The 70,371-nt window shown below is 44.9% G+C and overlaps 3 protein-coding genes across 15 annotated transcripts; 2 read left to right on the top strand and 1 right to left on the bottom strand.

Annotated features, from left to right (window-relative positions):
- Positions 1-24,824: 24,824 nt before the first annotated feature.
- NT5DC4 (5'-nucleotidase domain containing 4) lies at positions 24,825-29,313 on the top strand. The gene is made up of 7 exons (XM_077773495.1): positions 24,825-25,139; positions 25,425-25,498; positions 25,952-26,067; positions 26,159-26,216; positions 26,590-26,766; positions 26,998-27,180; positions 29,221-29,313. The coding sequence occupies exons 1-6, from the start codon at positions 24,825-24,827 to the stop codon at positions 27,059-27,061; spliced, it is 804 nt and encodes a 267-aa protein (XP_077629621.1). The 3' UTR covers positions 27,062-27,180; positions 29,221-29,313.
- Positions 29,314-29,946: 633 nt separating this feature from the next.
- Positions 29,947-39,105, top strand: LOC144239382 (uncharacterized). Of its 13 annotated transcripts, none has more exons than XR_013337412.1 (7): positions 29,947-30,554; positions 30,995-31,055; positions 32,165-32,352; positions 33,072-33,308; positions 33,713-33,790; positions 34,553-34,733; positions 34,855-35,126. XR_013337412.1 is itself a non-coding variant. In XM_077773422.1 (5 exons), the coding sequence occupies exons 1-5, from the start codon at positions 30,525-30,527 to the stop codon at positions 34,876-34,878; spliced, it is 381 nt and encodes a 126-aa protein (XP_077629548.1). In that variant the 5' UTR covers positions 29,947-30,524; the 3' UTR covers positions 34,879-35,126. The 13 variants fall into 13 exon arrangements, 1 of the variants encoding a protein (XP_077629548.1); XR_013337413.1 differs by having other exon boundaries at positions 32,631-33,308; XR_013337410.1 differs by having other exon boundaries at positions 32,165-32,440; positions 32,631-33,308.
- On the bottom strand, positions 38,113-66,030 carry CKAP2L (cytoskeleton associated protein 2 like). Its single transcript, XM_077773420.1, has 9 exons — positions 65,946-66,030; positions 63,902-63,968; positions 62,475-62,526; positions 54,202-55,457; positions 50,021-50,228; positions 45,233-45,388; positions 41,897-41,960; positions 40,580-40,769; positions 38,113-39,194 (listed from the first exon to the last, which is right to left on the bottom strand). Exons 1-9 carry the CDS (start codon positions 65,974-65,976, stop codon positions 38,969-38,971), a joined length of 2,250 nt encoding a protein of 749 aa, XP_077629546.1. The 5' UTR covers positions 65,977-66,030; the 3' UTR covers positions 38,113-38,968.
- Positions 66,031-70,371: the final 4,341 nt, after the last annotated feature.

Below are 70,371 nucleotides of genomic sequence, written 5' to 3'. Positions count from 1 at the left end.
TTGTTCTAACATATATATGTCTCCATGTGGAGCTGGCTGGAGCTGAGACTCACTGTAATCTCTCCCTCTTGACTGCTCCTCTTCTTACCATCAGGATAAAAAGGTATTCCTCACATTCCTTTAATAATTTTTAATTTTTATTTTTATGTTTATTTTTGAGAGAGAGAGAGAGAGAAAAAGGGTGAGCACAAATTGGGGAGGGGCAGAGAGAGGGGGACAGAGGATCCCAAACAGGCTCTGCGCTAATGGCAGCGAGCCCAATGCGAGGCTCGAACCCAAGAACCCCAGGTTCGGCTCAGGTCATGTGAGATCATGACCTGAGCCGAAGTCAGATGCTCAACCGACTGAGTCACCCGAGTGCCCCTAAAAATTTTTTTTAATTGAAGAATAGTTGGCATATTGGTTTCAGGTGTGCTACATGGTGATTTGAAAATTATATGCCTTATGCTGTGCTCACCACGATTAGTGTGGCTACTACCATCTGTCACCATATGAGGTTGTTATCATCTTATTGGCCGTATTCCCTATGTAGTGCTCTTCATCTCCATGATTTATTTACTTTATAACTAGAAGTTTGTACCTAATTGCTCCATCTTTCTAGATGTGCTGCCCAAGTGAGCACCTGCACACCCTTTTGAAGTCAGCTGTTAAGGCAGTTCTTGCTGGGCCGCCCTGCCTCTCTCCCTAGGACCTGGAGATCAAGGATGAAGGGTAGGGCCTGGGTGCAGGACTTTGGACCTCGAGTGAAGAGTGAGTGAGTGAGTTAAGGGCAAGGGCCCGGGGCCTCCTTGGCTTTTCTCCCCACCCCAAGAGTGGGGTCAGATCACTAACTACTGGGCAGAGGTACTCACTGGGTGCGTTGCCCTGGGAGATGGAATGTGCAGCTGATGGTGGCCATCACGATGATTACTTTCTTGGGTCTGCTTTTTATGATGTCGCTTGCCTATTTCCCAGTAGGGATGAACACCAAATATTGAAAATAAAATGGAAGCTCTGGCCAACCCACACACCTGATGCTTTCCTGATGAACGTGTCCCAAGTTCAGGGCCAGGTAGTTGGCCCTGCTATGGGCAGTAATCTAGAGACTGTCTCCCTTCCTTTTCTGAAGGGAGGGTAGGGAGAAGAGAGTTATTTCATCTGCTCACCTTTGCCTGGTGTCCCTCTGTACCTGGGGAAAGTATGTAGAGAGATGGATAGAGGCTCTGTTTGCTCTTCTCTTTGATAATTGAAAACTTGGCATCCATCTGGCCATGTCCGGAATCCAAATGTGTGATCACGGGAGTCATACGCTTCCATCATTCATTCATAAATACCACCACCAAGCATAAGCACAAAAGGAAATGTACCCTAGCATATCAGTTTCTCACTCAAAATCCTTGCCTCTATTTTTAAAAATCACTTTTATTGAGGTACACTTTGCATACAAAAGCATCCATTTTAAGTATGCAGTATGATGAGTTTTGACAAATGTATACGCCATTGTAAATATCAGCACAGTTGTGGGAGAGCAAATCCGCATCACACTAAATAGTTCCTCTTCCACATTTGCGGTCAGTCTCTTCCATTCCTGCTTTCTGTCACCATAGTTCTGCCTTTTCTAGAATTTCACATAAATCACATCAGGCAGTGTGTACTCTTTTGTGTCTGTCACTCAATATGTTTGTGAGATTCTTCTGTGTTGCCATGAGTATCAGTGGTATTTTTCTTTTGGTTGCTGAATAATACTCCATGAATGGGTATACCACAATTTTTAGAATCACTCTCGTATTTTTGACTTTGCCAGAGATGGCCTTTTCCATTCCCTCTTCTGGGCCAGTGGAAGCCGCCTCTATAGGTACTGGATCTTTATCTCTCCCCTTTTCCTGCTAACCTGGACTCATTCTCCCTTTTCCCTGCCCCCCTTCTTTGCCTTAGATGTGCCACAGAGCAAGCCCCTCTCCTGTTGGTTGTTTAAGGTTATGTTAAAAATAATCATTTATTGCATAAGTAATAACAAGAGATGCCAAATAAAACACTTAAAAAATGTGCAGTCCTGACAGCCCACTAAATTAAGATTTTCACCTGATTTTCGCAGACTACCAATTCCTCACCACTTGCATCTTCCAAAGGCCACACTTTTTGCCAGAATGCATATTTTACTTTATCTTTTTTCTCATGTAGGCACTCTGATATATTTGTGGATGCATCACATTTCTTTTCTAAGCACTTATTTTAGACTGTAAAAACATTTAAAAATAATACACGACTATGGCAAAACCAGATTCAAACAGTACAGAAGAAATGTCAAATGAGAAGTCGTCTTTCTCCCCACGTTGTCCTCATTTCTCAGGGCAGCCACTAGACGGGTGGGGAGACTCGCTCCCTGCGTTTACAATGTCCAGTATGCATGTTGCCTGTAACCCAAATAAAACCAGGCCTCCGTGTTCTTGCCTCACCACAGAGGTATGTCTGTAAGAAACACAAATGCGGGGCACTTGAGCGGCTTAGTCGGTTCAGCGTCTGGCTTCAGCTCAGGTCATGATCTCGAGGTTTGTGAGTTCAAGCCCTGTGTCGGGCTCTGTGCTGACAGCTCAGACCCTGGAGTCAGCTTTGGATTCTGTGTTTCCCCTTCTGTCTGCCCTTCTCCCGCTCATGGTCTTACTCTCTCTTTCTCTCAATAATAAATAAATGTTAAACGCGGCCTTGCATGTGAAAATAGTGGAGGGATTTACCAAAGGTCACTTGCGAGCACTGCAGAGAGGCACACAGCATACACGCGTCTCAGGATTCTTGGTTGTAAGCAAGGGAAATCGCTGTTTTCTGTCAGACAATCTTAGGTGCCCACATCATCTCTGGAGAGCTCACAGCTGGGAGCGTCTGCAAGTGGGACGAACCCCCAGAATCATGTGATGGAGTTGGTGTGGTTAAAATACCCTGGCCACTGATAAGGGTACTGGTGGCTGCCTGGGCCGCGGCAACTGCCATAAGGGCCACCTGTCTACTAAGCAGGTTTTAGAGTGCTTCCTGTCACTGCTGTGTGATTCAAACCCTGCGTGAGTCTGTCTGATCCATGGAGAAACGTGTCCATACCCTATCTGCAAAGTGTCTGACTTTGGCTCAGGGCATGATCTCACGGTTTATTAGTTCGAGCCCCACGTGGGGCTCTGTGCTGACAGCTCGGAGCCTGGAGCCTGCTTCAGATTCCGTGTCTCCCTCTTTCTCTGTCCCTTCCCCACTATGCTCTCTCTCTCTCTCATTAAAAAAAAAAGTCTTCTTTCATTGGTACCCCATAGTCTCTCTGTCTTTCTTCCAGACTGTCTCCTTAACTCCATCTTGCTCTTCTCTCTTCTCCCACTGCCTGTGGAGCTCCCTTCTTCTGAGGGGGCGGTGGGAGACTCTGAACGCTTATACTTCACTAATTTTATCCTGGCCACATTTACATGTGAGAGGGGCCAAAATATGCATGCATGTTTTATACAAATGATGTCATTCTCTGCACAACGTTTGGTGCCTGACTTTTTGCAGCATTGATTAGAGATCTTTTCACTGTAATACAAATTGAGAGCTGCCTTACGTGTTTTGATGGCTGAAAGTGAATGAACTAGTGAATGTTATTTAAGATAACATTTTTCAAAGTTTATTTATTTATTTTGAGAGAGACGGAGAGAGTGAGAGTTGGGGAGAGGCACTGAGAGAGGGAGAATCTCAAGCAAGAATCTGCACTGACAGCACAGAGCCTGACACGGGACTCGAACCCACGAAACTGTGAGATCATGACCTGAACTGAAACCGAGAGTCAGATGCTCAACTGACTGAGCCACCCAGGTGCCCCTCATCATTTTTAAAGAATTTTATTTATTTTGAGAGAGAGAACATGAGCAGGGAAAAGGCAAGAGAGAGAGAGAAAAAGATATGGGAAGAGAGGATCAATCCCAAGCAGGCTCTGGGTTGTCAGCGCAGAAACTAATCTGAGGCTCAGTCTCATGAACCCGTGAGATCATGACCTGAGCCAAAATCAAGAGTCAGACAGTCAACCAACTGAGCCACCCAGGCGCCCCTAAGATGTCATCTCTTGATGAACATTAAGTTGTTGTCAGTCTTTAGGAATTCAAACAGTGCTGTGTCCTGTGCTCGTGTATAACTGCCCTGTGAGGAGGGACGTTGCTCAGTCCAGCTGGGGAGAAATACTAGCCCTTCGCACTCTTGGGTGTGTAGTTAGGGTGGGCTGTGTGAGCCCCCGGGGGGCTGCTGCTAGTGGCGCCCCAATAGGTGTGTGGGTGGGTGTAGACACTTGAGTGAGGCTTGGCAGGAAATCTACAGTGGGAAATGTCACTACCCAAACATTACCCATATCCACAGAGTGCTACATCTCTTGTTCCACCATGACCAGGGGTGTTGGCTGGAGGAAAGTCCCCAAAGACCCTACATTAGAGGAAGTGGCTGGGACTTGTTTGGCAATTTGACACAGTATCTTTTGGACATTTAGCCACTGAGCAACTCAAATCCTCATTTTGAGGATAGATTTGTAGACTGGTCCTTCATCCTTAGACCGGAATGAGGATTTTCAGTTCCCTGTCCCCTCTGCGTTCACTCTTTTTTTGCTGGATGCAGCAGCCCCATTTTCTTCCATGTGTCCAAGATCAGGTGCGTTCTAGGGGAAGCAGCCTCCATAGCCAAGTTTGAGGGCAAGTGACTCCATCTGGACTGTGGCTCCTGCGTGGACTGAGGCCAGAGCCCAAGAAGTGTGGCTGGTGCTGACTCATGCCAGCGTCATGCTGCCACCTGGCAGACGCTTGCTCTCCCGGTCCCCTCAGCTGCCCTTTGTCCCACCTTTCTGACTTGGGTTTCAGCTATTTTGTTCTGTGACTCCAGCTTCTCATCACTGCCTTTTTCTGCTTGCCCATGTTGTCTTCATTGCCAGAAACCAGCCAGCCTGAGCTTGACGTCTGGCTTCCGTACTGAGGCTGTGACAGTAATCACAGGAACCCCCGAGCCCAGCTCCTCAGGGCCTGTGATTGCCCAGCATCCCTTGCTTTGGTCCAGCAGGGTCTACACTCTGTGTCTGCAGTCTGTCCAGGCCGCCACCATGGCAGCTTCTTCCTCCCCGCAGCGGGCCCTACTCGACCCTCCTGTACTTCCCTCACTCCTGCGCCCAACCTGGAAGCTGTGGCCAGAGCCAGCCTTGGCCTTTCTGGTGCGTCTTCTCCTGTCTGAACCCAATTGTGCTCTCCCTCCAGAGCTCCAGTGCCTCACCCAGATTAGATGCTGGAGCTATCTAACCCCAAGAGATTGAGCTTCATTTCTCCCCAGTGCTGTGGCTTTCCTCTCTGGTCACCGGGAGGACAGGTAGGCTGATTCTGGTGAGGCTTTGGGGGGTGGGGGGAGAGGGGACAGGGAATGGATGGGCACATCTGAGAAGCGGGAAACTGGAGGGAGGGTGAGCCACTGGGAGAGAGAGCAGGAACCCCTAAAGAAGGAAATGAATCATAAATGTGGGTCTGAAGGCTCAGACAGTGACTTCCGAGCTTCTGTGATTTGAGGGTCCTGGAAAGTACTCCCTACTTAGCGCTAGTTTTTTTATCAGCCTGGGTAATACAGGATCGTTGGATCCCTTGTGAAATGAAAATAGTGAATCATGAACACTGAGCAATCTGGACAGGGGCACCTGAGTAGCCCAGTTGGTTAAGCTTGCTACCAACTTGACTCTTGATTTCAGCTCAAGTCATGATCTCATGGTTTGGGGGATTGAGCCCCATGTTGGGGTTGGGATTCTCTCTCCCTCTTTCAGCCCCTCCCCTGCTTGCACTCTTTCTTTCTCTCAAAATAAACAAACAGTAAAAAAAGTAAAATCTGGACATTTGAACTTGTTTATCATTAAGTCCTAGCAAAGAGCAAGCACAAGAGAATGAGAAGAAGGAAGGAAGGAAGGAAGGAAGGAAGGAAGGAAGGAAGGAAGGAAGGAAGGAAGGATCAGAAAATCTGGATTTGAGATCCAGCTCCCCACTTATGACTGAGCCACCTACACAAGGTATTTGAACTTTCTGGACAGCCGTTTTCTCGTCCCTAACAGGGGTGTGCTAATCACCCATGATCTCTATCTTATAGGAAGCCTGTGGGGAGGGGGCAGGGAATCAAATGCTATAGGAACTTTGAGTAGTTAATCAGTAGATGGAGGTTAGTCATTGCTGCTACTTTCCTCCTGGGAAGAGACATGAGCTCTCTGCTACTGGGTAGGTGGGGATACACTCTCACCCCCTGTTTTCTAGTCTTTGGGCTTATACTGGGTGGGTAGGGGGAGCAGAAAGGTGGAGGAAGGCTTTTTCTGGGTGGGCTTGTTCAGAGAAAGAGCTGGCATTTGGATTTAGACCAGGAGCCTGTGATGAGACCCCAGGATCAAAGCCATAGGAGCCAGGTGTGGGGGGGTCAGGCTGATGCTCTCTGGACTCTCTGGTTTTCCCTGTTTCTAAGTTTAAGTTCATTCTGAAGCTTAAAGGCTATGAATGGACCCTGAAGTCCTAAAGGAGAATGCCCAGGGGCATTCAACTCGATTTCAGCTCAGGTCATGGTCTCAAAGTTCATGGGTTTGAGCCCCAAGTTGGGCTTTGTGCTGGTAATATGGAGCCTACTTGGGATCTTCTCTCTCTCTCTCCCTCTCAAAGTAAATAAAGATTAAAGAAAAGGGGGGGGGGTGCCCACAACACTGACATTAAAACCACCTAGAAAGGCCCCGTCTACTCCAATTTTATCTGCACCGCAGACAAACCCTTGCCTGTCTGCTGTCTGAGGGGAAGCTTCTCTCCCTTTTGGGACGAGATGGGGGCAGAGTGCCCATGCAGGATCTGGGAGGGCTCAGGGAGAGTCTGGGCCTGAAACAGGAAATAGATGGTGGTTTCAAGGATTAGGAGGCTGGTGTGGCTAGAGGAACGAGAGCCAGGGCAGAACGGGTGACAAGGTGGGAGGGGCCAGCAGGGGCCCGGGATGGAGGACTTGAAGCCTGCTTGTAGGGGAGGGTTTGATGCTGTCCAGCAGCCCCAGGCTTTTCACTGGGGTTTGAGGTCTTTCCAGCTCTGTCTGGAGGATGGGTGGAAGCAGGTAAACGAAGGCCTGGTTGTGCCCGGTGACCTGGAAATAAAGCTGGGAGAAGAGGCAGCCCCTCAGTCACCCTCCCCATCCCCGAAGAGCCCCTCCTCAAAGCTCCCACTTGTGTCTCCATGGAAATTAGGCATTGGGTCTGAACATAGGTGCCTTAGGTTTTCCCTCCCACGTATTTGTGGTTACGGTTTAGACAGAGACCCCGTAACCTTGCAGAGTCCTCGCATTCCTAGACTATCCATTCTGGCGGTAAAGTAGGCAGCAGGTGAACAGGTGAAACGGGGTAGCCTCCAGAGAGACCTTCCCATCCTCTGGGACACTCATGTGACAAGAAAGGGCTGAGAAGATGTCCTATGTAGCAAGAAATCCGGTCACTGGCTTTGGAAATCCCCTGGGCTGCTGGTGGGGCCCGAGCAGAGCCCCACTCTGAATGCTGTGGTAGATCCCAGTGCCAGCAGTCAGCTGGGCTTTGGGGCCCCAGCAGTTGTCAAGCCAGGGAGTGTCTTGGGTTCTGGAATGCCCATGGGGGCCTAGGTGCCTGGGGTGTTGACTATGGTTGGAGTGGGGACTGTGGCAGCCAGGCTCTCTGGTCGGGAGGAGTCCATGCTTCCCAGGCTCTCTGTGACTTTCTTTCCTTCTTCTCCAGGAAGGCCTCCATGGATGACTGTTTTTTAACAAATAGTCAATGCATTAAAAGAAACAACCCTGGGGCACCTGCTGGCTCAGTCGGTTAAGCCTCTGACTTTGTCTCAAGTCATGACCTCACAGTTCGTGAGTTTAGGTCCCACATTGTCTGGCTGCTGTCAGCGCAAAGCCCACTTCAGATCCTCTGACTCCTTCTCTCTCTGCCTCTCTCCCGCTCTCTCTCCCTCTCAAAAATAAACATTAAAAAAAATTTGATCCCTGCCCTCCAGGAACCTGTAATCTAACAATAGTTTTAAGAAGAGAAAAATATTAGATTTCTTTATTAAAATAAAATAGTGAGATTTAAAAAATTCAATACATTTTTACTTATAAAAGTAACACACAATGCAGAGAGATTGGAACCCTGTGTGTCACTAGCAGGAACATAAAATGGTGCAGCTGCCATGGAAGACAGTGTGGCGGTTCCTCAAAAAATCACACATGCAATTACCATATGATCCAGCAACTCCACTAGGAAGTATGCAGTTACAAGAACTGAAAGCAGGGACTCACTTGGACAGATAGGGTTATACTCATGATGATAGCAGCATTGCTCATAGTAGCCAAAAGGTGGAAACATCCAAGTGTCCATGAACAGATGAATAGAGAAACAAAATGTGATGTAGCCACACAAGGGGAGACTAGGTAGCAGTAGAAAGGAATGAAATTCTTTTTTTAAAGTAATTTTTTAGTTTATTTATTTTAATGTTTATTTATTTTTGAGAGAGAGAGAGAGACAGAGACAGAGCACAAGCAGGAGAGGGACAGAGAGAGAGAGAGAGAGGAGGACACAGAATCTGAGGCAGGCTCCAGGCTCTGAGCTGTCAGCACAGACCCCGACGCAGGGCTTGAATTCATGAGCTGTGAGATCATGACCTGAGCCAAAGTTGGATGCTTAACTGACTGAGCCACCCAGGAGCCCCTAGTGTATTTATTTTGAGAGAGCATGAGCTTGAGCAGGGCAGGGGTAGAGAGAGAGGGAGAGAAAGGATCCCAAGCAGGCTCCACGCTGTCGGTAAGCCTGATATGGGGCTCAAACTCACCAACTGTGAGATCATGACCTGAGCCAAAATCCAGAGTATGGTGCTCAACCGACTGAGTCACCCAGGAGCCCCTAGAATAGGCAAATTCATTTATAAAGGAAGAAAACAGAAGACCCCAGGGACTAGGAGATGGAGGAAATGAGGATTATTGTTGAATGGGTACAGAGTTTCAGTTTGGGATGATGAAGCATTCTGGAGATGGATGGTGAGGATAATTGCACAGCAATGTAAATGTCCTTGATGCTGCTGAACAGTACACCTAAAAATGGTTAGAGTGATAAGTTTTACATTATGTGTATTTGACCACAATAAAACTAAAGTAAGATAAAAATAAACATGCACACGGTAAGCATAATTTATTCAAAAAGTGTTTTCCTCTTGGTGTTCCCCCTCCCCTCCCCCCCAGCCCCTAATTCTGNTGTTATTAGCAGATGCTGGTGGATCCTTCCAGACATTTTTTATAGACCTGCTTGTCCTTCATACATTTTATCTTTACATGCATAGAATCATGCTGTTCACTCTACCACAACCTATTTCTTCACTTGCTAAGATCATAGCTGTGTTTCAGTTTTAGTATAGACACATCTACATCATTCTGCGGAGGGTCACATTTGAGCATACAGTAAAACCTTGGTTTGTGAGCATAATTTGTTCTGGAAACATGCTTGTAATCCAAAGCACTTGTATATCAAAGCAAATTTCCGCATAAGAAATAATGGAAACTCAGATGATTCATTCCACAACCCCAAAATGTTCATATAAAAATGATTATAGTACTGTAATATAATACAAAATAATAGATAAAATACAAAATATAAAGAAAAATAAACAAATTAACCTGCACTTACCTTTGAAAATCTTTGTGGCTGGTGGGAGGGAGACAAGAGAGAGGAGGGTTATTGTGTAGGACGACTTTCACTATTACTAATGGAATCACTGCTCTCTATTGGCTCAATGGAATCTTTTTCGTTTCTTATTTTGTTAAACAAGGAACCTATCCAATGACCCAGAATGAAGCAAAGCATTCCTGAGTTTACTCTTAAATGGAAAAACAAAGGACTGTCCATAGGTGCTTTGAAGTGACAAAAAATACACTAGTGCCAGTTGTGGGCACCTTTCAATGATCTGAAAAATCATGGATTTCTGCCAAACACTGTGGTCTGAGATGAAGCATCAGAGCGTAGGAGATGATCACCCACAATCCCTTAGAGAGAGAGAGAGAGAGAGAAGAACCATTGGCTCAGCTGTGATCATGTGACATTCGGCATCACGTACTATTCATATTGCAAGTGACTGTTCATTTATCAAGTTAAAATTCATTAGAAAAGTCTGATAGCCTTGTGGAAAACTTGCAAAACAAGTTACTTACAATCTAAGGTTTTACTGTACTCCATAATTTAACCGCTCTTCTGTTGATTTTGGTAGCTTCCAGCTTTCCCCCCTATAAACTATGTTGCACTACCTATCTTTATATGTCACATTAATTACCTTTTGCATAGCCATGGGAATATATCTGTTGGGTACATTCCTAGAAAGGGGACTCCTGGGTCAAAGGACATGTGCATTAAGTGTTGCTAGATATTGCAAAATTGCCCTGTGAAAAGGGTGTGCCTGTTTACATTCCCGTCAATGGGCTCCTTGGTTCTTCCCTCTTCCTTCCCTCCCTGACTGACATCCTTCCTGCCTGCTTTTCTTCTTTCCTGTCTTCCTTTCTCCCTGCCTTCGCTTCTTCCCCTCCTTCCTTCTTGCTTTCCTCCCTCCCTCTCTTCTTCCTTACACCTAAGAAGCAGACAAGCAAAAACTTTTCTTTCTCCATAGTAACATAACAGGAATAGAAATGAAATGTACATCACAATTTATCATAGTTTGGTGGTTCAGCTGACTCTCTGGCATCTAGCTACTGGGTGTGTTCATCATTTTACTTTGTCATATTACCACACTCCATTAGCATTTGGCATGTTTATACAGCTTAAATTATCTTGCAACGTTTGGGTCTTAATGCATTTGTCTTGTCCCCACTAAGTTAAAAATACATCTTTCATTCTACTAATGACTTGTGCTCAGGGTATAATTGTATATCTGGTTGTAATCACACTTTCTTTATATGATCATTGCCTGTAGTTTTTAATTTCATCTTTTGAATAAGAAATTCACATGGCTCACAATCCAAAAATATGAGCGATGTACTGTGAAAAGTTTTTTTCTCTTATTCCCCATCTCCAATTCCTCCCACCTGCTCTATCCTCTAAAATCCTATTTTTAGTTTCTCATGTATTATTCCAGAGTTTCTTTGTAAAATACAAGCAAATACAAATAGAGATTCTTATCTCCTTTTTTCCCCCCACAGAATGTGGTGCACTAATTGTTCTGCAACATTTTTTCTCTCCCTACTTATGGGTGTACCTTGGAGGTCTTTCCTTATTAGGAGACGAAGAGCTTCTTTATTCTTTTTCCATATTTCCATGTATGTAAAGCATTCCGTTATGGAGAGACCTTATTTATTTAACCAGCCCTCTATTGGTGAGTATATACTGTTTATTTCACTATTACAGACAGCGTTGCAATGAGCATCCTCGTACATGTGGTCACTTTGGATGTAGTTGATCTGAAGTGTAACAGTGGAGCTGCTGGGTCAAAGGGTTTCTCTTAATTTTGTCAAACGCTGCCAAATGGCCTTCCCAAAGGGGCTGTACCACTTCACCCTATCACAACGAATGTGTGTAAGTTCCTCTTCTTCCACAGCTGCTCCAACAGGGTGGATTCTCAACTTGTTGGATTTTTGCCAGTCTGATAGATGACAATTGGTATCTGCAGTTTTTATTTTAAAAAATGTCTTTATTACCGTATGCATATATTAATTTTATAACAAATGATAAGTATTTTTGTTTTGAGAGAGAGACTAAGCATGCGCATGAGGAGGAGAGGCAGAGAGCAAGGGAGAAAGAGAATCTTAAGCAGGCTCCATGCTCAGCACAGAGTTTGATGTGGGGCCCGATTTCACAACCCTGGGATCCTGATCTGAGCTGAAATCAGGAATCATATGCTTAACCAACTGAACCACAAATGACAAGCATTTCTGATGTGTTTCTAAAAATCATGGGCCTAGCAGAATGAGGTGGATTTCTGTGGATTTCTATGTATTTATGTAGAAGCATGTCCAAGTTAACAAATGATTTAAGTTACGTTACTGAGTAATGATATTCATGCCATAATTCTATGCATATAATATGCATACATGTGTCTATGTAGTTGTACATAGAAAAAGGTCTGGAAGGATTAGATGGAACTTAACAGCACTTACCCCTGGCCAGTGAGAATAGGGAGGGAACTTATAATTTTTACAGTACATTCTTCTGCAGTTTTTGCCTACTTTTTAAGAAATTTAACTTATTTAAAACACCAAAAACAGTTCACCCGTTTCACCCATCCCTACCCCCTACCTCTGGCAACCACCAATTTGTTCTCTGTATCTAAGCTTAGTTTCTTCATTTAATATGTATATTTTTTAGATTCCATGTGTAAGTGAAACCCTATGGCATTTGTCTTTCTCTGTCTGACTTCTCTCATTAGCAAACTGCCCTCCAGGTCCTGCTGTTACAAATCCTGTTTATTCCACTGGTTCCCAGATTTATTCAATTATATCACTTTTGCTCCATGGAGTCCCAGTAACACCCTGTTGGTCTCCGGCTCTGGGGGACACAGGGGGCTCAGGAGCTTGTGCTAGTCCACCTGGGTGTGGCCCCTGCACCAAGAGCTTGTGCAGGTCATCAAGCAGAGTGTTCCAGATCAGTGACTCTGTGACCCAGTGTCATCTGCAAACGTGCTGTGAACACAGCACTTCTCCTGGGTCTTTGGGTTTTGCCAGGGTGTGGAAAAGGCCTCCGAGAAGGTGAGCCTCCCCTGAAAATCCCAGCCGCGGGTTCCTGATGGTGTGGGCCACCCTCACTGCAGCCGCTCACGCAGGACATTCTATACCCAGCATCTTTGCTTATGAAAGCCAGCGATCGCTGTGGGCTCCAGGCTTTTCTAGACAGCAGCTTGACTTGAACTCCATATCCCCATGCCCTCTAGAAATCCAAAGCACTCCCCAGACTTCTCACCATTTCCCTGGGGATTATGTTCTCCTGTCTTCTCTGACTTCAACTCCCGCCCCCACGGGTTCTGTCCCTGTTCCACACATCCAGATGGTAAATGTCAGCGCTTTATTTTTTAATTTTTTTAGCCTTTTATATTTCTACAAGGGACCTGCTCACACAAAGCATGTGGGGTACGGGAGGCTTTTCTGAAGATTTGGAGCACACCTGGGGATGTGAGGAAGACAGAGGAGGGGTCCTGGCAGCCAGCGGCACATTAGGCAGCCCCCTCTTTAAACTGCCCTATCTCGGGGGCACCACTGGCTTCCTCTGCAAATGTTGCTGCTTTCCCTCGGTCTCCTTTGCTCGCCGCCGTCTCTCTACCTTCCTCTCAGGAACAAGACTCCTGACTCATGCAAGAGAAGTTCAGCTCTATCTTTTGATCTCACCTTACTGGAAGGGGTTTCTCTGTCAGGCATGATCTGCACAACCATGTGAGGTGGCCTGGCCTGTTGGAGCATGAACCTTTTTTTTTTTTTTCATTTTGTAACTGTTGCTATTTGGGGTTTCCAGTGCTTTCTGGAAATTCTGCTCTCTGAGGCTCTAGGTATGGGCCTCAGGGCATCTGAATGTGGGAAGCAGTTGGAGGAAGAGGAGTGATACTGTGCTACACGAAGGAGAAAGGATTGGAAAAGGGCAATTAAAGGCAATGTAGATACAAGGAAAACAATTCAAGCGGTAAAGAAACGAATATAGAGTGAAAAGCAAGTCTCTCCCCTCCACCATCAGTTCCTTGCTTTGCTTTCCTAAAATAACCACTGTTACCAGCTTCTTATTGATTTTTTTGAAGATATCTAATGCATATATAAGCATAAATTATATGTATTATGTATTCTTTCTCTTTTAAAAATAAATGGTAGCCTGCTTTACATAAGGCTTCTCTTTACCTTTTTTTAAAATATTTTTTTATTTACAAATAGTTTATTGTCAAGTTGGTTTCCATATAACACCCAGTGCTCATCCCCACAAATGCCCTCCTCCATGCCCATCTCCTCCCTCCCCCCCTCCCCCATGAGTCCTCAGTTTGTTCTCAGCATTCAAGAGTCTCATGGTTTGCCTCTCTCCCTTTCCCCCACCATTTCCCCCCTTCTTCTTCCCCATGGTCCTCTGTTAATTATTTATTTATTTTTGAGACAAAGGGAGAGCAGGAGAGCATGTGTGAGTAGGGTAGAGGCATAGGGAGAGAGAGAATCCCAAGAATCCCGAAAGAGAGAGAGAGAGAGAGAGAGAGAGAATGCATGAGTGGGGTAGGGGCAGAGGGAGAGAGAGAATCCCAAGCAGGCTGTAGCACAGAGCCAGACATAGGGCTCAATCTCATGAACTCCAAGGTCATGACCTGAGCCAAAATCAAGACATTCACTTAACAGAATGAGCCACTCCGGCACCCCACTTTTGCCTTTTTAAAAACATTTTTTTAATGTTTTATTTATTTCTAGGAGAGAGAGAGAGAGACAGCGTGAGCAGGGGAGGGTCAGAGAGAGAGGGAGACACAGACTCTGAAATAGGCTCCAGGCTCTGAGCTGTCAGCACAGAGCCCGACATGGGGCTTGAACCCACAAACCATGAGATCATGACCTGAACCGAAGTCGGACGCTTAATCGACTGAGCCACCCAGGCGCCCCCCCACTTTTGCCTTTTAAAAATTTAACAGTGTATCTTTAACTATTTTCAGTGGAGCTACCTATAAATATATAGACCTAAATACATACAAACATATGTATTTTTTCTTGTATTTGCACAAAAGGCAAACCTAGATGATCCCCTCTATCAGCCACCAGGGAAACTTCTAGGGCATGGGGGTTGCCAGTAAGAGGAAGGATTCTGGTTGTCGAACATTCTTGATATCAGGTTCAGTACCAGGAGATGATGATCCATACTAAGTATGGTTTCTGAGGGCTCATGGCTGTGATCAACTGTAATTATGTTCCCAGGTATTTTCTGTCCACTCCATAGAAGATTCTGTACCTCTCCTCCCCACCCCCCACACCCCAGTGTGACCTTCAGTGCGTCCCTGTGGGAAGAGTGGACACTTCACCTCAACGGCATCAGACTTGACCACATTACCTCCTGCACCAGCTAACGGAAGTGAGTGGGGGTGATGCCTTCCATGTCTAAGTCAAAGCCATCAGAGCCAGGGTGGGCTTCTGCTCAGTCTCTTTGTCTTTGAACATGAGAAGGGATACAAGGGTTGTTAGGTCTGCTTGAGTCCCAGAACAAGAACACATTTGGGAAAAAGCCACAGTTGACCCACATCTTATGAGTAATGTGGGTGAGAAATAAGCCTTCCTTGTAATAAGCCCCTAAAACTCTAGGATTGTTTGTTACAGCAACCTCACCTTGTGAAATCTGACTTATGCTGGGAAACAGTGTAGGGCTGTGCTTAGTCACCGAGTCCAAGATGGTTCGCTACCTGCTAATGGCAGCCTCTGTGTTTGATCTGGATTTACCCCCAAGTGATAAGGTTCTGGTTATTACTACCAGAGTCTAGATATGCCATGAGCAGTACGATACCCCCCATAGTGCTCATGGCAGTATCAGTTCCTCCAAATGCTGAAAAAACCATTTGGCAATGTATGATGAGAGTCCTAAAATCATTTGTCTTCTGGAAATCTAGGTCAAGGAAATAATCGGAGATGTGCAGGGAGGTTCATAATAGAGTTATCTGAAAAGTTGGAAATGACCTAAATGCCCCATAGGGCATAGTTTATACTTTATTCTATATGATGGATACTATGCAGCCATGAAACTCAAGTAGCTGAATATTTAATGGATGGGGGAGATGCCTGCACTTAATACTGAGTGAAATCAACAGGATACAGACTATATCCATGTGGCAATCCTGATTTATATAACAAATATGAGATCATGCTCTTTATAATTTCGTATATTTTTTCACTTACATTATGTGAGTAAGCATTTCTGCCAAGTGTCAAACATGTAAATGTGTAGAGGACAAGGCTGTGAGGAAATAAGCAAAAATAGTGGTTATCTCCGGATAGCGTTTTCTTTTCTGTACTTTCTGTATTTTCCACATGTTCTATGATGAATATGTATTACTTTCATAATCAGAAGTAAGTAACGGCTCTTTAAAAAAAAAAAAAAGGTATCATTCCGGTCACCTCTAGGGCTGTGCCTGAGCACCGTGGCTGCCCTGGGGCCTTAACTGGGGCTCCATGTCTAAGAATAAGCCCGTGTGTTTAATTAGGTCAGTCTCCTGCCGACCTAGAATCTTTCTGCACAGGGCTTAGCTTGTGCTGCCCAGAACCCCAGAGACGCATCTGGGCTGCCGCCCTGGGCCTCGTGGGCTGCTGCTATGCCTCCCTTAGTCTGGATGTGACAAATTTGTGGACTGTCACCCTGCCCGGAAGGAGTAACCACCCTCATGTCTCTCCAACATGGCCCTTTAAAAAGTAACATAGACCTAGCTATTTTATGGAAGAGAAAAGTAAGGCTCAGGAAGGAAACACTGGAGGCATTCTTGGTTGATAGTTATTTGGAATGATAATGGCCTCTATGCCCAGCACCTATGGTTTGTCGCTCCCTGCGGCCTCCTCCATAAGTCCTGTGTCATCCACACGCAGGCCCTGGCCGCTGGCTGGTGGGCAGATGGGGAGGGAGAATTCTCAGAAATCTCACTGGGGACGGGGGAGGGAGAATTCTCAGAAATCTCACTGGGAACTCTATCCAAGGGTAAAAGGAGCCTGCAACCAGCCCGACTGTAAACAGGGTTGGCAAAGGTCGCTCCCCTCAAATGGCGTCACGAACATCCGTGTCCAGGTTTGGCCCTTGTGAGGGTGTGCGAGCAAGTGGTGGTGGCTGTGGTGTCCACAGGATGGCCCAGTGAGCGCTGGGGGTCAGACCTGCGCACAGCCCGGCTCGGGACGCCCGGCAGCCTCGTTGGAGCAGGGCCTGTGAGTTAACCACTGCTGCCATCCCCTTGCATGAACAGCTCTCCGACCTGTTTTACAACTATCTATGTCAACTATCCAGTGATTTCTGTGTCCACGGAGCACAGAGCTCCCTCCCCTCCCAAACTCTGTCAGGCTCCCTTGGACCTGCTTTGGCCCCACCCTTCAAGGCAACACTTGGCCACATTTGAAACCTTAAATTCCATCATCCCTAATTTGTTTTTTAAAGTGAGGTACAGCATCCATCCAGTAAAATATGTGAACCCTTCTGCTTCATGCTGTAAGATTCAGCCCTGCTAGTGTGGGCAGTGCTGTTTATTCTTCACTGCTGCTTCCATGGGGTGAACGCGTCTGCCCTGGCCCTGACAGGCATATGCGTTGTCTCTAGTTTGGGGTTATTACCGATAAAGATGCCATGAACATTCTCAGCCATGTCTGTTGCTGGACACACATCGTCTCCATCACCCACTTTCCTTCATTCGCCGTCTTTTTGCTCATTGACACCCCAGTCTGGCACCCCCACCATGTTTTCTGGCATTGGCAGTTTGGCCGCTGTGCCCAAGCTCATTTCTTCTGTGGCAAAGAGTCCCGCAAAGGGCAGCCTCTCCCGCGCCGCTCCCACCTCCCTGCCGTCTGCTCCCACTTAGCTGCTGTCATCTTGCCACTGATGGCTCACCAGTCCAGGTCTCCTATGGAGGGGACATTTGGGGCTTCTCTGACTTGGTCTTTCTGTGTCACTGTAACTGCTCCTTCCGGGCTCCCTCTTTCCTCTCGTGGTTTCTGGGACAGCCCTTCCTACTTCTGTCCTACAAACCTGGCTATTCCCTCTCAGCCTCCTTTGCTCTGTCCTCTCGTCTCCAACCCAGTGTGGTTGTTTCCGGGGCTCCGTCCTCAGCGCTCGTCTCTCCTGAAGGGCCTCCTGGATCATGAGCTACCACTGGTACCGATGCAACATCCCTCCTCTTCAATCCCTAGACCCCAGCGTGAAAGGATTTCCCAAACTCATTTGGTGGCAAGCCTTGTTTGGACCCTGCTGTGAGCTTGTCTGTTGTCTTTATGTGCCCACTTTGTGTGAATGAATATTTATATGTTGGCTGCAGGAATGTCCGTGTGTTTGATCGTGGGCTGTTGTCCCAGACCCACCAAGGGTGTGATTGTGCATATATGCAGTAAATCATGTGTTACCTTCTTAAATTCAGGAAATGTTGAATTCTGAAATATACCTGGCCCCATGGGCTTTAGGTGAGGGTTTATAGACCCAGGCCTCTCTCCCTGCCTCATGTTCTCCCAACAAGCCCCTTCATTTCCTGCTGCCGTCTCTGGGTTGGTGGCCCACACTGCGGTACCTCTCAAGCATTGTAGTTATGAGCTTCTTCCTTCTGTAGGATCACCTGCAGTTAATTGGTCCCCAGGCCCTGATTAACCCAGTGACTGTCTGGACAGCCCTCCCCTCTCAATTAATTCAGGCATGCCACAGCTCCTGCCTGGGCTACTGCAGTTACTTCCCGGTGGCTGGCCCATGTCCTAGCTGGCCAGTCCTGGGCACTGCCACCAGAGGCAGCTTTGAACTGTGGGGGATCATATCCTCATTCTGCTCAAAATGCTTTCAGGGTTTCCCACCACCTATAGGGTCAAGGTCAAGTCTTTTAGCAGGACACAGGACCTTTCCTGATCTCACCTTGTTTCCCTGTCCTACGTCTTTGGGGCCCCCCAAAACAGTTGTGGGCTCATTGTACCCCTTCTTCCTTTTATTCCTGTAGCCGCTCTGCTGGAGAGGTCTTGTTCTTTTCAAATCTGCTGGATGTCACCTTCTCCTGGAACTGCCCTCCCCCCTAACAGATACGTTCCCCTGTCCCTCTGGCTGGCTGCCTCAGACCTCATGGACAGCATCATGCTGTGTTCAGGACATGGGTGCTAGATATTGGCTTATGCAGTGGGTGGCACCATCAGGGGGCTCATCTCTCAGTGCCCAGTGCCTGGCTTAGGGCAGGTGCTCATGAAATGAAAACAAAATGAAACAAAACAAAACAAAAAATCCCAAAAAACCCCACAAAAAACCCCCCATTACTTAGCATTTGTATTCTATTTTCATTTGGCATAAGTATTTCTTATGTCATTTTATGCAGTTTATTTTTCATTATTAAGCCACATATCAGAAAATTTGGATTCTAAAGACATGAAATTAAATATAATCTTGCTTTTTGGGGTGTCTGGGTGGCTCAGTCAGTTGAGCCTCCCACCTCAGCCCAGGTCATGATCTCACGGTTTGTGAGTTCGAGCCCCATGTTGGGCTCTGTGCTGACAGCTCAGAGCCTGGAGCCTGCTTCAGATTCTGTGTCTCCCTCTCTCTCTGCCCCTCCCCTGCTCACACTCTGCCTTTCTCTCTCTCTCAGAAATAACAAATGAACATTAAAAAAAATAAGATAAATATAATCTTGCAGTTTAACCAGGCCCTGGGTGATTCATATGCACATTAAGCCGTTGTTTGTTTTGAGTTATTTTCTCCAGTGCTTTTGTGCATGCGTTCTGTAAATGGTAGGCATGTCAGTTCAAATGCAATTTTGTGTTCTGTTTTTTCTCTCCGCGGACAGCACTATACCTTCAGCAGTTTTTGAGTTCGTCTTTTTAACCGCGATTAGTCAAGTTTGTTCAATAATTGAAAAATAACAGATTTGCTCTTTTGTTGCACACTGAAGTGGCCTATGCCTTTCACGAATCATCTTTTTGCATTTAGCCTTTTCTCTTTTCTATATGACTTTGTAAAGGATGGCTTCTCAGAACTGGAGGGTTCAAAGGAAAAGGGCATTTTCGTGACTGGATCTGCATGAAGCCCGCTGTCCCTCAGGGCGGCGATTGCTCACTGCAAACACTGTGAAGAGGGTGTTGTCATTATAGGAATGTGGCCCCTGGGACAGGCCCAGGTCCCATGCTTTCTACGTGTCCTGCCTGATGCAACAGGAGATAGTGGCCAGGCTTGCAGAGGCTTTACAAGCCCAACAAAAACATCTGGCCGTTGACCCCTCCCTTCCTGCCCTCCGTTGCTTTCTACCTTGAGCAGAGCTCCTGGCCCAGTGCAACTGTACGGATTTCTAGTCTCACCCCTGTGCTCTATGTGGCTACCAGGCCAATTGGAAGAGGGACCAATGACCCCAGAAGGGAGGTGACTGTCTCCCTCCATGGTCCCCACCAGCTGGAATGGGGTGGTGACTGAGACTCAAGGGCAGACTGCAGGAAAAGTGACAGGAAGGGGATGTTTCCCCCAGAAACTTCCAGAAAGATGGTGGTAGTATTGGCTGGGGTGGCAGCAGGGCTTTCAGAGGAAGGTCAGTGAAGGGAAAAATGAAGGCTCAGGGAATGACAGAGGTTTCTAGAGCAAGTCCTTAACCTGGTGCGGCCTGTTTCTGTCTGTATAAAGAGAAGAGGGTGGTAATCACAGTAATAATATCCACAGCACAGGGCTGAGGTGAGAATCAAATGAGAAAAGGAACTAAAGACACAGTTTTTGGTAAATGCTGGGCATTTCCATGAGGGACAAGATTCCCAAGGCCCAAGGATAAAGTGGCTTCAGCCTCCATGTGTACCCACTATATCTAGCATTGGTTTGATTTGTTAAATGTCTTTTTATTTATTTTTTCTTTTTCTTTTTTTATTTTTTATTTAATGTCTTTATTTTATTTTTGAGAGACAGAGACAGAGAGCGAGTGGGAGAAGGGCAGAGAGAGAGGGAGACACAGAATCCGAAGCAGGCTCCAGGCTCTGAGCTGTCAGCACAGAGCCCGACGCAGGGCTCGAACCCACGGACTGTGAGAACATGACCTGAGCCGAAGTCGGACGCTTAACCAACTGAGCCATCCAGGCGCCCCTTAAATGTCTTTTTAAAGTGAGGTCCTGAAACTTTGTGGTACATTAGACTCACCCAGGGATAAAGCACGCCCAGTGGTTGGGTCCATCTCTGGACCAGTTACATGTAAATCTCAGAGACGGAGGGTGTCCCCCTGCCACGCTGCCACTCAGCACTGGCTCTGGGGACCCTGGGCTCGAATGCCCCCCTCCCTGCACTTGCCTGACTCTTACTCATCAGATGATTTATAGCTCCTCAGGGGATTTGCACATGTAGGCTAATGCCCCACTCTTGCTCCTCAAATGTGGGGCAGGCCAACATGATTCTGGTGATGATTTGGGCACTTGTTAGAAAGGCAAAATCTCAGGACGCTTGGGCGGCTCAGCTGGTTAAGCATCCAGCTTTGGCTCAGGTCATGATCTCATGGTTGTGAATTTAAGTCCCGCATTGGGCTCTGTGCTGACAGCTCAGAGCCTGGAGCCTGCTTCGGATTCTGCATCTCCTTCTCTCTCTCTGTCCCTCCCCCATTTGTGCTTGGTCTCTCTCTCTCTCAAAAATAAAAAAAAAAAAATTAAAAAATATTAAAAAAAAAGGAAATGCAAAATCTCAGGTACCACCCCAAACCTGCTGATTCAGAAGCTGTATTTAACCAGACCCCAGGTGATTCCCATGTACATCACAGCTTGAGAAGCACTGACTAGCACACTGTTGGGAAGGGGGGACAGGACCAGAGCACAAATGTTGGTACCTGGCCTCTGGGTTCAGTCCTTGCTCTGCTGCTTGTTCGTTTTGTAACTCTGGGCCAGATGCAGAACTCCTCGGTGTCTTGGTTTTGTCACCTTATAAATTCAGAATAGCTATAGGCCCGTCTCATGGGATTGTTATGAGGTCCGGCTCATGGTACTCACAATGCAAGGATTCTTTACTGTCACTATGACAAATCTCTTCCTGAAGGGGCTCTGAAATGCGGTAAACTTCACAAGTGTGACAGTGGTACAGGGGTCACAGCCAAGAGGGCCCTGTGACAGCTCCGAGGTCCCTCCCTAGTTGGACCTACAGTTAGCCAAGGGGCTCTCCGTCTCCTGGGATAGGAGCAGAGACTGGCCACCTCAGCAGATGGCAACACGCGAAGGTACAGGCCCCACCTGTGCCTGTGCATGTCCCATCGGGCCCCACCAAGAAGTGAGGGACAGTAACAGCTGTCAACTACCAGCACGGCCAGGTATAACCCCCACGATGTTCAGTCAATCCTAGGAGATAGCTGGGAGTGCACTTGGAGAAGTGGCCCAAGAAAGTGCTGAAGTGACAGAGTATATTTAAATATCACTGGATGACCTTCCTGTCCTCAGGTGAAATGGAAGCTTGGGATAGAACCCTAAGTTCAGCTATAGGAAAAAAAAAATATTTTGCCATGTTAATTCCCAGGGGGAGGGCTAGGAACTTCCCAGTGATTTTCTATAACCAGGTACCCCTCCCTTTGTTTCTGACTAGATAGGAATCATGCAATATGGGAAAGGGCACTTTTTATTTATTCATTTTTCACTGTGCAAATTGAATTATATTATTATTTATTATTATTATTATTATTTTATAGTTTATTGTCAAGTTGGTTTCCATATAACACCCAGTGTTCATCCCAACAAGAGCCCTCCTCCATGCAAAAGAGCACTTTTTAAAAGGTTCCCCCAATATGAGCAGAAAGCATAAGATTATGAGTGAAAGGGACTCTGAAAGTTCTCCTGATTTCTGAAGCTTGATTTTCCTCTGACACCCTCAATAAAGCCTTATGTTTATGGCCAACTTTCTGTCCATCTGTCCACTCATCTAATTGTCCATCCATCCAACTGTCCATCTATCATCTATCTATCTATCTATCTACCTACCTATCTACCTATCTATACATCCATCCACCCAACCATCCATACAACTATCCATCCATCCAGTCATCCATCTATCATCCATCCATCCATCCATCCATCCATCCATCCATCCAGTGAAGGAATGTAGCTTTTGTGCCTCTATATTTTTGCTTTATCATTCTAATAGTTGCTCATCTGGCATTGTAAAGGAAAGAACTACTCCATTGAAATATGTTTTTTCCAGATAGTTTTTGTCCCTTTAAGAGTGCCTAATTTCACTTAGTTTAGTAACTTTATTTTTTTTTAAGTTTATTTATTTATTTTGAGAGAGAGAGAGACAGTGCATGAGGAGGGCAGAGAGAGAGGGAGAGAGAAAATCCCAAGCAGGCCTAAACTCATGAATGGTGAGATCATGACCTGAGCTGAAATCAAGTCAGATGCTTAAGCGATTGAACCACCCAAGCTCCACTAGTTTTGTTATTTTTAGAGAGAATTCTTTTAAGTGCATCATAAACTTATCTTCCTTTTTATTTATTTTTATTTTTTAAAGTTTATTTATTTATTTTGAAAGAGAGACACACACACGGAGAGAGAGAGAGACAGACAGACAGTGTTGGGGGGGCGGGGGGAAGAGAATCCCAAGCAGGCTCCATGCTCAGCCTGGACTCCAATTCAGGGCTTGCTTGATCTGACTCTCACAAACCGTGAGATCATGAACTGAGCTGAAATCAAGAATCAGACAGATGCTCAATTGACTGAGTCACCCAGATGCCCCTTGTCTTCCTTTTTAAGAGGACATGCTGCATCATGTGTCTTTTTGGATAATCGAGATCAAAGTTCTAAATGGAAGTCTCAGTGCTTTGTTGTAAAATCACTATTGTGGGCCTTCAGGGCTGTTTACAGCTCCACACTAAATGGTCTCAATTTACCCTGCTCTCGCTTTTGTACTTTTTTCTGAGGTTTTTCTCATCTGCCACTTCTTATAGTTTATGGCATGCTTTTTTTTTTTTTTAAATGTTTTATTTATTTCTAGGAGAGAGAGAGAGACAGCGTGAGCAGGGAAGGGTCAGAGAGAGGGAGTGACAGACTCTGAAACAGGCTCCAGGCTCTGAGCTGGCAGTCAGCACAGAGCCCGACGCGGGGCTCGAACCAACGAACCGCGAGATCATGACCTAAGCGAAAGTCGGACGCTTAACCGACTAAGCCACCCAGGCGCCCCGATTATGGCATGCTTTTAAGCAATTATTCCTTTATGTGGTGTTGGATGGGAAATTTATAACCAAGTGTGTTAGAGTTGTTCATAGAGCAAGAGTCCTGAGTTCTTTATGTATTTCTTAAAGTCTCTTTTGTTATTGTTTAAAAAATGTATTTATTTATTTTGAGAGAAAGAGAGAAAGCATGAACAGGGAAGTAGCAGAGAGAGGGGGAAAGAGAGAGAATCCTAAGCAGACTCCACACTGTCAGTTCAGAGCCTGAGTTGGGGCTTGAACTCACAAACCGTGAGATCATGACCAGAGCCCAAACCAAGAGTCAGAGATTAACCGACTGAGCCACCCAGGTGCCCCAAGACTCTTTTATTCTTCAAAGTACATGAGTCTCCTGCCTTTGTAACCCCTATGTTTGTCTCATCCTGGGTTGAAGGGTTCTAGGTGGTTGAAGTCCTTGGAGGCATAAGCCTTAGAAATGGAGGTAGTACAATATTGATGGATTGTTCTTCCTTGATCATAACTGCTTTCCTTTTAGAAGAAAGGAGGGGACACCAGAGGCTAACACAGACCATTCCTTCCCCAGAAGAGGAGATGGGGGCCCAGGTGGGGCCAGCTGGATCAGTGGTGTCCAAAGTGCTTGAGGGATAAGGAAGCTGCTGGTTCCCACTGATAGTGTGCAGGTGGCTGGGGAAGGACTCATCACCTCCTGCTCGCTCCTCATGGCGATGGTCAGTGGGGGTGGGGAAGAGTGAAGGGAGTCCCAAGGGGCGCCGCAACTCTGGTCTCCTCTCAAGGCCTGAAGCAGGACTGGCACCGGCGGTGAGATGGGCACTTGGGGTGGAGGTTGAGGGCACCTCAGCTTGTTAACACCCTGTTTCCTGACATACTCCTCATAACACAGCAGCCCCACAGGTGACTCCTTTAAATACACAGATATGGTGACACTCAAAACGCTGAGGAACCCCTGTGCTTGCATGGAGACCCCTTCTCTCTAGGTGGGCAGCAACCTGTCACCTGGAAACACTGACAATATACCCTCAGGCATCCCCTCCCATATGGTGACCCGTGCTGCCCATTATGACAAATGCATCTCTGAACTTGGACACAGTGACCTCACTCAAAACAGTGACACTCCTGGCTGACAACTGCACACCCACGGGGGTGCCCACAGCGCACTCCCACATGATGAGCCGCCGCTTCTCAGAGGCTCCCTGTGCACACTTCCACATGCTCACAAGCATGTGCTCAGATGCACTCAGACCCAATGGGGTTTGGGGCACTGGTGGGCTGATTCCAACATTCTTCTCCCCCTCCCCAGGATTTTCATCAATTGCAGCTTGGCGCTGGGGAAGATTCGCTGCTTTGGCTTTGACAGGGACTACGCCCTGGCTGGTAAGGAGGGAGGGAGCAGAGTATTTGGGGCTCGGGGAGTGAGGAGTGGGCACTAGCTGGCCTGGTTCTGATTGGTTCCTATAGCCTACACGTCCCGAGCCTAAGAGGCACTGGCCTTCAAGTTACTGCTGGAGCATCTGGTGTGCATTGGGCACCCACGTGAGACCCTGTGCTACGCCAATGACCCCGCCTCCCCCACCGGGTGCCAGACTTGGCTGGGGTGGGAGGCTATGGCCGGTAGTCAGCCCTGGACCCCCATCCACAGCCTCTGCACTCTCTGCCTAGGGGGGGCTGGTATTTGACATGCTCTATGGGAACCTGCTGAAGGTGGACACCCATGGCTTCACCTTCCTCTTGGAGTAAGTAAGGGACCAGGGGTTGATGGTAAGGATGATGGAGGAAAGAAGAAGAGGCGGGGGAGGAGAGGCTCAGGACAGGCAGAGGCTCAACAATGCCAGCTGAATAAGAGGGACAGCAGGGGGGCGCCTGGGTGGCTTAGTCGGTTAAGCGTCAGACTTTTGCTTAGGTCATGATCTCGCGGTTTGTGGGTTCGAGCCCCGCGTCGGGCTCTGTGCTGACTGCCAGCTCAGAGCCTGGAGCCTGTTTCAGAGTCTGTATCTCCCTCTCTCTGACCCTCCCCTGTTCACGCTGTCTCTCTCTATCCTAGAAATAAATAAAAATATTTAAAAAAAAAAAAGAAAAGAGGGACAGCAGGGGTGGACGGAGGTGGGGAGGAATGACAGGGCTTGAGTGCGCTGCTAGGAGGCACCAGAGAGGGGGCAGTGACAGCACCCAGCCCGCTCCCTCCCCAGGGCAGAGATCAGGAGCTTCTACCCCAGCAAGTTCAAGTTCATTCAGAGGGATGACGTGCAGAAGTTCCAGATCCTCAGCATGCTCCTCGACCGGCCTGATGAGGGCTGCCTAGGGGGTGTGGGAGGTGGTCCCCGGGGGCCCAGTTCTGGCCCCAGTGGGTTGCTCTGGATGCCTGGGCCAGCCACTGACTGTCCTCTCCACCCCAGAAACCTACCTGTATGCCTGCCTGGTGGACTCCTTCCCTGGCTGCTCCCACTACACCAAGTGAGTCCTGTGCACTGTCCAGCCCTGGGTCACCAACAAGACACGGCCACTGCCCAGGGCCTAAGCCCTGAAGTGGGGTCCCTCCCAAAGAGCAGAGACCCTTCCTGAGAGGCTCTAGAAGCTCAGTGGGAAGGCTTTCACTGTGGGCCACCCCCCTCCACCTTGCCCCCCAAGGGATGACCCTCAGCACATGGTGATACCCCTTCCAGCATGGTTGGGACATAAGCTCGATGTGGTTTGAGGGGTGATTCCAGTATAGAGTCTGGGCTGGGTGGTCACCTCAGGCCTCCTTATCAGCCTTTCCTGTCGTCCTGGCCCGCGCCAGCTGTGACACTGACTATCAGCATGGGAACCTTTTCATGTCCTTCTGAAGTCTCTTCCAGGATGTGAGGGATACCATGGATAGTGCCCAGGACCTCAGGACCCTTGACTTGTCTGCGCTTGGCTCTGCTGGGTGTGCCCTGAGGGCTCCAGCATCCACAGAGTTTCCGCTCTCCTTCCTGGCAAGGACTATGGTCTGGGCTCCCACACCTTGGACACGTGCATGCAGGTGGGCACACATGCACACGCATGCACATGCACACCTGCACGCACATGCACACGTGCACACCCCTGTGCATGCGCATGCATGCATGAACACACACACACACACACACACACCTCTGCTCCCCCACTGTGGCTGTGTGAAGGATAAGACCCTGGAAAAATTTGGTTAAATATATGGAGAAGGATGTGAGTGGGTCATGACCAAGCCCCATTCCTTTGTCCCCCTCCTCCCCAGAGCAGTGAGGCTGTATCCCTGCCTCCACCCTCAAGATGTGGGCAGCACTGTGGCCTCGCCTTGATCACAGACTTTCCTGCCTGGCCTGGAGCCCCATGCCTGGGAGGCTGAGAGCCAAGAAAGGGATCCCAGGGCAGCTGGGGGAGACCCCACCCCTGGAAGTGACCTTGGCTTCTGCTCCAGGTGTGTATCCCCATCCTGCTGGGCAAGATGAAGGAGGTTGGGAAAGTGTTTCTGGCTATGAAATGCAGCTATAACTACACAGGATGTGAGTGTGTGGACAAAGAGGTGGGGCTCTCAGCCATTGGAGCCCATTGCAACCCTCCTTTCTGGATCCTGGAGGAAACTGAGGCCCTGTAGGAACAGTGAGGGGTAGGAAGGAGCAAAAACCCTGGTACCCCCACGGTCTGGCTGGCATTCTGGGTTCCATTTCTTGGCCTTTAAAAAAAAACATTTTTTTTTTCTGGTGCAGCCCCTCTGGAAAACAGTGTGGAGGTTCCTCAAAAAATTAACAATAGAACTCCCCTATGACCCAGCAATAGCACTGCTAGGAATTTACCCAAGGGATACAGGAGTGCTGATGCATAGGAGCACATGTACCCCAACGTTCATAGCAGCACTCTCAACAATAGCCAAAACATGGAAAGAGCCTAAGTGTCCTTCAACGTTTGACTGGATCAAGAAGATGTGGTTTATCTATACAATGGAATGCTACGTGGCAATGAGAAAGAATGAAATCTGGCCATGTGTAGCAACATGGATGGACCTTGAGGGTGTTATGCTGAGCAAAATAAGTCAGGTAGAAAAGGACATATACCATATGTTTGCACGTATAGGAGGATTAGGAGAAACTTACTGGAGGACCATGAGGGAGGAGAAGGGGAAACATAGTTGGGAAGAGGGAAGGAGGCAAACCATGAGAGACTCTTGAATGCTGAGAACAATCTGAGGACTGATGGGGGTGGAGGGGAGGGAAGGAGGGTGATGGGCATGGAAGAGGGCACTTGTTGGGATGAGCACTAGGTATGATATGGAAACCAACTTGACAATAAGCTATTTTAAAAAATTTTTAAAGAATTACACTAAAAAAAACAAAAACAGTTTTTTAAAATGTTAATTTATTTTTTGAGAGTGAGAGAGACAGAGCACAAGTCAGGGCAGAGAGAGAGGGAGACATAGAATCTGAAGCAGGGTCCAGGCTCTGAGCTGTCAGCACAGAGCCTGAGTGGGGCTTGAACTCACAAGCTGTGAGGTCATGATATGAGCTAAGGTTGGATGCTCAACAGACTGAGCCACCCAGGTGCCCCACTTCTTGGCCTTTTTTAAGGTCTCAGTGGATGGAGAAATGTCTCACCACCTTGCTTGTGTGGTCCCAGTGTATCCTGTGGGCCAAGGGCAGAGGCAGGCAGCAGCCCCTGGGCCACCCCAGCTGGGTGCTCTGACCCTTGCCCTGTCTCTGCCAGGCCATTATGACCTACCTGTTTGGCATTGGTGAGTTGAGTACCACGTGCCTGGCCGGGGTGGGCTGTGCCCCAGGAGGATGACCAGGCCAGGCCACAGTGCTAGGGCCTCTCCCATGTTCGGCCCTCCCCTTGAGGAAGAACCAAATGTGGGAGGGAGTGTTTCACATGTGTGGGCCTTGCTGGAGCTTCTGCAGTGTGTGGGAGGCCAGTGACCTCGGCCAGGCCAAGGGATCGGGAAGGTCACTGGTGGCCTTGGAGAAAGCTGTGAAGAGGTAGATGTCTGGGGGAAGGGCTTAATGAGGTGCAAGGGGGTGAGATCAGGTGTGGCAGGCCCAGGGGAGGGGTCTGTGTGACATGCCCTGTGGCACCACGTATGACCGGGTGTCACTGGCAGGCCAATGGGTGAGCAGGGCTCTAACTCAGCCACCATGCTCACATCCTGAGGCTGACATGAGAGCCTGCACAGTGTCCAGCACCAGCTTTCACAAATACCTCTTGAGCACTTCCTCGTGCCAGAGTGGTCATGGTCGAGAATGCTGGGGAGCCAGACCCTGTGGTTCTCGAATCCAAGGGTACGCAGGGCTAGGAGTCAGGACCAGGGCACATGCATGGGCTTGTGAGGCTGGCGAGCTTTTACTGTCCAGAGCTTGGTGGGTGGTCAGGGAAGAGCTGTGAGGTGTGTCAGGGTCCGATGTTCCACTGTGTGTGTGTGTGTGTGTGTGTGTGTGTCTACATGCATTCTCCCATCCCTGCGCCATAGGCTGAGGGCTCAGTCAGGCCCTGGAGGTCTTGCTTTGACCTGATCATGGTGGACACAAAGAAGCCCTGCTTCTTGGCTGAGGGGACGGTGCTGAGACAGGTCAGCGTGGTAATGGCAGGGGCTGAGACCCCATCCACTTTGACCCCTGGGCTACGTGGTGGGGAGGAAGCCTTTGGGAGTTGACTCTCTGATGCTCTGTCTGTCCCTGGAGGCGGGGACCCAGGGGACTCCTTTGGGACTCTCTGTCACCTCCTTCCTCTCATGCCCCCAGTGCCCTGCTCTCTCTGACCAGGGTGCCCCTCTCCTCTTCCAGGGCTCGGGCAAGCTCCACGTGGGCACCTACACAGGGCCCTACTGGCACTGTGCCATCTACTCTGGAGGTACCAGCTCCCATCTTGTCCCCATGCCTCCACAGACACCCTCTCTAGACTAGGAGCCCACGTCCCCAGCCTGCCCACCAGGACAGGTGGGGCTGTGAGCAAGCCTGTCCTCCCATGGCAGGCCAGGCTCTTCGGACATGATGTGCGAGCTGCTCGGGGCCACGCGGGAAGGAGATCCTGGACATGGGGGATCACATCTTTGGAGACATCCTCAAGCCCAAGAAGCGGCAGGACTGGCGAATGTGCCTGGTGGTTCCTGAGCTGTCCCGGGAGCTGGGCACTGGCATCAAGAGAAGGGGGAGCTGGGGGGCGTGGTCAGGACCAGGTAGGGGGGTGCCAAGGCACCAGCGCAGAGGCCTGCCCCCTCATCATCTTGCCCTTTGCCCTGTTGGGGTCAGTAGTAACTGTGATGATACTGTTCACTCTGTGGTTTATGAGAGTGGATCTGCATATAAAACACGAGGAAACAGAGATCCAGAGAGGTTAAGCAGCTGCCCAAATTCACACAGCCAGAAAGGGCAAAGCTGACTCAAATACCTGTGTCCTGACTCCAGAGTGCTGTGGTGTTTCTGTAGTCTGAGAATTCCTTCCTTCCCTGACTGTACCCTCCGCACTCACTTGAGGACTCAGAGGGTGGAAGGTACAGTCCCACACCTGGTAATGACTTGAAGTATCCTCTGGGTGAGGAGTAGCTGTGAGTCTAAACAATTCCAGGTTTGTTCTAAAAGCTGGCTATGAGTCATTACCATGTGACCTTGGGTGGGTCATCTGACTGCCTGCATAGCTTCCTCACCTGTCCCCCAGGATCTTTGCTGTCTCTGCTTTGCTCTGGGCGGAGTCTCAGTTGGTGTAGGAAGGGGTGAGGGATGTTAGGTACACAGCTGGGGCTGTGTAGACCCCTGGTGACCTCTCCATCCCCACCACATGGTGGAACTGGGCCTGGGGCAGACAAAGGTAGGCAGGGCTGTCACTCACCCTCTGCTGTCCTCTGTCTACTTTCAGAGCGGACGGAGGAGCTGAAGAGGCTGGACATGCACCTGGCAGACCCGTACCAGTGAGAGAGCCCTGGCCTGCGCTCCCTGCCAGCAGAGGGGAGAGGGATGGAGGGTCCTGGCCAGGGTAGTCAGGAAATCAAGATCTGGTCCAGGCTGGGCTTCCCTAGTAAACTGGATTTGGGGATCCCTCTGGTCCCCTTGGGTCACACTGTGACCTCTAGATCCTTCCTCCATGGACTCAGGATGCCTGCTCTCTCACACGCATATGCACACACCCAGCCCAGCACACTGGGGGCCTGTGGAGTGCCCCCTGACCTCCGTGGGGTCTAGGGAGGGTGTGCCTGGAGCTTGGAGGCACCGTTCCTTTTCTCCTGGGTCACGTGGCCATTTTTGCACTAGGTCCACGGAAGTGAGCAGATAAGGTCTGCAAGTCATCAACTCCACAAAGAGGGAGATTCAGGTAAGAGTGAGTGCTGAGTGAGGAGACCCCCAGTGAGGGGTGGGGGGCCGGGTGTGTGCCTTCAGGCCGCCTGCCCTGATCTGCTCTGTCCCGGGTTCCTGAGTCCAGTTAGGAGATTTCCGCAACCCTTGCAGAGCTCCACCTGGCCTTGTCTGCCAGCGCCCTCTGCTGGCACATGTTCCAAATGACAGCGGCGTGCTGCCGCAGAAGGACTGATTTCAGCCGGTGGGGTGACTTGCGGAGGGTGGCTAGACCGTCAGTCTCCATTGACCTAATCTCCATTAACCCTCCTTGAGAAGTACCTGCCTGTGGGGTCGGGTCCTCATGTGCCGGACTAGCCAGCTGTGACCAGCGTCTGGGCGCAGCTAGAGGAGTGGCCCCCGCAGATGGGGGTTAGGGCCAGTGAGCTGATGGGTCCTGGGAACAGGAGGAAGGAAAACACACCCTGTGGCACTACCGACCAGCCACCAGAGCTGGGAGCGTCCCGTGTCCCGCGCCAACAGAATTCAGGCCATTTGGCGTTGGCAGAGCCTGCTGGGATCAATGACGCAGAGCATTTTACAGGGTATAAAGCCCTTGCCTGTAATTTGATCCTCCTGTAGCCCTGAGAGGTGGGCTGGGCGGGGACAGCTACCTTTATGTGACAGACCAGAAACTGGTTCCAAGAGAGGAAATTGCATGCTTTCAGTCACTTTGGGAGTAAATGGCCAGATCGGTTCTCTGGACTGAACAGCAAGGGCTGGTGAGGAGGTGGAGAGCTGCTAGGTGGGCAGGAGAGGGGCTGGGTGTGTGGGCCCCTCTGCAAAGGCCTCTGTTCGGCATCAGAGGCTGCATTACGCTGAGGGGTGTCCGGGTGGCTATTTTCCAAGGCCAGGCAGGTAACTGTGAGGAAAGCAGGGAGGGAGTCAGTGGCAAAGTGGAGGGCTGCCCCACCTCCCAACGCACCGTGTGCCACCTCTGGGCTTAAAGCACACAGCTCCTTCCCTACTGGGGGCAGAGGCCCTGATGTCTCCGGGTGACAGACCCAGGGAGGGCAGAGCTGGCCCCAGCAGTGGGGATTCGGCTGCAGGTGATGCAGGTCCAGGTGGGGGGAATCTGTCCTCCGCCAGAGAGTCACCGGGGAGCTGGACCTGCACTACGGCGCGATGGGCAGCCGATTCCGCTGCAGGGTCCGCCATACGTTCTTCTCCAACCAGCAGATGCACAACCCAGACCTCCGCCTGCACCCTGCACCGCCGCCTGCCTCAACTTCCTGCACTACCCGCCCAGCTGGCTGTATCGGGTGGCCCCGGAGCTGGTGGGTCCCTGCAGAGCCTCCCTGGCTATCCCTGACCCTCTTCCCCAGGAGGAGCCGCTGGTCCCCAGCCTTGCCAAGAGCTTTTGAGGTTCGCCAGGCCCAGTCTCCCGCGTCGGAACACAAGTGGGTCAAAGCCTTGCAGATCACTGTGGGCGACATAAAACATGCACCGGAGCAGTTACCGTTAAAAGTGGCCTCTGCTGGGGAAGTTTCCCTCATGCCCAAGCTTCAGGTCTGCTTTCAGTGGAGACCCCATTAACCCAGTATTTCCTTAACAGAAAGGATGCCAGTTGCTGGGAGCAAAGCTATAGTCCCTCTACTTGCAGTTAACACAGTGACTGCAGGAGTGGGTGGAGCCGCAGATGATGGCGGTAAACGCTCCAGCTGGTTTTCGTCTGCGACACCTGGACGCGATCCTGGGTCAAGAGCAGGGAAGTGGCAGTGGCCGTGATGCCTCTGGGGTTAGTGGAGCCGTGAGATCGACCAGCGCAGTGCTCCCTGAGCATGTGTGTCGCTCCTCCCAGCAGAATATCATTATTTCTGTCTTATAACATGTAGTCTCACGTCAAGGATCTGGACTTGAAAGTAGTTCTGTTTTCCTTGCCACGACCGGCTGCCTTCCAGATGTTTGAGAGGGAAAACCATTTCCTGAGTGTCTCCTGTGTTTCCTGTATTGGGCTGTGTGACCTGTTTTTCTTTTTCTTTCTTTTTTTTTTTAGCCGATTCTGCTTAATGCTCAGTGTAACTCACCAAAGTAGTTTTTTATTCCTCATTTTATGATCTGCGACACGGAGGTGCAGAGAACCTAAGTAACTTGCTGTCACGCTGCTAGCAGAACACAGAGCCACGATTTGAACCCACTTCTCTTAAAGAACTCCGGGGACATGCTCTGTCCTCCGCACCACCCTGCCACACACTGGCAGAGGGACGGTGAGCTCTCAAACCGCATCTCACCTGTAAGTTTTTCGACAAGCAGGGCTGGAGAGTGCCTGTTGGCAAAGCTGTGCGTCCAAAGCATAGTTATAAGTGTTGTCAGGCATCAGCACTAAAGTAGTGACCAGAGACAGGTGAAGAAAAAGCAACCCTGAGCACCAAAGTGAAACATATAAAGACACTTGACCTTTACCCAACCATGCTGGCCTGGGATTTTTGAGAAAATGATGTCTATCTACCAGAACCTTCCGTCTCCAGCTCACCCTCCTGGCTTCTTTCTGTAGCATCATGGGGCAGGGAGCTGGCAACTGTGGGCAGAGTGGAGTGGGGGGCAGGGTTGTTGTCTGTAAAAACCAGGGGCTTCTGGGAAATCTTACCACTGGAGGACCTAGGAAAGGTCCATCTCCACCTGCATTTGTCCCTACAGATGCCCCATGTGTCCGCTGTGGAGCAGGAACGGGCTAACCTGGGTCCCTCCTCCTGCCCTGCCTTCTACAGCCAGAGGGTGAGTTGCTAAGAGGTGNGAGCTCCCAGGGCCTAGAGCAGGGAGGCCCGATAGAATGGTATCAACCCAAGGAGGCCTTTTGAAGATTTGTGGGAGCTTTTTTGTCTTCAAGCATAATACTTCCTGAGTATTTATGCAGAAATATATATTATTTTTTTAAATCACAAATCGCTTTTCTTTTTATTTCTCCTATGTCACAGTATTATATTGAGTTTTAAAACTATAGAGACAATAATGATACTATCTATGAGTTTCAATTCAGGATAGAAAAGAGGAAATGAAAATGTTGGTCTTTAAAATGGGGCACTGGGTCCCATAGGGCTGGGAAGCGCTGGCTCTGAGCCCACATGCTCAGATGAGCGGAGGCTCACTGCCCTTACTGGTGCTCTCCTGACCACTTCTGGCTGAGGGCAGAGAGAAAGCTGAGGACCCAGAGGGCCGCACGGAGGCTAAATGAATCCTGGCCATGTGCTGGCTTCATGGTCATCTTCTACTTGAGATATTTCTCAGAGAAATGGAAAAGTATAGAAGAGAGAAAAAGCAACCATTATTGAAATCTCCAGATTTGGAGCTCAAGAATGTATCTTTTAGGGAGGAAGGAGCATTGTCATCCTAGCAGACATTCCCTATGGCCTTTGGGCCATTTGGAAATGGGTAGAACAAGTGGAATTACTGTACCTAGTTCCCCTGAGCCACATCGCATTTCACAACCAACTTTATTTCTACACCTTTTTTTTTTTTAATATTTTTATTTATTTCTAGGAGAGAGAGAGAGGCAGCGTGAGCAGGGGAGGGCCAGAGAGAGAGGGAGACACAGACTCTGAAATAGGCTCCAGGCTCTGAGCTGGCAGTCAGCACAGAGCCCGACGCGGGGCTCGAACCCACGAACCGCGAGATCATGACCTAAGCGAAAGTTGGACGCTTAACTGACTAAGCCACCCAGGTGCCCCTCTACACATTTCTTTTAAGAAAAATAGTATTTCTGTTAACTTTTGATTCTGTTACGAGTCATAGCAATACTTGATTGGCCATAGGTGATTTCATTAGCTGTTCTTTCTTTCCAGGTCACTACGAAAGACAGTAAATGAGATCGCACCAACAGCTTTGAGCTTGATGTATACATGCATTAAAATGTATAAGAAATCATACTCATGATTTAAAAACTTGGTACTTTATTTTGGTAGGAGCTGCTCTGTGGTACTAAGCCTGGGTGTGTTCTGATGTTACGCCTATAGCTCGTGTTTTGTCTGTCAGTGATATCTGGCCTTATATAGAGGCTTAGAATGAATATATATCTACATAACTGAAATGACAAAATAAACTCCTGAAGGAACAAGTCTGTGAAACACGTCACTAGCTACACTTTCTGTGGAGAAACAAGGGAAACATTTGGAATGTCGGAGGATAAATAAGGGACCACAGGCCATGTGCCCAGAGAGTTTCAGAAGCTCCCAGGAAGCTCCCGGGTCTGAAATTGCCAAGGCCTTTTGTTCTTCCTCCTGGGCTGCTTGTGGGCCTGAGTCTGTAGGGCAGCTTCTCAGGCAAAGACCAGGTGTCCCTGGCCTTGTGTCTTCAAACCCTATATTCTTATTCAAGGGCTAGACAGTAGAGTTTTATCAGGAAAATTGCTCAGACCCTAGGCCCACGCTTTTCTGGAAGGATGCTGAAATATGGTACAGTAGCTAACACTACAAAAATTGGCCCCTGGAATTCCCTTCTAGAGTAGTGAGACTGCAGAGAGGGCTGGGGGATGAACAGTGGGCCGAAGAATGAGAAGGGTCTGAGGAAGAAATTGAGGGAGGGGGAGGGGGAGGAGGTGGCCAGAGGGCCTTTCCCATGCTTTTCCTTCTGCCTGAAGCATCCCCTGACTCTTCTCCATTTTTTAAAATGTTTATTTATTTTTGAAGGACAGACAGAGTGTGAGCAGGGGAGGGGCAGAGAGAGAGAGGGGGACACAGAATCTGAAACAGGCTTGAGGCTCTGAGCTGTTGGTTCAGAACCCAACATGGGGCTTGAACTCGTGAACTGCTCAAGATCATGACCTGAGCTGAAGTCAAAACCTTTAACCGACTGAGCCACCCAGGTGTCCCTCTTCTCCTTTAAACCTGCTCTTTTCCTCAGATCTCGACGGGCCTCCCCACTTCTCTGACTGGATCAGACCTTTTCACACTTGTGTCCCCCCCTGGAGTCAGCTCATTTGACTCATTGCTGCTTCTCTGCCATCTGTGGTGTCCTGTAGTTTTACCGAGTGAATGGCGTCACCTGCTTTATTATTACATTGCAGGGGAAAGGGCAGGGCAAAAGATGGATTGTAAGATAAGAAGAGGAAGTGGGAAAAGCCTAGAAAACTGTGGATTAGAACTCTTCTAAACTCTTAGGAACTCAGCTGGGGCATGGTAGGGTACTTCTATCTGGGAGCTGTTTATTTAATGAAGTTTTTTTTTTTTTAAGTTTATTTATTTCTTTGAGAGAAAGAGAGAAAGAGAGAGAGAGACAGACAGATGTGAGTGGGGGAGGGGCAAGGAGGAAGGGAGAGAGAGAATCCCAAGCTGACTCAGGGCTGTCAGCACAGAGCCCGATGTGGGGCTTGATCCTGTGAACCGTGAGATCATAACCTGAGCTGAAAGCAAGAGTCAGATGCTCAAATGACTGAGCCATCCAGGCACCCCTTAAGTTTTGTTTTTAAATCTGATGTTACCTCTGTACTCATTTACCTACAATGTAGTTAGGGATGTACTCCATTATTCCTAAGATACAGTAGCTATATATATCTAGAAGAATTTTTAGTTGGGCATGTGGCCACCCAAAATGTATTTCCCAGCCTTCTTTGAAGATCAGTGCATGTGCCCAATAGCCCTGTGATCCTGAGTAGGAATAACGTGTTCAGCTTATAGATTGTAACCTTAAAAGGAGAGGGGCATGTCTTCTGGCTCCTTTCTTCCCCATTGCCTCTGGCTGGAATGTGAAATTTGTTGGGAGCCGTCCCGGGCCATATGGATGAGGCCGTGCCCCGAGGCTGCCAGAGCCACGAGGTAGACGTGGCCTGGGCCTGGCACCAAACCCTGGACGGCTTCACTTGGACTGCTGACCTCAGAGATGCATTTCCCTCTGGGATGAGTTACAGCCGCTGAGTCCCTAATTCCCACACCCAGCCCTGAGCAGTCAGAAATGAAGGGGATGGAAGCATCACCCTGGGTTAGGGGCCTGGTGGTAAAACATGAGTCACCTCAGTTGTAGAACAAATGCCAGTGCTTTGGCTATCGCAGTGATTCCTGTTTAGTAAATGGGAGCGGTTCAAGAAGTGCTCTTTCCTCATCACCATCCAAGTCCTCATTTCTGTACTTTGAGGAGAGGCAGGGAGCGAAAGCTCTGGACTTGGTGCCAGACAACCTTGAGCTTGGAATTTCAGCCCTGTCACTAACTGCCTGACTACTGTCCCTGTACCTATGTCATAAGGCCATCGTGAAGATGTAGTGAGATAAGAGGCACAGAACCTGGCCAGAGGAAGCACTAAACCACAGAGCCCTACACTATTGTTTGTGTGTGTAGGACCTTTCCCTTGGCAACGACAGAAACCTCACTGAAGCTGGCTTTCACATTTTGTGATCTCTAAGCAGCATCCTGGGCATTATTGGGCTTCACAGGTAAACTGAGTCTGTCCAAAGGGAAGGAAAGTGCTGGCTGTTTGGATTCCTGCATTTTGGTGCTGGTGACCATGTACTTGTATTGAAAATTAGTGTGTTGAGGGGCACCTGGATGGCTCAGTCAGTTAAGCATCTAACTTTGGCTCAGGTCATGACCTCATGGTTCGTGAATTTGAGCCCCGCATGGGGCCCTGTGCTGATAGCTCAGTGCCTGGAGCCTGCTTCAGATTCTGTCTCCCTTTCTCTCTGCCCCTCCCCCACTTGCTCTCTGTCTCTCAAAAATAAATAAGCATTAAAAAATTAAAAAGAAAAAGAAAATTAGTGTATTGACTTTATGGTTTTATAAACCTTGTTATTATAAGCCTGATCGAGAGACAGTGCTTCTCTCATTGTGACCAAATCTAGTTCCTGCGTGAAGCTGATGGTCAGACTCTTGATCAAGGTGAGTTCTCCATGGTAATGGATGTTCCCTATGAGGCCTCTTGAAATAGTCTATCAGAGTTTCCCCGGACAAAGCCCTAATTCTCCCACCACCCCCAAGCCAGGCCATCAGCACTGTTTTTGATAATAAAGAAAACAAATCAACTAGCAGGAATGAACAAAATTTAATTTTTTTTTTGTTTTAGATAATACTTAAATATTGAGAAAGCTAAAATTTAAAAATTCAAAATATGTTGGTTAGGTTTTTCTATACATTATATGTACATAATGATTGTGATTTTACCTTTCCTAGAGCAGTTGCCCAGGAGGAAGAAAAGACAGTCTATAATAGTCTCTGGGGCTCCTGCCGTCTTGTCAGGCCAGGTGTCCCTTAGCAGAACAAAGAACTGAAGATGCAAGGGTCCCCGCCGCCCCCCCCCCCCCCATTTGAAGCATTTCTGAATAACAAATACAAAATGAGATTTGAATATAAACAGCTAGATAACGCCTCCAGTTCAGGGCTATGTTTCACTGGAGGAGCCCTGCCTGGCATGCTCAGGAATTGCCCTTCATCTGTAGGGACCATGTGACCGAAGTCAAAGTCATACATGAAAGTCATTTGAGATCTCTGAGCAAAGGCACAGCTGAGCATCAGCTCTAGAAAGAGGGGATCTGGCCAGAAGGTCTGTCACATGGCCTCGGGTTGGAAGGCGAGCTCAGCTTGGCTCCCCTGGGCTGGGAGGACTCACCCTCCCTGCTAAGGTGGATGAAGGAAGGGAAGCCTATCATACTGTGGCACCGACCTTTGAATATAACAAAGAACTAAGATGAGAGTAAAGTAGCTTAATAAAGTGAAAAATTCTACCATACTTGGGGGTAAATTAATATTCAATAGTTTAAAGTTTATGCTAGACAACTGTGGCAAACTACAGTCTTAAACGAGTGAGTCCCGTGGGGATATTAAATTTGAGAGTAAGCCCGGCAACTTACAAAATTCTGAGAGCCCATATTCTGCCTGTTTGTTATATAGTTTTTTCCAGGTCACCTGGATGAGGGTTATTTCTTGTTTCATGGAGGCTCTGAAACATCTTTTTTTTTTTAAGGCATTAAGAAATTATGACTCGAGGCTTTTAAACCCTAGTGTGACAGGTAGAGCCTCATTTTTACGGAATATAAAACACTCTGTTTCTTCCACTTCTAGGAGCTCGTTAAGAGAAGCCACCACCAAATCGTGTTCCTGCAGCATTTCTGGATAGCGGGATACTGCCCGCTCGATCCTTGCCGAACGCCGCACAGGTGTGATCAGCTTCATGTCCTGCACTTCTGCCATTCCACTTATTCTGCGAGACAGAAAGAGGTGCATTCCAAATCTTATTACTTCTTTGGAAATTCCACTTCTTATTCTTAATTTTTTAAATTCCTGATAAAACAGGACAGGTATTTCAGTGAAAGTTGACATAAGAGTATGTGTGGAGCAGCTCTCAAACTAAGATGGCTCCCCACTGATTGTCAGGAGGAGGAATGAGGTGGTGTCTGGCTGCTCCTGGACGGTAGAAGCGTAAGGATTTCCTGAATGAACTGTTAAGTGTGGTTTTTACTTGAAGTCAAGTACATGGCAGTTGGGGTTTGTTTATTCCATAAACTCAAAGAGTTGACAGGTTTTGAGGAAATTGGGCCTTATACCAAATGGAGTTGGACTAATGAATTCTAAGATTCTTTCTAGCTTTCACAGAAAATGATTCAAAAAACACCTTTTAAGATGGTGGACCAAACCACAGTTTGAAACTGGAACAAAGTGGGCATGTTCCTTGTAAGCTTTAATGCATTCTCATAAAAAGGAGCCCAGACGTTAGGTTGCAGAGACCTCTCCATGAAGTGAATCTGGTCTATACCTCACAGACCAACTCATTACGTTAGCCTAAGCAAAAGTAGCCCACAGGTCTTCCAAAAACTCTCCTAACAAATTCCAAGGCCAGCAAAAGGTGGTTTTCAGATCAACTGCTTGCCTCCATCCGTGCATGAGCCAAGTGTAATGCCGGGGCTGAGGGAGGCCCGGCTGTGCTTTCCAGAGATCGACAACACAGAACTGTGTGCTCCTGGTACTTTTGTTTGGAATTTGTTTTTAAGATCATGAACAGAGCCTGATGTTATATTAATGTTTTAGCAAATGACATTGGTACCTGACACAGTTCCTATGGATTCTGCCTTAAACATAAACTTATACACTCTCAGTAAAATGAGCAACTTCTGTCTAGTACGTCCTCGACTGCGCTCCCTGTTCTTACAGGGCAATTGGCTGTCCCTGTTCTCCCAGAGCTAAGGAGGTTGCCCCTGCTTGGCACTCGGCGTCCGCACCCTGGGGCTGAGAGGAAAGGGAGGTGGGATCTGTAAGCGCAGGACAGATGAGGGTGAAGAGGTAGGATGGGATCCAAGGAGGAAGGTGGGAATCCATTGCGATGGTCTCCAGACTCCAGCAGCAGGAGTGTGTGAAGGGGATAGTGCGTGTGTACAGAAAATACACAGATACTCCTGTCGATGGTCCCAACCCACCCCCTCCCCTGCTGAAGCTCCTTCCCTTAATGCCAAAGATGGATTGGACCCCCTGGGTGAGGGGGAGGCAGAGGCTCTCCACAGACTGCTGGTACTCTGGGTCTGTGGAAGTGAAACCGAAAACAGGGCTGGAATTAGGCCTGTGGACACAAAGCCTGCTTTAGAGTCGCCTTACCTAGGGATGGGGGCCACCTGTAATTTGATACCAGGATGGTTATCCTGCTCTGTCTTGGTTATTTGGGGTGTTGCTGTAATCTGTTCTCTCTCTTTTAGAGAAAGATAAGACGTTTCGGATTCTGTTTTATTGGCCAGCTCTTCTACTGACGTTATATTCGTTTCGGCAGCTGAAGTGACAGAGGTAACTCCTGTGTATACAAGGTCGAGAAGGAAAGTTAGGTTTAGCAATTTAATACTGAAACTAAAAGTCAATAAAATGAAAAATCAGTATACACAATGATTTCTCAATTAAAATAAAGAGTAAACGACTTGAAACGGGACATAGAACTAGTTTTTCCTGCTCAGCCCTCTAGCGATGCCCTGTTACATCAGGCCATCTTTCTAACCTGCCCTCCAGACAGCCTTTGGGCCTTCTTGCCATTTGAGATGGATCCTCTATACCTTTTCAACATTCTGAACACATCCCCAATCTCTTATTCTCTCTTGAGATAAGTTCCTTTAGGGATAATCATTGGCCTTTTAGGCTTATTCCATGTCTTGCGTCAATTTTCTTGACTCACTAGGCTTAACATCCCCCCCTACCCTGGGATGAGATAGTATTACCTAGAGTATATCTACTCTGTGACCTTAATCCTCAAAGTAATGGGTTAGTTAGCAATCACTCCACGTGACTTGTTTCTTAAAGTTTAATCTGTCCTAAAGGAAAAACATTTATCCCCTTCCAAGATCATAAAAATAATCTATTTTATTTTCTCAAGGTACCTTGCTTTTTCTTTCTACTCATTAACAACATAAGCAATTAGAGTGGGGCACAGTATTTTTCATAGAAGAGTTCTCTAAAGGTTCTGACCAATGGTTAACCAGACGATAAGATGCCTACTCTGGCTATTTTTAAAGCTTATAATGAGAATTTGGGTGTGTAAGTGCTAGAGGGTTGTTATGACTGAACATGGAACTTACAGTGAGGCACCTCCCTTCTGCCTCAGTCTTGTCTGAGAAAGAGCCATTTGTCTTCTCCCACCTAGAAATCCAGGGAAGCAAGACACCTTCCTCTAGGCTGCTCTTGTGAGAACAACCTTTGTTTGGTGTTGAGCAACATATACTTGTAATAAAAGGAATAAATCAGCTAATGATGATGGCTGAAAAAACCAGGCCGTGGACTCCAAGAAGTGAGGCATTTCAGGGAACTTTAAATTCATTTCTTTTTTCCCTATGCGTTCCTCAAGGACTTTTACGTGAGTGGCTAGAGGGAGTGAATTTTTTTTTTTTTTTTTTTTTTTGAGGGAGTGAATTTAAATACCAAAAATACCAATACCTTCTGTGGTTCTGTTTGAATCTTGCAAAATCTTAAGAACAACTTCACGCAACTCTTGTATCGGCTGGAAGGAAGAAAATACATAAACAGTATTCAAAACTTCCATGGGGAAAATGACCGAGCAACTTTGCTTAACATCAAATGAACTTCTTTTTATAATAAAAATGTTTTCTTTCCTATCTCTTGTTAACAATAAGTGACATTTAAAGTGACATTAAAGTGACATTTAAAAAGTTCGGATTTATAGCTTTATGTGACAAATGAAGGAACAAAGAAAATGTTGGTTAAATGCTGGCATGCTTCACTTTAAAGGAGAGATGTGCTCACGGAAAGTCGTCTATAATGACATTTCTCTAAATTAAATTAATTTCTTATTGTCTTATGTGATCCCACTAAAGATGTGTCCCCACATAAAGATTCTGGCCCAAAGATGTAAAGTTAGCTGTACAGAAAATGCAGCATGAGTTTTTAGTGTTCTCTTAACTGAATTTTTGTTTTTAATCATAAAAGCCATATACCTCATTACCGAAAAATTGAACAATAGTCAAACTTAAAAAGAGAGATCACTCATAATCTCCTCACCCAAATATAGCCTTTAGTTAGCATTTTGGGTAATTTCCCCCAGCATTTCCTTCTTTCTTCTCTTATTTAGTAACATAGCATAAAAAACATAACATTAAACATAACATAAAAAACATAATATTAAATACAGCATAAAAACCATAGCATTAGAGAAAAGCCATTACAGAAAAGGAATTTTCTGGTAAAATTATCTGAGATAGCCTTCCTTTTTCAAAGTACATAAACCATGCCATGAGCCAGAACATCATAAATGAACTGTAATTTCTCAAAGGAATATTCTATTTGGAGGTTAGTCTTTCTGATCTGGGATTCTGTATCAAATAAATAATAGATATAAACTGGCAACAGAGCATAAAAGCAAAGCTATTTATACAATTTTCACAAAGTCTAATGTGCTTTAAGCTTAAGGGAATGGGAATAAATGTACAGAACATATTGCAAAAAGTCTGAATTATATAAAACTTTTATCAATCGTATTTTACATTTTTACAGGCTTCTAGTTAAAAGTGATAGATTGAATATACATTTATTTCTTAAATGTTTATTTATTTTTGAGAGACAGTGCGTGTATCAGGGGGGAGGGGCAGAGCATCCAAAGCAGGTTCTGTGCTGAGAGGAGAGAGCCCAATGACGGACTCCAACTCCCAAACTGTGAGATCATGACCTGAGCCGAAGTCAGACACTTAGACTGAGCCACCCAGGTGTCTCTGAATATACATTTATTTCTAATCCCTGTTGAAACTCTACTGAAATGGTAATGGGATTAAAGGAGGCAATGATGGCAAAGAATAGAAATGGCCACAAGATTTGGAAGCTAGAAAGTAGAAGGAAGAGGTAACCAACTTAAACAACTTGAAAGAGCCAGATCCTAAGCTGGGAATGTGGCTGAGAAATACCATGATTCAACCCCAGGGCCTTTAAAGGCTCAGGAATGAATGGTCGGGTCCAAATCAAGAGGTCTGTCCAGCAGTCAGACCTCCAAATGTTTATCCTAACATAAACTGGGGATGTATTTTCCAAGTCTCTGGGGAATATCATGTATGACTGAGACTGAAAAAACAAGGGTTAAATGAAAGTTTCCATGCTGAAGGTTGAGATTCCTAGATCTCTTCTCCCTCACAACACTGGTAGCCTGGTTTCCAGCTCCCAGGAAGAGATTGGAAGATCCTTCTTTAGAGACTATGATCAGTTTTATCTATCTATCTATCTATCTCTTAAGAAAGAGAGAGAAAAGCATTAGTAGGGGAGGGGCAGAGAGAGGGAGGGAGAGGGAGAATCTTAAGCAGGCTCCATGCTCAGTCCACAGTCTAACTCAGGGCTCGATCTCATGACCATGAGATCATGACCTGAGCTGAAATCAAGAGTTGGATGTTTAACTGTGTAACCGACTGAGCCACCCAGGCACCCCTAAGCTTTTTCAAACCCACCTCTTTGTAAACAGCCCAGTTTTACTGACATCTGAATAAAGCCTTTAATGCATAGAGAACAAAACAAAATAAGACCACCACCACCACGACCAACAACAATGATAAAACCAAACAGAGAGAGAAGGAAAACAGACAACATTGGAAGAAATGGGAATCTGAGGGTAATGGTGAAAGATCCCAGGATGACGGGCAGCAAAGACAGGTTATAGGCCAACCTGCTGAGCTTGGAACATGTCAGAAGGGTCTGGGAGAAGGGTTTCTAAGAAAAAGAAATCAATAAGATATATGATGTTTTGAAAGTAGTGAGAAATTTAGACAACTGGAAAAGACTTTGGGAACTAACTACATAGTAATAAATACTCAGAAAATGAAACAAAGGGAAAACAAGACAATAATTAACTTCAGGAAAAGTTATTCATAACAATGTAAACACAGGATTATTCGTCATGCTAGTGACCAGGATTTCCATACGACTCTAATGGACATACAGAGGATGGCAAAAGTCTGCAGGCATGTGTCTCGGGGATCCGTGCAGGTGTGTGTGAGAAAGGGGGTTAACTCCTCATTCTGCATAGTTGGAAGTCTACAAGTCATGTCTAAAACTGAAAAACTAAGAAACAGCAATACAGGCACATATGTGAAACTATCGCGGTAAATATGAAAATAACCAGTTTGCAGCAGGAGGTGGAAAATGGGAGAGGAGGGCCACAGAGGCCTCATGAAAAGAACCTTATTGAGCTGTTTTGACTATTTATGTGCATATACAACTCTGACTTTGAACACTCATGGGAAGAGGTATGGTGAAATATAAAATAACACTGGCAAGTGACATTTAAGCGAAAAGAGTTATAAAACTGTTAGATGCAGTCTTTGTTAAAAAGAGTTATAAAGAGACAGTGGTTTTACTAGGTTTTAGAATTAAATTTATTTTTCATGCACTGGCTCTGAATTGTTGCTGTGTGAATATTGATGTTGTGGGCTTAATGTATTTTTCGGCTCCTTATGGTGAGGTATGACTTTGTAAGTTCTGTATATTGATGTTATAATTTTCTATAAGTGCATATCTCTACAGTGAGTGTAAAGTGAGACACAATCACTTGACAAGAACACTGATTCTATTGGTTTACATGTAACACTATTTTCTACCAAATAAAGTTTTAATTAGATGTAAATAAAGGACATGTTGTGTTTCATTTTCTGTGTGTAACTTTATGATGTAAATTAGAAGTTTCACATGGCACTGTATGACTGCTATATTGCAAACAACAGAGAACTCACATGAGATAATTTTCAGGAAATCACCCACCCAAGACAGATAGATACTCACTGTTGCCCCGTTTCTAATGGCCTCTTCGTACAGCCCAATAACATCAAAGGTACCTTTACTTGCCAAAAACTTTGCTTTGCAGATCCAGAATTTAGCAAATTTTTCAGCCTCAGGAATACTGGACAATAGAGTAAATATTTCATTAGAAAGTACACCCTGTAAAAAAAAAATACCCAGAGGTAATTATTACCATCTTGCTGTTATTCTCACAACTAATATTTATCAGAGAAGTTCTGTAGAAATCAGTCTGATCATTTTTTCTTTATTTTAAAAAATTTCAATTTTACTGAGGTACAATTTACATATAAGAGGCAACCACTTAAACAGCCTATTTCAATGAGTTTTGACACTAGTCATTAAATTTTAAGAGTTACATGAGACGAGATAGGAAAATGTTTATCATAGCTGAAAGAAAGGAATATCTTTACATTTTTATGCAAAACCAAACCCAAAGCCAAACCAAACCCTTGAGTAATCAACAGTCATATAATTCTTACATATTCATAATAATTTCCATATATCTCTAACAGAAGTATGAAGGATGGCACAGGTAAGCAAGGGTCATAGGAGTGTATATACCTGCGTGTGGGGGGATCCATGCAAGTGTACATAATAAGGGCTAAATCTCACAAAAAGTAAATTTATTTATTTTAAAAATATTTTAATGTTTATTTATTTTTGAGAGAAGGAGAGAGACGGAGCATGAGTGGGAGAGGGGGACACAGAATCTGAAGCAGGCTCCAGGCTCTGAGCTGTCAGCACAGAGCCTGATGTGGGGCTCGAACTCACAAACCACAATCATGACCTGAGCCGAAGTCAGGCGCTTAACCAACTGAGCCACCCGGGCACCCCTCACAAAAAGTAACTTTAAAATGGTCTCACTGATTTGGTGGTCCCTTTCTGGCTTGTACCCAGGGCAGGGCAGTGCATGGACCAGGAGAAATATGGGGAGCTACTATGACTTGGCACACTAAGCCAAGCAGCACCTCCTACTCCTGCAATGGGGGGACCCAAAGGGAAGTGCACAATCCAGAATCATCAATGTTTGAGAAAACCAACACTACACGGAAGAGGCATAAAACTCAACGGAGTTGACAAAGAAACCAATGAGCTGAAAATTTGGCTGTAGAATTCTCCCAGAACCCATGAAGACAGAACAAAGAAATGAAGAGTATGAAAGAAAAGTTAAAAGAGTTCTGGAGGGGGCGCCTGGGTGGCTTAGTCGGTTAAGCGTCTGACTTTCGCTTAGGTCATGATCTCGCAGTTCGTGGGTTCGAGCCCCACGTCGCGCTCTGTGCTGACTGCCAGCTCAGAGCCTGGAGCCTGTTTCAGTCTGTGACTCCCTCTCTCTCTGACCCTCCCCTGCTCACGCTGTCTCTCTCTCTCCTAGAAATAAATAAAAAACATTAAAAAAAAAAGAGTTCTGGAGGAGACATCTATTACTCAGGAATTCCAATATCCATCTAAGAAAAAGAACATTCACCAAGACTGATTAGACATTAATTTCAATATACTCTATCAAGCAGAACACATACAGGCTATGTTCACAATGCAGTATAATTAAAAGCTGGAAAAAAGATAGGAAAAAACAAAACAAAACAAAACTCTATGTATCTGGAAGTTAAAAGATGTTCTTCTAAGATAACTGTTGGGTTAAACAAGTCAAAATGGAAATCTCAAACTATTTAGAAATGAACAACAATGAGAACTCAGGTCAATTATGAAGCTGTGGTCTCCTAGCTCCAAATCTACCTCGTACCTTCTGCTGTGACACTGGGGCTGGAATTCTGTAAATCACTTTGTTTTCACAGCAGCTCTATGCTGGGCTCTGCAAGTATGTGAGGCTAGAGGGAGACGGTGTGGATGAAGAAGAGAGGGACTTCCTCTTTCCCATTGGCTTTTGTCACCCCAGCAATGGTCCTTCACTCTGGCGGCAGTCGTTGGTTCCAGCCTGCACCATTTTTTCCCGGCATTTGCAGACCCTGCCTCACTGCGCTCTTTCACAGGTAAGAGCACCAGTTGGGTAGCATCCTTTCCTCAAGGTCTGAGCCCCAGCACTGCTGGGCCCCTCCTTCCGTTTCTGTGGTCCTAGCATCTGCTGGGTAGTACGCCCTCCTTAGAGTTGGAGTTTGTCTCTCCTAACTTCTAGGTTCTGATACCCTCAACCTCTCTTTGTTCCCCTAGACCCAGTGGGTGCTGGCTGCTTCCTGAAGTCACTGTTACCTCAGGTTTCCTTTTGCAATCAGCCCTGTGCATAGTACCCATATCTCTTCTGATGGTCCCTTTACCATTGTTATGCACACAAAGTGCTTTTAAGTCCAACATCCAGCATCTGCTCCTCTTTGTATGTGTCCAGAGAGTCAAAGTTCCTGGGAATTTTGGTCCACCCCCTTCCTCAGGGCAGTCATTCGTCAATGACCATGGAAGTATTACTACTAAAGCTTCCTTGCCCCTGATCAGGATGACTCTGAGAGTCTGATCCACAGTCTCCAGAGCTCCCCTTTGGGACTGTGCCACAGTTACATCCCATGGATTTTGCTTGATCCTACTTGGCCTCCTTCCCTTCCTGGCCCCACATCCCCACTCCCCTCCCAGTTTTTCCTGCGATCCTCTTCCTAATAAATTACTTTCACACAAATTCTCCTCTTAGGATTTGCTTCTAGGGAACTCACATATAAGACATCATGAAACCAACCTTTACGTTACATTCTTTCTATTAAGATATCGGGTGCAGTTTCTGTTTTCTGACTTGACTAATACAGAACATGACCTAGTCAAACATAAAGAATATGACCAAAGCTAAATTCAGAGGCAAATTTATAGCTTAAAAAATTTTTTTAATGTTTATTTTTGAGAGAGAAAGTGCGCTAAAGAAACAGTGTGAGTGGGGGAGGGGCAGAGAGGGGGCAGAGAGAGATGGAGACACAGAATCCAAAGTAGGCTCCAGGCTCTGAGCTGTCAGCACAGAATCCGATTCAGGGCTCAAACTTACAGACTGTGAGATCATGACCTGAGGTGAAGTCGGATGTGTAACCAACTGAGCCATCCAGGTGCCCCAAATTTATAGCATTAAATGTATTTTAAAGAAAACTAGAAAGACTGACATAAATGTTTTAAGCTTTCAACTAAAAAGGCTAATAAAAACTGATAAACATAAAAATAGATGCAGACACTGATGCAAGAGAAAAAAAAAATCAATAAAACCCCAACATGGACTTTTAAAAAGATTAATAGAGAAATCTTTAAATGAAAGCCATGAAATTTAGCTCAAGAAATGCAAAACCTAAATAGATCAATGATCACAGAAAAAGTGGAAAAGATATACCCAAAACTATCCCCATAGTCCAGATGACTTTATGGGCAAGTCCTTACCACACCTTCAAAGAGAAAAATAATTCTCATGTTGTATAAACTATTCTTAGAGTATAAGAAGAAAGGAAAATACCCAACTACTTGGCAAAGCCAGTATGATACTAATATTAGGGAAACAAGAAAAGGCAACTAAAGAACATATGTAAAAATCTGGAATAAAATAATTACAACTCACAAAACTATATTCTTCATTTCTGTATGTACTACGTGGTATGTACATGCATAAAAACTGTCTGGATGGATAACTGGCAATAGCGGTCACCTCTCCGGAGAAGCCTGGGATGCATAACTGCGTGCGTGCGTGCGTATGCACACGTGTGTGCGGGCATGCTCAGCAGGGAAAACCGGTCATTTTCTATATTGTTTGAAAGGTTTTTATTTTGTTTTAAAATATAATTTAATTTATTAAACATGTTTAATTATTTTTGAGAGAGAGAGACACACACACACAGAGTGTGAGCGGGAGAGGGGCAGAGAGAGAGGGAGACACAGAATCCAAAGCAGGCTCCAGGCTCTGAGCTGTCACACAGAGCCAGACACGGGGTTCGAACTCATGAACCATGAGATCATGCCCTGAGCTGAAGTCATGCTTAACTGACTGAGCCACCTAGGTACTCTGTAATGTTTTTAATAATAAGAATATACTCATGCATTTTCTTTAATACAATGAAAATACAAGAAAGGGCAACAACAACAAAGGAAGAGAACTTTAATTTGACAGAGGAGAAATAATTAATGTTTAAGTGAATTCTGTGACAAAATTGCCTGGAGGAGACCTAAACAGAAGGTTTCCTTTTTCTGCTGCTGTCCAACACCACCAGTCAAAGGACACAACTGGGTTTGCTTCAGGCAAGGACCTTAGTGTAGATGTCTATCCAATTACTTTTTATTAATATAATTTTCCTTCAAGGCATCTCCTGAGAATCCTACCCTTTGCTTACCATCTCCTTTATCCTTACCTGCAGAATCCACGATACGATTTTGATGCCATTTATAACCACCCAGTCTTTAGGATAATCTAATTTTACACGTGACCTTGCCTTTGACTTCAGATTATCCAAATGTCAAATATTTACTGTTTTGACCTTTATGGCTCAAGAAGGCAAAATTCCTTTTGGATCCCTCCAGAGGCAGGCTGCTTGGGTTAGTTTTCCAACTTCTTTGTGCCTCCGTTTCATTTGTAAAGTGGCACATTATAATTGTATGAGATGATATAAGTAAAGCGTTAGAGAGTGCCTGCCAGATGAGAGTCACTGTTTAAATGTATGCCATTATTATTATTATTGATATTCTTCATCTATATTAAAACAAGCAGCTGAATTTCTTAGAGGTTATCTCACTTATGCCATATTTAAGAAAAATGTTTAAAAACTCTAAGATTGTGGGCCAAAGCTTTGAGAGCTTACTTATACTCACCCTTTCGATGAACTGCAGACATTCTGTTAGAGTGTGGTTAATTTTGTTGGACAGTTCAAACTGTCCTCTCTTTTCTTCATCTTCTTTTTCCATACTCTTCCAGAATGAAATATTCATTTCCTCTATTATTTTTCTTTTTGTTTTAAGTTCCATAGGAGGCCGTTTATAGATTTTCCCCTTAGATTTCTGCCATTCTTCCAGTTGTTTCCTATTATAAAATTAAAGGGGTAGGGTGGGGTGAGAAAATGGCTTTAGGTTTCTTTTTGTATAAAGTCACCCTTCTAAAGTATAAGGTATGCATGAATTGAGTACCCCTACATACCTTCAACACCACACAGGGTCAGGAGAATGGAATGAAAAACAACTTACAAAGGGGTAATGGCAGCACTGGTTGCCCCTTCCCTTCAGAAGGCAGGCTGCAGAGAGATTACTAGGATTACTGGTGAGTAGCATCTCAGTCTCCAAATTCCTCGACTGCGTGATTATTCTTCATTCTTTTTCTTTTTTCTTTTTTTTTCAGTATTTTTCTCTAAAAATGTTCATTTCACCTGTTTATTACCTCTGGCACTAAGACACCCCTCCATCTCTGAGATGATGAACTCAGCACTCCATTTCTCTTACCATAAGGTCTCTATGAACCACTCAACCACACCCACCAAACCCGCATCCTGTCCTTGGTAGGGTCTTGGCCAGAGTGACCCACTTTGTCCAGTTCCTTAGCTCTCTCCTACCACACATGACCCTTTCTTCCAAACAAGATCACTGATTTCAGGACTCTTAAGTAGCTAGTCTCTGACAGTGCCATGTCTGAATCATCGCTCTCCTCCACTGTCCACATTCTCTGCCCTTGCTTCTAAGCANGGAGTGGGGGGAGGGTGAAGGGGCACCAAGTCCTGTAAACCCAAGCATTTGAACGTCGGCTCTTCAACTTCTTTAAATTACTACATGTTTATAACTCACAGGTGAACATTTCAGCCCAGATGTTTACAAAGAGCCCCAAACCTTGTAAAACCCACTGCCTAGTTGGTATTTGTTATTTGATGTCTGGCACGCATTTCAAGTTTAATACTGTCCAAAACAAAGCTCTTGATTTTCATCCCCCAACCTATTGCCAAATGGTCTTTTCTACATGATAAAGAGTACCCCAGTCCACCCAGTTAGGAGGACCTAAAACTAGGAGTTGTCTTTGAGAAGTCCTTTCTTCCCCATACCTGACACATCATGGTACAGGCTTCTAGCTCTACTGCTATTATCCTAGTCCATATCACTGTAACCTTTTGCCTGAAAGGCTATGGCAGATGCTCTTTCCTTACTCATGTCCTGGCTTCCACTCTAACCCTTATCAAATACATTGTGTGCACAGTAGCCAGAGTGATCTTTAACGGGTGAAGCAGACTGAGTGAGTCACTGCCAGGAACTTCCCATGCCTCTTGGAATAAAATTAAACATGTTTTCCATGCCTCTCCAACCTCATGTCAAACCACTTTCCCTCTTACTCTTCTTCTCCAGGAGCTCTGATACCACTTCAGTTACTTGACCCATGCTCATGCCTGGCTCAGGGTCTTGTATTATCATTTTTATTCAGTCTTCTGCTTAAAGATCACCTTCTTGAAGAAGTAATTATCTGTAATTATTCTGTTGCATCAGTGTGTTGATTTTCTGTCTTCACTAGAAAGCAAGTTCCATGAAGGCAGAAACCTTGGATGGCCCAGTGCCTAGCTCAAGGTCTAGAACACACAAGTGTTCAGTAATGTACAGTAAAATTCACCTTTCTTTTAATTTTTTTTTTAATGTTTTATTTATTTCTAGGAGAGAGAGAGAGACAGCGTGAGCAGGGGAGGGTCAGAGAGAGAGGGAGTCACAGACTGAAACAAGCTCCAGGCTCTGAGCTGGCAGTCAGCACAGAGCCCGACGCGGGGCTCGAACCCACGAACCGCGAGATCATGACCCAGGCGAAAGTCGGACGCTTAACCGACTAAGCCACCCAGGCGCCCCTAAAATTCACCTTTCTTAATGTACAGTTCTGTGAGTACTGACAAATGCAGAATCAGGTAACCATAACAACAATCAAGATTTAATACCTTCAAAAATTTCTTCATGCTCCTTAGTAGTCAACCGTACACCTCATGCCCAGCTCCTGATGATCACTGATCTGTTTTCTGACCTTATGATTTTGTTTTAATTAACCCTCTTGTTTCCTTGACTCCAGAGCACAATTCGTAGTGCTTGTTTCAGCCCCAACCACCCCCGGTTCACTTGCATGTGAACCACCGGCTTAATGACAGACGCTGAGGTGTTTGGCATGTGCTTGCCTTATGTTCCTGGCATTCTTCCTATCTCAGCCTTCCTCCCAATTATAAATGAAGAGGGAACTTAACTTTTCTAAAGCCAACTTTGTCCCAGGACCTCAATGCTATGATTTTATTATTCTAGCACTTTCCATAGATACATCAGAGAAGAAGCTCCGTTAAGGTAGGCTGTGACTGTGCACTCACCACTGTATCTCCCGATTCCCAGCACCTTGTAGGTGCTTACGGAACACTCCAGCAATGAGTGAGTGATCTACGCCTCTCCACAGAGTCCTCTTGGGTAATCAAACACAGTCAGCATCCCACACACTGTCTTAGGACCCATTATCTATTATCTGGTCTAGACTATAAGCTGTGTGGGAGGGACCCTGGCTTCCTCATTCACCAGCTTGGGGTCTTCATACTCAGTTTTGTTTTTACTCAGAAGGCTCATCCTTCTTCTTTTTTTACTATCCTTTCCCTAGACCAGACAGCTTTGTTGAAAGTACCTCCCTGGCCTTCTATCTAAGGAAATCAGCCCAGTCTCACTCTCTCAATCATATCACCCTAAACTAAGCTGTTTATTTTCTGTCTCTTCAGGAGGGCAGAGAGCTTGTTGGTGGTGTCCAGGGCTGTATTCAGAGAATCGATCCTGCCTTCACTTCACTCTGCTATACTTTTTAGCTACCATTTAATTTAAAAAAATTTTTTTACATTTATTTATTTTTGAGAGACAGAGAAAGACAGAACATGAGCAGGGGAGGGGCAGACAGGGTGCGACACAGAATCCAAAGTAGGCTCAAGGTTCTGAGCTGTCAGCACAGAGCCCCAGATGGGGCTCAAACTCACAAACTGTGAGATTATGATCTGAGCTGAAGTCAGACGCTTAACCGACTGAGCCACCCAGGCGCCCTGCTACCATCTAATTTTACATGTTCCTTTCACCCTTGTCAGTCAGGAATCTCCTTATTTTCTACTCCAACCAAGCATACATAGGTGCTTCTCCTGGGAGGTCCACCACATTATGAGATTATGTCTGGTCCTGTACAGGAAGTGTGACATCCTTTGGCTTGGTTTCAAGTACCATGAATGTTAATGTTAACCCCCAGCACCTGGAGATCCTGATTTCTGAACTCTGAACTCTGTATGTGAACTGATTGTTCCTCTTTGTCTTAGCTTACTTTCCAAAACTTGGCCTGCTCACACTCATGGAAGTTTCCTGCTCCTTCTTCCCTGATAACTTTTCTGGATTTAACCACTGGTCTACTTCAGAAGGGACTACCAACTCCCTGCTTCTTAGCTGTGTGAACTCACTACTGTAGCTCCTCCTACCTTGCTCTCTTCTATTGTTGTTCAGTCCCTGCAGGCTACCTGTTGAATGAGTAGTCTACATCTGCAACGCCTATTTCTTCTTTTTCTTTTTAATGTTTATTTTTGAGAGAGAGAGACACACACACACAGAGTGCGAGTGGGGGAGGGGCAGGTAGAGCGCAGGAGACACAGAATCTGAAGGAGGCTCTAGGCTCTGAGCTGTCAGCAGAGAGCCTGAGTCGGGGATCAAACCCACAGACCGGCAGATCACGACCTGGGCCGAACTCGGAGGCTTAACCAACTGAGCCACTCAGGCGCCCCTGCACCTCCTATTTCTTATCCAACCATTTTGTTTCAATTTCTTTCTAAAAAATAAATTATTTTCAAGCATACAGAAAATTACAGAGAATAACTTATAACACATGTATATACCACCCAGCTCTACCAAGTCTTAGTACTTGTTATATTTGCTTCTAATTACTCAGAAGCCATTATTCATGGCCTATGTCCTGACTGAGTATACCTGATGGTCAATTGCCTAACCATTTAAAACTGCAAAATCATGGAAGTAAAGCAAAGTACCTTCGATCCTCTGCTGTGATCTTCTTCTTAATATTTGGATTAGTTTGGGTCCCATTTGGGACTCTTCCTCCATGTATGGTTTTGTTACCAGCTTGAGTTTTGGGAGCTGTCCTATTGAGAAAATGGTTCTGGGGAAGAATCTTTTTCAACTTGGAGTCCAAAGTCTGTGTTTTTTGTTGACAGCTGTTGCTCCATTTATTCCCATTGGTTACATTTGATGTTATGTTAGGGGTGCTTGGAATGACTGAATTAAAATTGCCAACTGTCAAACTAGGCCTTTGGCTTATGGCTGTTGATTTTTGCAGTGCACGTGATGTCCGAGGTCTAAAACCAGGTTGAGTGGATTTCTGATCTTGCTTAATGTTTGGATGTTTGTTGTTACAGCCTCTTGGAAGCACATTGGGGCATGTCCAGGGTTTGGTGTGTTTTACTTTCTGTTCAGTAACAGTGTGTGACTGTACCTTAGTTTCATTTGGTCTTTCATATTTATCCCTATTAACCTTTATATCCTTTATGTCCTTGACCACTGGTTTCTTCGATGCTTGAGTCCTACTAAGGGTCTGAACATAGTGATAGGGAGCTGTCTTTGGGAGTTTTTCTCCTGGTCTTGCAAGATTTGTTCCTCTAGAGAGTTGCTGTGACTTTACTGGTGGAATTCTAATTTGTGTTTTTCCAACAAATTGTTTATTAACTTGGTCTTTCAGAACAGCACCATTCCCTGAACTTTTGCTCAAGGCTGGTTTAGGAGCCAAACTACTCTTGGTTTGATTATAAGAGTTAGTCTTTGGCTTACCTATTGTCCATAATTCAGGATTTGGCTTCCTTTCAGAGTCTGGTAAGGTTTGGGGCAAGTTTTCTTTGTTTATCTCTTTTAGAAAGCTGCCCAAGGATCCACTTTCAACATGGTTAGAGTCCACAGGGTCTGCACCCTTAGTATTTCCTTGATCGGCTACCTGCTGCTTTGCAGTTTTCAGTTCCTGTATAGTAAGCGTCCCCATGGTTTTTCTAGACAGTTCTCCAGTAGTGGATGACCCAGCTTCATGCTGTCGTTGACTATTGCTGGAAAGCTTACAGTTGGAGTTCGAAGAAACACATCCTGAAGTCAGCCTTCTGCCCAGAAGTTTTGGTGGCTCCAACTTTGGCTTCTGGGATCCTGTGATATTGGCAGGTCTGGGCTGGAGTTCAGTGTTGACGGGTCTTCTAGCTTTGACAGGCAAAGCAACATGATTGGTAACATTCTTTTTGGGTAGAACAGTCTAAAAAGACAAAGAAAAATATCAAAGAGTAAATTAATAACATCAGTTCACTGCTTTTAAAATAAAAGAATAGTGGGGCGCCTGGGTGGCTTANATAAGCAGAGATACAGAGAACATATAAAAATTGCTATTTAAAAGACAAATTTGCCTCACTTGAACAAGTACTTGCTGAATATCTATTATGTCTCAAATGAAGTGTCCTTCTAGGGACTCTGGAAAGATACATACATAATAAACTTATGTAAGGGTACTTCCCAACTCCCTTCTACTAGTAGAGTGTATTGCCTAGTGTATAGGTTTTTTTTTTTCTTTTTTAAACAACACTGTCTTTGTAAAAATCACAGTGTTACTCAAGAACCTTTGTCTTATCCCTGGAGATCAGTGGCAAGGATAGGTAGGTGGTAGTTGCTGGGAGGCTGGAGACACTTTGCAACAGTTTTCAATTAAATCTAACATCTCAGTAGAAAGTCATATTTGTAAAGTCAGGACAGGGTTTTAAGGTTAGATTCTACATTATTAACAAGTAAATGTTTCAGCCATGTGATTGAATCTTGGATAAGAAAAGGTAGGGCTAGGTTATAGAGAACTTCAAAAATGAGGGAGGGGAGTTTAGCATTGATATGGTAAATAATAGGAGCAAACCACCTTGACTTCCTTCCAGAGCATTTGCAATGAAAGCAAGTATTGAGAAAGGAGAATTTGGCAGAGATTTGTAGATTATATCTTCAGGGGAAGATATAGGAGTGCTAGACGGAGTGCTAGAGTTGCCACTCTTTATCTTTGATTTGGTAACATTGTTGAGAATTACTATGTAAACTTTGTGAGTGTGTAAAGAAAGTCTATAACCAGAGCCACGTGGCATTACGGGCAAAGATGTTCATTCTAGAATGGTACGTGTATGGCAGTGCTGCTGGGGGTGAAAGAGGGGAGGGTTGGGAGCAGGAGATGGTATATCCACATGGCTATAGCTGGGTTACTCGAGTCCCAACATTTACATCCACCTCTGATTTCTCCATTATTGCCTACTGAAGAGGCAGGGATGATCAAAGTTTCCAAACATATTATAACATTGTTTTTTTTTTTGAGATATAATTTGCATCCCACAGAATTCATCTTATTTGTTTCTTTGTTTGTTTGTTTAAGAGCGTGAGTGAGGGGAAAAGGAGCAGAGGGAGAGAGAGAGGATCTTAAACAGTCTCCATGCTCAGCACAGAGTCTAATGAGGGACTAGATTCCAAGATTCTGGGATCATACCCTGAGCTGAAATCGAAAGCTGGACCCTCAATCGATTGAGTCACCAAGGTGCCCCTAGAATTCAGCATTTTAAAGTGTATAATTCAGTGGGTTTTAGTATATTCATAAGGTTGTATAACCATCACCACTATCTAGTTCCAGAATATTTTCATCACCACAGAAAGAAATCCCATACCTGTTAAAAGTCACTCCTCATTTCCCTCTCTCTAAAACAGTGGCAACCACTAAAATCTACTTTCTGTCTCTACAAATTTGCTTATTCTGAACATTTCATGTAATGGGATCATACAATATGTGGCCCTTTGCTACTGGCTTCTTTCACTTAGCATAAGGTTTTTGAGACTCACTCATATTGTAGGATGTATCAGTCTTCACCACTTTATTTTTCAATAATAAACTTTATAACTTATTTACTTTTTAATCTTATTTTTAAGTTTATTTCTTTATTTTGAGAGAGAGAGCACATGTACAGGGGAAGGGCAGAGAGAGGGAGAGAGAGAATACCAAGTAGACTGTGCTGACAGTGCAGAGGTTATCCATTCATTGACTGATGAACATTTGGGTTGTTTCTACTTTGGGCTGTTATGCAAAATGTTGCCATCAGCATTTGTTATAAGCTTTGTGTGAGCATATGTTTTCAGTTCTCTTGGGTATATACCTAGGGATGAAATTGCTGGGACTATGGTAACTCTATGTTTAATTTTTGAGGAACTGCTAAGCTGTTTTCCAAAGTGGCGGTAGCATTTTACATTCCACCAACATCGTAGAAGGATCCTAATGTCTCCACATCCTCCCCAATCCTTGTTATGTCTCTTTTGATTTATAACCATCCTACTAAGTATGATGTGGTATTTCACTGTGGTTTTTACTTGCATTTCCCTGATGGTAATGATAGGGAGCATCTTTTCATGTCCTTATTGGCCATTTGTATATCTTCTTTGGAGAAATGTCTATTCAGATCTTTTGTCCATGTTATTACTGTTATGATTATTATGATTATTTTCCTTTGTCCATTTTAAAGTTGGGTTATTTGTTTTTTAATTGTTGAGCTACAAGAGTTTGTTATATATCCTGGAGAGTAGCTCCTTATCATATATATGACTTGCAAGTATTTTCTCTTTTGTTCAGTTTTATATCTTCATTTTAGATTAGCCTGGCCTTGGTAATTTATTATAAGTGGTAGAACTGGTCCTGCAGTTTTAAGTACTACATTGGGAGAAAAACTAGGCTTAGAAGAGTCATCTGGCTGACAGAATAGCCAGCAATTAATATGCAAATACAGACCATTGAGGTTGGAATTTTACTTTATTATTATTATTTTTAAGTCATCTCCACACTCAGTGTGGGGCTTGAACCTACCACCCTGACATCAAGAGTAGCATGTTCTACTGACTGAGGCAGCCAGGTATCCCCAAGGCTGGAATTTCAGAGATCATTAAATTGAACCCCTTCATTTAAGACAGAAAGTGAGTTGCCCAAGGTCAGGCAGGGTGTTTGAGGCAGGGCTGGAGCTAGAACTTCATTCAGTCTCTTAAATCCTGGTCTCTGACAACTTACCTCAGAATTGATGGGTCAAAATGATTTAAAAAAAAAATCAAAGAATATACAAAAAGGAACAATTGATTCAAACTGAACTTGGTCAGTTTATTCTGGACACATGAAGCCAGGGGAGGGAGAACATATACAACATACCATATATGACGAGGGTTTAAATCAAGACAGATTTACTAGAATGTACACTAATCAGAGTACTAAAAGGATGCAAAGATGAGAGGAGACAACACCTGTCCCTGAGGAGTGCTAACAGAAAAGATACATGCACCAAAAAATGATGAAACAATGAAATAAGGGCTATAGTAGGGCTGGGAGAGATTGTAGAGCTCATCTTATCAGGGTTTTTCAAGTGTTTTTGTTCGCATCTGCCCAAAATAATTTTGACAAATGTTGTACCCTTTCATACTTTTTAGAGTTAATGTCTAAAGCTTTTTATTATTAGTTTAAATAGTTGCAAAAGATGTAATTTCAGGCACATTGTCAATATTGACATTTTAAGATAATGAAATTTGATACTACAATCCCTTTAAAAAGCTATACAAACATACTTCTTTAAAATTGAAAACATGTTTCCTTTTTTCCCTTGGTCTATTTCTTTCCAGTTCACCACAAAATTTTTATTCTAGATTTTTGTGGTTGGCAGCATCTAGTTCATTACCCTATCACACTTCTCAATGAATATACGTGTTTATAAATTTGTCCTACTTGTTTTTGCCATAATTGTAAATAATTCAGCCAAAGAAGATAAATGTTACCAATTTTGACCACTAATTATTATTATTATTTTAGGTTTATTTATTTTAAGAGAGAGAGAAAGTGTACACAAGGGAGGGGCAGAGAGAGAGGGAGATGGAGAATCCCAAGGAAGCTCCATACTGTCAGCACAGAGCCCAATGTGGGGCTTGAACTCACAATCATGTGATCATGACCTGAACTGAAACCAAGGGTCAGACTCTCAACTGACTCACCAAGGCACCCTGATCACTAATTACTAAACATGAAAAGGAAAATATGAAATATTTCTAAGAAAATATTTCTAAGAAAATAGNATATGTATTCACTGGGGGACATTTGTTGCTGGAATGAGACAGAGGTCTGCATCAATTTTATTCCTTTATCTTTTTTAAAAAAACACAGAAAATTTGTTCACATTAATAAGTAGATGGGTTAGTATCCAGAATACATAAAGAACGTTTACACTAACTCAACACCAAAAAAAACCCCAGTTTAAAAAATGAGCAGAAGGTATGAATGGACATTTCTCCAAAGAAGACAAACAAATGGCCAACAAACACAAGAAAATCACTCATCATCAGGGAAATGCAAATCAAAGCCACAATGAGATATCATTTCACACCTGTCAGAATGGCTAACATAAAAAACACAAGAAACAACAAGTGTTGGTGAGGACGTGGATAAAAAGGAAACTTTGTGCACTGTGGTAGGAATGTAAACTGGTGCGGCCACTGTGAAAGTCAGTATGGAGGTTCCTCAAAAAATTAAAAATAGAATTACCATATGATCCAGTAATCACACTACTGGATATTTACTCAAAGAATATGAACCCACTAATTCAATAGGATATCTGCATCCTTATGTTTATTGCAGTATTATTTACAATAGCCAAATTATGGAAGCAGTCCAGGTGTCCATCAATAGATGAATGAATAAAGAAGTGTATATAAATGTAATTCAACCATGAAAAAGAAAGAAATCTTGCCATTTGCAACATGGATGGATCTAGAGGGTATATTGCAAACAAAATAAGTCAGTCAGAGAAAGACAAATACCATGTGATTTCACTCATATGTGAAATTTAAGAAACAAAACAAATGAAGGGAAAAAAAAGAGACAAACCAAAAAAAAAAAGACTCTTAACCACAGAGAGTGAACAGATGGTTAACGAAGGGGGTGGGGGAGTGATGTGAGGAGGGAATGGGTGAAATAGGTGAAGATTAAGAGTACACTTGGCTTAATGAGCACTGAGTCATATATCGAATGGCTGAATCACTGTATTGTACACCTGAAACTAATTTAACACTGTATATTAACTATACTGGAATTAAAAAAAAAATAAGTTCATGAGAATAGAAGATGTTTTGTCACAGCCAGTTACAGTCAATTCTTTGAACTCACCTAGAGGCATGTACTAAAAATCACACATTGGTCTCTCAGCAAAAAATTATTTTTAATGTTCTACTGGATGACAATGTTGAATGCAAAAAACTGGAAGCCACCTGAATTGAAAAAGGCTTTCTCAACATCAACTCCATAATTTCACTACTGTCCCTTGATGTTGTACTCTGGAGGCATTCCCCATTCAGGGCAAAGCATTATATTAAGCTTAGGGATGGGAAGGCTGAGTGGTTTGTCTAAAACAGCAGAGAAAGAAAATGGTAGAAGGATGCTATTGACAGGGGAGGCGGGGAAGGAGAAACTGTACGTGAGGCACATTCTACAACAAATCAAGTTTAGGCAAAAGCGTATGTGGAAGTTGAGGATCTGGAAGCTGATTCTGTTAAATTGTGTACCCTTTGGAGATACTTTATGTACCTCCAGCGGAACATATAGCCCAGTCTGCAGACATTTCCAAATGTATTTCAATATACACTAACTTAATCCCTTCAAACAACTCTATGAGATATCTCGTATTATCTCCTATTATTTCCATTTTATAGATAAAGTTAAATAACTTGCCGAAGGTCATTTAGCAGGAAAATGAAGGAGTTAGCATTTGGGCCTAGGCAGTTTTTAACAATTATACATAAATATTTTTCAATAAATTTAAGAGCATGGCTCCAAGGAATCCTTTCAAATCTTGGTTCAATATATTAAAACTTCCAGATAGGAACAGTAAATGGAAAACTTTGTGTGTTTATTTGACTAGTAGCACTATAGTAAGAGGGTGCCATAAAAGCTTTGTTCAAATCCTAAGTCTGACCCTTACTGGCTACATAATTTTGACAAAGTATTCAATCTCCTTGAGCCTCAGTCCTCTCATTTGTAAAATGAAAATAGCAATAATGATATCTGTCTTCTGGGAAGGGTGTTATAACGTCCTTTTTTCCACAAAAGTTTTTATTTATGGCTGTTGGCCCAACATAACAATATCTACTTTTATGCTCAAAGGTAACTGGACATTAAATCATAAGGCCACCTTTCTTATGGGGTTGAACTTATATAGGTTGTTCTGTTAATTGAGATGTTGTGTGTAAAGTATCTTGCCTAGTATCTGGCTGGTGATAATAAGCACTCAAATGTTAGCTATTACAATTAGGTCTAGAAAGGTTTTATAAATTGTAAGGCATTATACAATTGCAATGAGGACTATTATTTGCTTAGTCCTTTTAGTTTCTCCTATTTCATAATTGCCTTTCCCACTTAATTTTTATCTTCACAACTGGGTAAAAAAGAAAGGTATACAGTATATTGTTAGCTTCTAGAGATTCCTCTGGGAACTCAGAATGAAGTGTTTTGTTTTGTTTTGTTTGTTTTTTCCTTTAAAACTTGCAGGCTACACTAACGCAATCTGCATAAAGTAGAAGTCTAACCCAGTGATTCCCAACTGTTCACGTCATGATGTACCAATTTTGCCTTATATACATTTTCTTTCCTTCACAGTGTCTGATCCTCTCTGTAGCCTTTCAGAAGGCTAAATTCTCCCATTTAAACCTTGAAAATGTGAGCATCCTTTACCATTCTATCCATAATCTGGCTGCATTGAACTGTTTGGGAAGCATATCCTGTTAAGTAGCTTGGAAGACACAATAAGATGGTCCCTTTTAATGACTACTGAGCCATTTGACTTCATGGCAGCATACCAAAGTGGTTAAGACCACAGGCTCTCACTCTGTCATTTAATAACTATGTGACCTTGGGAAGTTACTTAAACTTTCCGTGACTCAGTTCCCTCATTTGTAATATAGGGCTAGTAAGTACCTACCTTGTAAAGTTGTAAGGACTCAATGAGTCAATGTACGTCAGAAAAGTGCCAGATGCATAGTAAATGTTCAATTAATGTTAGCTATTAAGAGGACCAATGTGCCCTTGAGGATTTTTTTTTGGTTAACAAAGCTGAACTATAATATGCTGTACTTTTCAAAAAGAAATATCTTTGCATAATATAGTCTTTAGGTTGTAAACCTCTTCATTATTTTTATTATTAATCATCCAAAATGATTATTTTTTAAAAGATGAATTTCTACTTACAGATTTAGAAGGTGGAGGATTCGGACAGTTACTCTTGGCTTTTAGGTAAGGCCTATAAAAGACAAAATAAGATTAGTTCTTAGTCCAGAAGGATCAGCAAGGCTTGGGAAATATAGTAATTAAAATGCATTATGATTAGAATTTTAAATCATTAGGATTTCTGTATGTAGTAAAATAATTCAAAATTATATCCAATAGTCTCCGTATTATCCATCCCCCTGCTAGTCTACTCCTCAGACCATACCACTTACTCATTTTTTTGTAATCATTTTCAGAGATGTCCTATGCATAAGTATAGCATTCTAACAAGATTAATGAAATGTGTTTTCTTCATATTTGCATAGTCTTGTTCATTCAAACATCAGTCCTTGAACACTGCAATGTACCAGACACTAGAGATACAATATCAAATAAGGTAATTAACAGCTTCTTAAAAAGTTTAAGTATCTACGGGTAATGAATATTCAGGGGTGAAAAAAAGATATCATTAAAAAAACAGGAGCATATATGAAATTTAGCCAGTGAGACAGAAAATGCAAAAAGACATAGGAAAATAGAGGAGAATTTAGAAGGATTCAATCGGCATGGATCAAAAACAATTGCCAGACTAACAGGGACTTTGACCATGACTTGCTGTTAGTTTTCCCCGTCTTGAATATAAACCCTGGAAGGGCAGGGACCTCTCTGTTTTGTTAAGCACCATATCTCTAGAACCAAGAGTGACTGATACATTATAGGTATTAAATAGGTATTGGTTGAGTAAATGAATCAGATTTAATTAATCGAGGAAACAAAGTTGAGTTAAAACCCCAAAGTAAAAGGAAACTAAAATAAAGGGTCAAAGCTAACTTTGTAAAAATTCATTTCCAAATAAAAATTTAGCAACACACTGGGGAGAAAATATATCAATGCTAAGCAAGAGGGACTAGTAACATCACTACAATGGCAGGATGCTGACAAAAGACAAAAGTGAAACAGTCCTATCGTGTCCACTTCAATAGTACGTGCTAAGAGAATGACCACAGAGGCGGTGGGTGGAGGGTGCTGGTGGCCTGATTATAACTGGCTGTCCTGCTTTAGCAAGGAACAGTAGAACTGGGGTCACTCAACTCTTTGACCTTCTGTAGCCTTCACGAGAACCCCTTTCCTAGGGGAAAAAAAAAGCAGGGACAGGGACAGAAAAAGCATTGTAGGTAATACTGTGGACCTTCTCCTCTTTCCTTTAGAGACTGCACAGTAATAGTGCTTTAGTCTTGCCAAGATACTGGCCAGGGTTTTGTCATGTCTAGACCAATACACCCTTTTCTGAGTTATCAGAGGATCTCGATGCAGTCTGACTACACACAGAAAGGCTGTGTTTTGAAAGGCTTTAAATTGCTATTAGCAACCAGGGCAACAAAACTTGCATAACTGTGAGACAGACTCACTTGGTGTTTTGGCACTTCAGCTTTCCCTTGGCTGCTAGGTACTCCTGGAGCTTTCTCTGCCGCTCTTCTGTAAAATAGGCAAGCCAACAAACAACAGAGCTTTAGCTGGAGGTTTTAACCAGGTCATCTAGCTTCTAAAAGATGGTACTTTTCTGTAATGCTTTTGGCTTTGGATTACATATGATAAAGTCCCTAGTCCCATACGTTTGCCTCCAAGTTAATGTCTACGTCAACAATTATCATTTTTATGCTGCGTCCTATACTGAGCTCTTCTCACTTACATTACTTTCGTTAATCCGCACAACAATCTTCTGAGGTATTTTATGGTCTGAAATCTAAAGGGGATAAGTGATATGCCCAAAGTTACCCAGCTAATATGTAGCAAAGCTAGGATCTGAAACCCGGTTTATCCAACACCGGAGCCCTTGCTCACAGCCACTGTTCTCAGCTACAACATATTATACTTTACATGAAGAAATCTATTAGTGGCTCACCTGAGCTGGCGAACCAGGCTTGGTCTCATTAATTATATTTTTTTCTGACAGGGATGATGATTTTTGCCCACAAAACCTTACATGGTTTCCTTTGGGTCTAAGGCCAAAATAGGCCAGGTTAGGGGGCGGTTCATGGAAAACATCTGTAATATGGGTGCCTTTCTACTACGCAAGGCATTTGTGAGGGGATGAAAATTCAGTATTTCTGTATTGAAGAAGTTTCATTATAGTAGTGGGGATAAAATAAACACAACAATAATAACAATGTAAGGCAAAAACTAGGTACCATAAGAAAGGGTCAAAGAAAGAATTATGGGAGTTCTGAGGCAGGGACTGAGGGAAGGGAATAGGTGGTTGGAAAGGGCCAAAATTCGATAATGGCAAAAAAAAAAAAAAAGGGGGGGGGTGCCTGGGCAGCTCAGTTGGTTAAGCATCCAACTTTGGCTCAGGTCATGACCTCAAGGCTCATATGGGTTTGGGCTGGCGTTGGGGTCTGTGCTGACAGCTCAGAGCCTGGATCCTGCTTTGGATTCTGTGTGTGTCTCTCTCTCTCTGTCCCTCCTGGGCTCACACTCTTGTCTCTCTCTCCTTCAAAAATAAATAAACATTAAAAAGAAATTTAAAAAAAAATGACCAGAAAAACAAAAGACTAAAGGGGTGCAAAACTATTCTTAATTTCATCTAAACCGAGGTGCTATGTGTTTTGATATCTGTCTCTGATGCTTTGAGAATTAAGCATTGTATGCCATGCCGGGCAGTGTAGAGAGCAGGGGTTCACAGATCAGGTTGGAATCCCAGCTCTGTGACTTCTAGCAAGTTAGCAAGCATTGCTGCCTCTGAACCTATAAAAATGGAGACAGAAATGCCCAACTTTAAGAGTTATTATGTAAAGCACCCAGGACAGTGCCCAGGACCTAGCAGACAGTCAGCAGGTATTATTACTGAAACTATCAAAATACTGTCTGCATTTGGGAGCAGGTGGCATCTGAGTAGTTGAAAAGATAGCTAAGGGCTCCACCATATTTAAAAGATCAGGGAACCCAGGACACTCAGCTTTCAGTGCAAATTTAACCATCAACTTTCAGTGCCCCCTGTTAGGGTCAGACCCAGCCTCTTGGTAGATGTCAAAGCTCAGGATGCAGCACAGAGGACCACGCCCAGGCTCTCCCTGGAGCCAAATCTGGGTCGCTGCCAGAGCGCTTGGCTTCCTTCTGGAAGTGCGACCTGGACAAGGGGCCTCGGGTTCTCTACCTAAACGAGGTGACAATGACATATGCTTGCAGACCTGCTGGAGGAACTACTGGGAAGATGCCTGTGAGGCATCTGGCCCCGCATCCACTCTCCCCTATCCCCGGCCAGACGTCTCACCCAGAGCCAGGGCGTGGGCTCCTGTCAGCTCTCCCAGGGCTGGAAATACCTAGGGGGAGACCAAGGCGCACCGGCAAGCGGACGGGAGCAACTTCCGCGAAAAGAACTCCCTTGGTGGCCTCCCTTCTTCCCTGCCCTTGCTTGGGCGCCTGGGAGAGGCAGGGGTTCACGGTCATACTCACCGGCGGCTGCGGACGGTCGCGGTGGCACCATGACTCCTCCGCGACAGTTTTTCTTCAAAACCCGCGCCAGGAGCTAAGGCTGGCACACAGGGCGTCCGCTCGCTCTCATTGGCTCCCCGTGGGTTTGAAACCCGCCAGTCGGAAGCAGGGGAGGGCGGGACAAAAGGAAATAACGCCTTGCGGTTGGCGCTGCCCTTTGATTGGAAGAACGTGCAGCTCCGGGTCCTTAAAGACGGCTGGTAGGATACGCTACACACTCGCTGAGCCTTTCTGAGGAGCGGTAGGCGGGGGGTTGTGGAGCGGGTCACGGAATCCTGCTCAGTCCGCATTGACAGGACCGCCCTACTCCTCTCAGACCCTAAGGTTCACAGGAGCTCAGAAAAAAATAAGGTAAACCCCAAATCTGATGAATTCGGGGCTTCGCACCAGTATATTAGCTCTACTTGTGAAGGTTCTCAAGAACCTAAAAGCTCTAAGTTCTCAGTACCGGAGGGTGGCTGCTGTTTTTAATGGTGGTAAAATATCCGCCACAGAAGTTACCATTTTAACCCTTTTTAAGTGTACAGTCCAATGACATTAAGTTCATTCATAATTTTCTGCAACCCTCACTACCATCCACATCCTGAACTTGGTCATCCTCCCGAATAGAAGCACTATACCCATGAAATGAGAACTCCCCTTTGGCCCCTCCCCTCAGGCCCTGGCAAGTACCATTTCGCTGTCTATGTGTGATTCTGATTAATCTAGGAACTCCATTTAAGTGGAATCGTCCGGTACTTGTCTTTCCGTGACTAGCTTATTTCACTTAGCATTAAATCCTCAAAGTTCATCCATTGTGATAGCATGTGGCAAGAATTCCTCCCAAAATTCCTTAATTTCTAAGGCTGAATAATATTCCATTGTGTGCGTTGCGTGTACCAAGTTTCGTTTATCCATTCATCTGGAGTCGTTTGGGTTGCTTCCACCTCTTAGCTGTGAATATCGCTGCTCTGAACAGGGGGGTGCAGCTACCTGTGGGAATTTCTGCTTTCAGTTCTTTGGGGGTAGATCTATCTAGAAGTCATATTGTTGGATTATATGGTAATTCTATTCTTAACTTTGGGGGAAGTGCCATACTGTTTTCAAGGTGGCTCCTTTTTATTATATATTTTTGATTTGACCTCATCAGCTGGGTACATGCCTAACCGAGAAACGGACGAGGGGCAGACCTAATCTTCTTGAGTCATTAGACAGGAAGACTGGGTCTTATTTCAGCTCCAAAACTTTTTCCTTCAAAGCTTGCCCCCCTGTTTTGACTATTCCCTGGCTTCGTGAAGCGGCCTGGGGAATATTTGGGCATTCTGCATGTCAGGGTTCCTCTTACCTGGCTGCTGGTGGAATGTTCTGGACCAGTTATGGGTAAAGAGGGGGAGCTATGTCTGAGCCTCTGTTTGCCAGGTTTGCTTCAGCAGTTGGGTACTCAGCTGGGCACGAAGTTATTGCAGCAGCTCTTTGGCCCCAAATGGGGAGTTTAGCAAGGAGCCATACTGGGGTTTCTGGATTTATGCGTTTTGACATTTATATTAATTGTATACAAATATGCTTGAAATAGGACACCTGATAATTATTTTAGTGAAAATTCTGGACTCTTTGTCTAGGACCATGAGTCCACCTAATGGTTAACTCTAGCAGCTGGGCAAGAGCATTTGTGGTTAATGAATGAGAAAGGGGCTCCTGAAACAGACAGCTTCAGAAAAGCGAAGAGAGTTCTGTTCGTCTTTGCAGAGTCTTCGTGATTGAATGGGTTTCAGTTTTAGAAGTTATCTTGACTGATGTCCTACTCAGTGCTAGAGTATTCTACAGATCCTGTGTAGGTATTACATCTTTGCAGGAACACTGCTGGTGTCAGGGGGCTGCCTTATGTTCTTGGAGAACCCTAAGTATTATGAAACTTTCTTTAAAATGGGCTCAGGGGGTGCCTGAGTGGCTCAGTTGGTCCAACTCTTGATTTTGGTTCAGGTCCTGATCTCATTTTATGAGTTCGAGCCCTGGGTCAGGCTCTGCGTTGAAAGTGTGGAGCCTGCTTGGGATTCTCTCCCTCTCTCTCTCTCTGCCCCTCCCATGCTTATGCACACTCTCTCTCTCTCTCTTTCAAAATAAATAAACACTAAAAAATAAAATAAAATTGTAAAATGAGCTCACATAAGCCTCGTGCTCATTGGTCCTTGTTCTTTGTAGCAACACGGGCCAGTTCTGCACCCTTTTCTACATCCTTTGGAGAGTTGAGGGAGTGTTTTGTGGAACACAAAGTGTGGAGAGAAAGCTAGATAAGTTTAACAATTTTCAGCTTATCAGGCAGCATATCCACTGTAGTTCTCCTTGTGGCTTTAATGCTCTCAGACTAAAGTCTTACAAGCCCCTGAAGGGCCTGACGTTTGTCTGCTTCTTCAGTTTCAATTCCTACTGCTCTCTCCTTGCTCACTGTAGTTCAGTCACACTGCTTTTCCCCCCTTCATTTCCTTTCCATACTTTTTTTGTCTGGGAACTGAACTCTTCCTCCCTTTTTCCCCTAGTTATTATTATTACTATAACAGCTTTGTTGAGATATTCACATACCATATAATTCATCCACTTAGAGTATACAATTCAATTTTAGAAATTTTCATCACTCCCCTGAAGAAACCCCATACCAATTAGTTATCACTTCCCATCATTCTTCCCCCTTCCTAGTCCCTGGAAAATGCTAGTCTACTTCTTAACTGTATAGATTTGCCTGCTCTGGACATTTCATACACATGGAAGTATACAGTATCTGGTCTGTGATGGGCTTCTTTCACTTAGTGTACAATATTTTAAAGGCTCATCCATGTTGTAGCATGTGTCAGTACTTCATTCCTTTTTATGACTAGATAACATTCCACTATATGAATAATATACCATATTTTACTTACACATTCATCAGTTGATGGACCTTTGGGTTATTTCCACTTTTTGGCTATTAAGAATAATGCTGCTGTGGGGCACCTGGGTGGCTCAGCTGGGTAAGTGTCCGACTTGGGCTCAGGTCATGAACTTGTGGATCATGAGTTTGAGCCCCACACTGGGTTCTCTGCTGTCAGCATGGAGCCTGCTTCGGATCCTCTAGTCTCCCTCCCCTCCTCTCTCTCTTTCTCAAAAATAAATAAACATTGAAAAAAAGAATAATGCTGCTATGAACATCCGTGTACAAGTTTATATTGTGGACATATATTTTCAATACTCTTGGGTATGTGTCTTAGCAATGCAATTACTAGGTCATATGGTAACTCTATGTTTAGCCATTTGAGGGACTGCCAGACTTGTTTTCCAAAAGCAGCTGCACTATTTTACATTCCTACAAGCAGTGTATAAGAGTTCCCATTTCTTCACCTCTTAACTAACTAGTTATTGTCCATCTGTTTGATTTTAACCATCCTAATGGATGTGAGGTGGCATCTTATTGTGGATTTTATTTGTATTTCTCTGATGGCTTATTGATGTTGAACATCTTTTCATAAGCTAATTGGCCATTTGTATACCTTTGGAAAAGTATGTATTCAGATCGTTTGTGCATTTTTCAATTGGTCATTTGTCTTTTTATTATCTTTTAGTTAACTCTTTATCATCCTTTAGTCTTAGGTAAGACATCCCCTTTTCAAGGAAGTTTTCCTGAGATTCCCTTGGTAATTAGCTTATTTGTTTATCTTTCTCCCTGCACGGCTGTAAGTTTTATGAAAGCAGACCATTATAACTGGTGTGCCTGGCACCAAACAGGAACTAAATAAATATTGAGTGAATAAAGCTTTCTCCTTTTAAAGACTTTCAATGCAGGGGTGCCTGGCTGGCTCAGTTGGTAGAGCATGTGACTCTTGATCTTGGGGTAATGAGTTTAGCCCCTTGTCGGGAGTAGAGATTTTAAAAAGAAAAGACTTTCAAAATAGTAACCACACTATATAGAAGTAGCTTCAAGTTCACACAATAATACTGTTGGCTGTTCTAGCTCTTATGTCTCTATATCGCCCATGACTCTGTTAGTAAAGACTTTGCTAAATGCCATGGTAAAAATCAAAATACAATATAATATAGATGTTGGAAAGAAGTGAGCATGGCTAGGTTGAAGTCACCAAGGATGGAAGACTGACTGGTCAACAGACTACCTGATAGTTTGCAGAACATTTCCTTTCACCTTGGATCCGATCCTCACCTTTGTGAGTTCAGGAACTTGATTTAATTTGCATCCTAATTGTACATTTGTCTCTGAGGAATATATTCATTAAGTAAAAATGATAGTAGCTATTCTTTTTTTTTTATGTTTGTTTGTTTGTTTAGAAAGCATGAGCAGGGGAGGGACAGAGAGAGAGACAGACAGACAGACAGACAGAATCCCAAGCAGGCTCCATGCTGTCAGCACAGAGCTCAGTGAAGGGAT

Source organism: Crocuta crocuta, unplaced genomic scaffold (genome assembly GCF_008692635.1).
Source record: "Crocuta crocuta isolate KB4526 unplaced genomic scaffold, BGI_CrCroc_1.0 scaffold67, whole genome shotgun sequence".
Classification (NCBI taxonomy): Eukaryota; Metazoa; Chordata; class Mammalia; order Carnivora; family Hyaenidae; genus Crocuta; species Crocuta crocuta.
This window is presented reverse-complemented; position numbering and strand designations above follow the sequence as displayed.

Excerpts from the sequence above, each read along its gene's own strand:
- NT5DC4 (XM_077773495.1), top strand. The coding sequence starts at position 24,825 with ATGACAAATGCATCTCTGAACTTGGACACAGTGACCTCACTCAAAACA. Across the intron at positions 26,068-26,158 it reads TGATGAGGGCTGCCTAGGGG|AAACCTACCTGTATGCCTGC; the intron begins GTGTGGGAGGTG and ends TCTCCACCCCAG. Across the intron at positions 26,217-26,589 it reads GGCTGCTCCCACTACACCAA|TCTCTTCCAGGATGTGAGGG; the intron begins GTGAGTCCTGTG and ends GTCCTTCTGAAG.
- LOC144239382 (XM_077773422.1), top strand. The coding sequence starts at position 30,525 with ATGGTGGAACTGGGCCTGGGGCAGACAAAG. Across the intron at positions 31,056-32,164 it reads CCACAAAGAGGGAGATTCAG|AGAGTCACCGGGGAGCTGGA; the intron begins GTAAGAGTGAGT and ends GTCCTCCGCCAG. Across the intron at positions 33,791-34,854 it reads CTGCCTTCTACAGCCAGAGG|GTCACTACGAAAGACAGTAA; the intron begins GTGAGTTGCTAA and ends CTTTCTTTCCAG.
- CKAP2L (XM_077773420.1), bottom strand. The coding sequence starts at position 65,976 with ATGGTGCCACCGCGACCGTCCGCAGCCGCCG. Across the intron at positions 63,969-65,945 it reads GCGACCGTCCGCAGCCGCCG|AAGAGCGGCAGAGAAAGCTC; the intron begins GTGAGTATGACC and ends CCTATTTTACAG. Across the intron at positions 40,770-41,896 it reads TTCAAACAGAACCACAGAAG|GAGTTACCTCTGTCACTTCA; the intron begins GTATTGGTATTT and ends TTGTATACACAG.